Below are 72,089 nucleotides of genomic sequence, written 5' to 3'. Positions count from 1 at the left end.
TTCACTTATAATTTTTGAAAAAAAAAAAAAGAAACATTTAATTATTATTACCTTTTTATAAAACTATAGTATCTAGTATTAACTTTTATTTAAAATAGTATATCAATCTATCATTTTTGCACAAAAATATTAAAACTGAAATATATAAAACAATAAAAAAATATATAAATAAACACACCTTAATTAACAAGGATTAATGGGTGACAATCTTAAATTCAACAATTCCTACTTTTGTTACTTTCTTTATAAATACGATAACAAAATGTAATAAACAAATACAAAGTGATTAGTCATAATTTGGCAACATCAAATTATGCCACTTTATCAAAATGTATGTAAATATTATCATGCTAAATCACACTTATAAGATATATACTAATAATTTGTAAATAAGATATGTTTGTATTTATATACATTATATTACATTTTGGCTCTATACTTGAAATTTGATAATTCTTACAATTTTTTATACAATTATATTACTTTTTTTTTTTTAATAAAAAATATTATTAAATAAAACTTGAATTTTTTTCTATATTTTAATATCCAATTATAGCTATCTTATCCCAAAATGAAACACAAATAACAAAATAAATACAGCACACCGCTATATATATATATATATATTTATATTGATTTTTGAAATGGAGAGTGACCGACATTTATCAAAGTCCCAATTAGTATACTACTGTATTAATTAATGTGTCGTCTCCGGTCAAGCAATTCCTATAAATACTTACTCCTTATATTTTTATATTATATATTATATACTAGAGGGGAGATTATATACTAGAGTGGAGCCCGTCATGCACGGTATACTTATAAATTTTATTAAATTGTTAAAATTAATTATTGTTATACAATTGTTGATATATTTTTTTAACAATAAAAAGTAAAATTCAAAAATAGAAAAAATATCTTCGAATTTGATATAATTAGTGCATGAGATTAGGAATTCTTAAAAATAAATAAATTAAAATTGGAAAATAAAACTACAGACTGGAAAAATAAAGTGGTGATCCCCAAAAGCAATTCTCTTGAATTTGATGTCGATTGAAGATGATTGAAGATAAAAAATCCAAATCTTTAAATCTTCCTTCAATAAAAAATCCAAATCTTTAAATATTCCAGCAACCGCCGTCAACCGCCCACAATAAAATGTTTTGAAACGTCGTCTGGGCAATTACGGCAACCGTCCACAAGGTCCTCCTCTACCGACACGTGTCCTACACTGTCTCGCCAAACGCTTCTAACAATTCCAGAACTCAACTGGTCCGACCGACCATTCCAGAGACTAATTGGTCGCTAGACCAAACGACTTATTGGTCGCCACATCAAGCGACCAACATCTTATCTCTCCAGACGATTCAATGGTCGCCCCGACCAAGCGACTTGTTGGTCCGATCGCAGACCTTCCGACTTTTTGTTCCAGCCGCAAACCTTCCGACCTGTAGACCATCCGACCTGCAGACTTTCCGACCTATGGACCATTCGACTCGCTAACCAACCGACCTGCCCATCCGACCGCGGACCTTCCGATTTGTTGGTTCAGCCGCAAACCTCTCGACTTGCGGACCATCCGACTTGCAGACCATCTGACTTGCAGACCATCCGACCTGCAGACCGTCCGACTTACGGACTTTTCGACCTGCGGACTTTCCGATCTGCGGACCTTCCGTCCAGACCAACCGACCTGGGACCAACCGACCTGAGTGCATATTTCCTCCTTTTCCGCCCGACTTCGTGTCTAACTTCCTTTAAGATCCTGCTATCCTTATTTTTATTATTATTATTTTTTGTGTATAACAACTTGCCTCCTCCGCAAGACTCCTAAGCATCATTTCTTATGATGTTTAGGAGTTAGCAGGCCGTCATCCGAGGCCATGTCAGCCTCAGATCCGACCTCCATCTTTTGAAGCTACGTTGGATCCGACCTCCATTTATATCGGACTGGTGCTGGCTTCCACGTTGGTCGATCTTGCACTACCATTTCTTCAGCACCTCCCCCTGACAGAAGTCGTGATCGTTTTCTCTGAAAAAAGATTCTAACCTCCCTGTCTTGGATGCAAAACTGGCCAGATCCTGAACGTCGTGAGCCGTTAAAGCCTCCCGCAGTTGCGTATGCATATTTCGGACCACCAAATTGGTCATCTCGCTTTCCTCAATGATTGTCGGGCAACGTCCCTTTATTAATCGCATTCGCTCTATGAATTGGTAGGCGGTCTCCTCCGGCATTTGCCTGATCTCCAGAAGGTTTGTGAGTGAGACCGTTTCTTCAGAACCGTCGTCAGCAACCGCCGTCAACCGCCCACAATAAAATGTTTTGAAACGTCGTCTGGGCAGTTACGGCAACCGTCCACAAGGTCCTCCTCTACCGACACGTGTCTTACACCGTCTCGCCAAACGCTTCTAACAATTCCATAAATCAACTGGCCCGACCGACCATTCCAGAGACTAACTGGTCGCTAGACCAAACGACTTATTGGTCGCCACATCAAGCGACCAACATCTGATCTCTCCAGACGATTCAATGGTCGCCCCAACCAAGCGACTTGTTGGTCCGAACGCAGACCTTCCGACCTGTTGTTCCAACCGCAAACCTTCCGACCTGCAGACTTTCCGACCTATGGACCATCCGACCCACTAACCAACCGACCTGCTCATCCGACCGCGGACCTTCCGACCGCGGACGTTCCGACTTGTTGGTCCAGCCGCAAACCTCCCGACTTGCGGACCATCCGACTTGCAAACCATCCGACTTGCAGACCATCCGACCTGCAGACCGTCCGACTTGCGGACTTTCCGACCTGCGGACCTTCCGTCCGGACCAACCGACCTAGGACCAACCGACCCGCGGACTTTCCGACCTGCGGACCTTCCGTCCGGACCAACCGACCTAGGACCAACCGACCCGCGGACTTTCCGACCTGCGGACCTTCCGTCCGGACCAACCGACCTGAGTGCATATTTCTCCTTTTACGCCCGACTTCGTGTCTAACTTCCTTTAAAATCCTGTTATCCTTATTTTTATTATTATTATTATTTTTTGTGTATAACAACAATAATTAAATTATTTTACACGATCAACTTTTAATATTATTTATTTATTTATTATGTAAAAATTATATAAATAATACTATTTTCATTCCACAACTTTTTTCATAATTTATCTTTTTATTTAATTACTCTATTTAATTATTTTCTTTAATATATTTTTTATTACTTACTAATAATGTATATTAATAGTATTATTCTTTAACAGCCGTACCCGGCCCATCCTTATTTTATTTTATTATTATTAATTTTAAGTGAGCTCCATAAAAAAAAATTTAAAAAATTAAAAATTTTGCTATTAGTTTTAAGTGAACCTCACAATTTTTTTTTAAAAAAAAAAATAGAAAATTTCTTGCCACGACACGTGACAACACAAAACCAATGCTAAATATATATATATTAATTAGATTAGATTATTTATATTTATGTATATATTATTTATTATTTACAGGTACAAAATTCTAAGTCATATATGTATTCAAGTTGGGGTTATTAAATTAATGGCATGGTCATAATACAATAAACTAATTAATACTACTATATTATTATAACAATTATTGCCAAGAATTATTATTATTATTATTATTATTATTATTATTATTATTTGCTTATTCTTCATTTTTTTTTGGGTGTATTTAGATATGCTATGCATATATTTTGGAGTTCTAAAATTTTGAATAAAAAATAAATATTTCATATTATATAAATATATGTTAAATATATGGTGTGTTTGGCTCTATTTAAGATAATTATTATTACTAGTTTTCAATAAATGTATTATTTTATCTTTTAAAATATTGTACTATTTAAATTTAAACATAAATGACACTTCAATTTTCAACAAAAATCAAACGAATTTATAATTTTTGCTGTAATATTTTAAATGGAAAATAAATATTTTTATAATGTAACTAAGAAATATATATTGTTATATAGTGCCAAAACAAAATTAAAAACCAAGTAAACATATATATATATATATACACATTTAACTTTTTGATTTTGTGATATTTGGAGTATGTTTAATTTTGATAATAATTTTAAAATCATTATCATTCAATTTGCACATTCCAATAAAATATAATATTTTTATAAAAAAAATTACATCTAAAACCAAATAAACCCTTAAATGCAACTAATGTTTCAAACATATTGTTGCTTTTTTATATATATATATATATATATTTTAAATCTATTTCGACACTATTTAGTATACACGATCTTTAAATAAAAATATATTATTTTTATAAAATATTATTTTTAAATACTATTTAAATTAAAATCAAACACACTAATCAAATATATTATTTTGAAATTTGATTTTAATTAGTTTTTTAACGCAACAATAGGTGATTTTCCATAACTATATATAAAATATTATTGTATATTACAATATATTATATCCAAACTATTATACCAAAAAAAAAAAACCAAAATTATAAAAATAAACTAAATTTCAAAAACACAAACTCATTATTCTCACATCAAATTGTAGCTACACAAAATTCTCTCAATATATGTACCTATGATAATTAGGTAAATAAGAATGCTAGTTAATTAATATGATTAATTATGTTTGACATTAGCAATTAAATAGGATGTACATATATGTTTGAAAATAATATAAAAAGTAAACGCTCGATAAATGTAAGAAAGCGATACCTATATTATAACCCTTCGAATTTATAAATATAAATAACACATAAATTACAATGATGGTCTAGATCTTGGCTGATTTGCCTCGTTTTGTTATAACCTTTCGAAATTTTCAATTTCTTACATCGATCAAATTTTTTTTCTTCGTTGTTTCAATTTCTTGTACCGATCAAACCTTGTTTTCGTTGTTTCGGTTATGATCAAGACATTGACAATAAATTCTATTATATATAATGATTTTTCTACTTTTGTAGCAAGAATTTTGAGTGAATTTTTTATCACATTTCCATTTGTTTGATTACTTTTTTTTTTAAACACACACAAATTAGAAAACTAATATACAAATAAAAACAAAGAAAAATGCAATATAGAATTAATAAATTTATAGTAAAAAGTTGAAACGGTAAAACATAACAAATGTAAGATATAAAAAAAATCATAATTACACAAAAGAGGAAGAGACGGGTTTAGGATTTACGATCTTTTTTTAAAAATTTCATAAACTCTAAATCCTTTAAAAAATTCATAAAAATGTGAAGAGGAAGAGGAACACGAAGAAAAATATGGAGGGTATAAACATACTATTTCTCAAATGAACTGCAAATATAATAATAAAAAAAAAGAAACAAAAGAACTAGTAGAAGAACCACAAAGTTGAGTTGTAACTGTACACCGAATTCGAAATACACATTTCAGAAGAAAAAATAATAAGAGAAAAAAGGTATATTAAAACTTAAATTAATATATACCTATAATAATTTTGAAAACTTCTATAATTATTGGTAATTTTAATATTTTCAAAATTTTTAATTTTTTTATATTTAAGAGTTTTGATAACTCTTATATTCTACATATATAGAAGTTCTACAAACTTTGAAGTTAAAATTTTAAATAATACTCCCTCCGTCCGCTCATATTTATCTTTTACATCATTGTATTTAATATTAAAAATATATTTATATTTGCATAATTTTTTTGTACAAATGTCTTTAGTTTTGTAAGACACTAATGAAAGTATTTTTGTATTTTTTTAATTTATACTATATTTTGATATAATAATTAATATTCAAAAATTAACAAACAAAAATAAAATAAGATCCCTAAAGCTGGACGGAAGTAGAATTTGACTTAAATTATTATTTGTTAAAGCCTAAAAATGCACCAAACCTAACAAATATTGCCATCCCTACATGTACCTATACAAATAACTTATTTTTAATGATTATTAAAATCATGTTTTTTTATTCAATAATAATGCATTTGAACGCCAAATCAATAATAATAATAATAATAATAATAATAATAATAATAATCTAAACAGTCATAGTCAAAGAGGGAAAAGAAGAAGAAGTCATAGTTACATAACAATAATAAACCATTTATCAAATGATATGTTACATTTACCTTCTATTTATATATATATATATATATATTACTCTATGTTTTGACTATCATATTTGAGGTATTGTAAATACGAATATTTACAAGAAATATAATTAATAAAAAAATTAAAATATATTAATAAAAATAATTATTTTATAATATATAAATAATTATATATTAATATTAAGATAATTAATTAGTCTAATTAAAATTAAAAATAAAATTTAAAAAATAATATTGGAAGTGAAACGGATAAAAGACAACAATATAAATAGATAAGACCGAATGAGTATCATTTTAGAAAATTCATTATCTTCGATAAGACATTAAAAAAGTTGCATAAAAAATTAAATATTATCCAAATAAATTAAAATTTAAAATTTAACAAAATCTTATCTATAAATTTGACAACAATAATATTAATTCATAAGTTATACTTTTATAAACCAACTTTTTTAACATTAACATTAACATTCATTTCATTTCTAAATTTTAGTATTTAAAATTCAAATAAATTTTGAAACCCCCAAACAAATTCATCCTATGTGGTTTCCCATTCAATTTTTTTAAAAATTTTTTTTTAATGAAATTATATCTCACATAAATACAAAAATATTTTTATTTTATTATTGAATTATTACTTTTACACCCAATAGTAAGGACAAAATTATCGTTACATACATAATTTGTACTACGCTTTAATATAATACTAAATATCTAAATTCGCATACCAAAAGTAAATACAAAAATTATTAATAGCAGGAGGGAGTACTATTTATCAATTGTAAAAATATATATAACATTAAAAAAATATGTTCTTATTTAATATATACTATATTAAAAAAATATTTTAAAAAATTATTCCCTTTATCATTTAAATTTACTTTTACTTTATTTTTTTTTTGTTGTCATATATATTTATTCAATTTTTTTTAGTAAAAAAATATTATATTTTCTATTTTTTTACCTTAAAAAATAAAACTTTCTATATTTAATTATTTTTTTAAAATACATGTCTGATCAAATAAACACACACTTTTATGACGGAAGGAGTATATTTAATGTTTATTTTTCTTTGTTTTTTTAAAAAAAAATCTAAATGAACCTATAGTACTTGTGTACATGGAGAAACAAAATAAAGTACGAAATTCTATTACATATTATAATATATATTATAGTACTTTATTTCATCAACTTACAAAATATATATATTTCTATTTTTAGTTGTCCAATTATAAAGTAATCATTTTAGTTATTTTTTAGTAATTATGAACCTCATTTTTTTTTCTACAAATATCTCTATTTTAATGTTACATCTGTAATACCCGATATATAATCGAGTTGGCCCATTAGATGTTTGTTAATTAAATATCTTAAAGTTGTTATTGTCAATATATTAACTTCAAACTGCTATAGATTTTATAATTTATATCTAATTTTTATGAAATTTATGTAAGTGGTTAAGTTTTTAAGTACCTTTCAAATGCCTCAATCGGTGAGTAAATCCAAATTCAAACGAAATAGATATAGTCAAAATAGGATTCAAAGGTCTGTTGTATATTCAAATACGTTTTTAAAAAAACATCAATGCGATTTTAACTCCACTTTTAAAAATAAAATATTACTTTATCCCATATATTTAACTTTTATTTTATCCTCAAAACACTCCTAGAAAAACCCTAGTCATCACCCCCTTCCCTCCACTTAAGTTGAGGTGATTTCGTAGTAAGGTTCATATTTCATCTTTTTTACTCTTAACATCCGCATGATTTCATAACATGTGTGTATTATTTTAAGGTATTTTCTTTATTTAAATCATGGACTTACTGTTTTAAAACTATATTTATATTTCTCATGATTTTATCTTTACTTTGACATATTATATGAGTTATTTGAAAGACAAATGAAATTTATATGATTTTCAAATGTTATACACTCATTTTTTTTACTGAAAATATTACAAAGTGCTCGACTGATTTTCTGTAACTTTTGGATACTATTTTTACACTTTTTGTTTATTTTAATATATATATTTGTGTTACCTTTAATTAGAGACCAAATTTGTTCCATTTTAATATAAAATGAATTTTATATAAATTTTTAAAGTTACACATCATGTTTCTTGACGAAGGATCTGTTCAGTATATTTAATTTCTATTATGTTCTTTTTGGAACTTCTTTTTGTGTTTTTGTTTAATTTTAAATATAAATATACGTGTTATCTTTCATTAGAGACTAAGTTTGTCCCATTTGGGTGTAAAATAAATTTTTAGTTATTTTTATAATACAACTATTATGTTTTTCTGAAATGAATGGACTATTTGAGTTAAGATTATATTCTGGAAGTAATTCAAATGATTAATTTCATTTTTGGTCTTTGAAATATAATTTAGGAACGTTAGCTTTGATTTGACACTAGTTTCATAGTGTTTGAGCCAACAATGAATTTATAGTGAATTTTATAAGATATGTGCTAATTTGAGTAAATTGATTTATCGAATTTAATAATTAGGTGAAGTCCGACCGAACCACGTATCACGAGTCGGTGGTAGTTGAGTTGGTTAGTTTCCCTTAAGTAAGGTAAAGGGTTAAATTATGTATATTTGAAATGAATTGACTATCTAACTACGTCCCTTAGTTAAATATGTCATTATAATTATATCTCATTTACTGATATGTGGTGAACTCGTTATTAAGAATTGATAATTTTTATAAGCCATAGATTTGGCTAGACTTAGCATTTGATTGACAAGTCGATTATTAATTTGTGTATGTCGTGGATTTGGCTAGACTTAACTGTTGATTGACAGGTCGATTATTAATTTGTGTATTCCGTGGATTTGGCTAGACTTAGCCATTGATTGACAAGTCCATTATTAATTTATGTATGCCATGGATTTGGCTAGACTTAGTCATTGATTGACAAGTCGATTATTAATATGTGTCTGCCGTGAATTTGGCTAGACTTATCTGTTGATTGACAAGTCGATTATTAATTGTGTAGGCCGTGGATTTGACTAGACTTAGCCTTCGATTGTTAAGTCGGCTAATGTGTTATGAGTCGTGGATTTTGGCTAGTTGTAGTTGTTGTATGGCTATCATATATTATTGGTAAATTATTTCGTGCATTGCATATTTAATTTTTTACTCAGCTATAGCTGATGATTACTATCATCTTCCATGCAGAGTTAATTTCCGGACTTTCATCACTTGATGCATCATAGGGATGTGACTTTATCGAGCATGCATGACTTTTTATTGGATAATGTTCGAACTTATGAATTTACATACTCCCTATTTTTAAGATCCCTACTTTTGAGATGCATTGAGACTTTTTCATACATGTAAAGACTTCTTACGATTACATATTTTTGAAATGCTTAAGGGTGTCGGAAAATATATTTTATGATTTTTGCAAAGAAAACTTTTACATCCACTATTATGATGGTTTAGCCTTTGCATTGGTGCACGTCATGTTTTTATATATTTTTTTACGTGATGTTGTTATGGTGTTGACGTGTGACACGTCACGGTTTTTTTTTTTTTTTTTTTTTAATTTGGAGTGTTACATATATGGGAGACTTGGACTAAAATCCCTGTCAGTGTATTTTGCTTGCAATTCAGTCCCCATTGTAAATTAATTGATCTGCAGTCCCTACTTTATTGATTAGATATGTTATAACTCCCTTCTTGTATTTTCTACTCAATCACAATTGTATATGCAACATGTACTTACGATTGATTAATAAATACTCCCAATTTTATAATATATACCTACATTACCTCCCGCTCTACCCCCAGTATACGATTAGATAATTCCATTTAAATACTGCGTACCTTATTTTGTGATTTTTTTTTTAAAAAAAATCACAGAAAATATGCACAATTTAAAAACTGAAACATTCCCTAACTCCCCTCACTCACTCTCCGTTCAAGCCCTAGTTCTTCGAGAAGGAAATCGTCCCTTGCGAACTCGACGATCAGCAGTAAGACATTTTGTTCAGCGAAATGGTGAGAAAAACCGCGAATCCGCCGCGATCCCCCACGAGGAGTTCAAAAAAGTAAGTGTCTGGTCGAAACCCTTTTCGTTTTATGATTTTGTTGACAATCGAATTTTATATCGTAGTTTACCCGATTGTTTGGGGTAGAAGCCTTGGTCCCGTGTTTGTATGCCTCGGTTCAGTGATGAGGAGCCCTGGGTGTTCGGTGTTGTGTTTGTTCAACGGGTGGTTTGAAATTGTTCGAATTTTTGGCCAGGAAACCCGGTTCGGCCGATTTTGGGTGATTTTATCTGTTTTATCTTTGATTTTGTTAATTTTGGAGATGTATATTTTGTTTAGTTACTCGAAGTTGCATATTTTAGGTTTTTTGGTGGATTGTTCGGTAAATAGTCATATTTGTGGGTTGATAAATGCGGTAATATTAGGCACCAGGAGTTTCATTTGTTTGGTCTAATTTGCCAATTAATATACCTGAACGGCACTGTTGTATACTCGGAATGCGTTTTTAGTCCTGCTAAATTGTGAAAAACTTTTAACTAAATTAGAGATTAGGATAACGTGGACTTATGGTTTTTACTTACAGGCCAGGCAAGGAGCACAAATCGGTGATCAGCCGATTTGCATTACCTTTTTTTCATAATGAGCTGGCCAAACTGAAGCAACACATGACAGACCAACACATCGCAGCTATAAACATGACACCATTCGGGCATTTTCTGGATTGCCCGAAAATGAAGTTTCCATGGCACCGACTTGTTGCCCTCGTGAATAGCTTTAGTTCGGAATCTATGTCCTTCAAGATTGGAAGTGACATTGAGCTTCCGTTTGACGTTGAAGAATATTCTGTAGTCTTAGGACTACATGCGAAAGGAGTCTACGTGACCGAAAACACATCGGTCGAAAGCGAATGGTTTGTTCGAATTTTTGGGAGCAAGCCACGTTCTGTAACCCGCGGCCAGGTGTTGCAGAAGCTGCGTGAGGCTCTGTTGCAGGGGCTGGAGCCTCTTTCTGTTGCGGATGTTGCTCGTCTTTTTATTTTGCTTGTTTTTGCAAATATTTTATTTTGTTCTGCGAATTATTCTGTACCCCTTTTTTTGTTACCGTATGTGGAAGACCTGAGTGCGATTGGTGACTACGCGTGGGGACCCGCGAGTCACCGTTATCTGTTGAAGTCTATAAGCGACTTCAAGTCCGGGAAGGGTGAATGCCTATGGGTAGGGTGAATGCCTTAACGAAAGAGTAACGTTATTTGTGCAGACGCGATTTTTATCGTTGTATATGAACGCGTCACGACTATGGCCTATGGTCAGCGACATGCCCGAGTACATTAGATGCCGACACCAGGGTGAAACGTTGGACTGTGGACCTTTAGTCTGCATGTTCGCAGAGTGTTATGCGCGGGCAGGTCCAGATGTCAATGTCGTTGGTGTCCTCGGCGAGGACTTCGGCGATGTCAAGAGCTACCGAGGCACGATTGCGGCGAGGATATTGAAAGGTCCCCTCTTCTGAAACGTAGACCCCGATGGAAAAATAGGGTAGGTTAACACATGTAATGAATTTGGATTGATTTGGGAAGTTTTTGCGTTGTGTGGCGAGGTGATGGATTTGTTGAATGTCTTCAGTTTGGATTGATCTGGGAAGTTATTGTGTTGTGTGGAGGTGATGGATTTGTTTAATGTCTTCAATTTGGATTGATCTGGGAAGTTATTGTATTGTGTATCGAGGTGATGGAATTGGTAAATGTCTTTTATGTGGATTGATTTGTCATCTTCATTATATACCTGCGTTGTGTGGTGATACCCGTTGATAGCTTTTATGTGCCTACGGAAAACTAGTATGTACTTCCATTTATATATTACATGCTCCAGTCATTTGCGTTTGTGGGACTGGTCATTTCTTTTGCACTGATCACTGAAATAGCGTTCACTTTGAATCAGTTCAACCGTGTCGGCGTTTCTCATAAAACCCTACTGGACGCCATGTTTTAATCGACCGGAGATACTGCAAGGGCTTACTCGTTAATTTAAAACAAACAATACTAAAAAAACATGATAATATTACAACAAAATATTTGTGCGGGACATAGGTGTCTGGTAATTGCGTGTGGGCCAACGTCTAGATTACAATCAACTATTTCCTGCGGAATGCTAAGCAACACGTGGTTACAGATAAGTGCTACTATACCTACAACTACGATACCTACAACTACAACACAGATGCCCGCATACGCAATCTGTGTACCCCGTTCAGCGAGTCTGGTACTTAGCTCAGATGCATAAGTAACGGAGTCATTACTAAAAATACCCTATAGTATCTATTATGTACCTACGGAAATAGCCTTTATACTTCCGTTACCATTTCAAATGCTCTGGTACCCTGCGGGTGGGGACTCGGCCTTTTTTCTTAAAATATTCATGAACTGATGGTAAGAGTGTATTGGCTTAACCATGGTAGCGTTTCTCGTCAACCCCATAATCTTGAATGGCGTGTTTTAGGCCACAGATTATACTTACATCGCTTACCCGTTAATTGAATTAGAACACAATAGAATAGACACGATAATATAACCACAATATAGTTGTGTGGCATATGGAAGTCTGGTACGTAGCTGTGTGCTGAATTTTAATCAATACTACGCCTCCAAGTTATTACACGGTAATACAATTTGAATACTGTATAAACAAAATAAAATATGGTTACTACTCGGACCGCAACCCTATATGTTGGAATCATTATTCATATACCCTCTGTAAGCTATTGCGTACTTACAACAACCGTGACATTATACTTCAGTTGCAATTATGTATGCCCTGGTTACCTGTGGCTGGGGAAACGGTTTTTTTTTTCTTTTCTTCAAATAGCATGTATTTACTGCTGATGGTTAAAGAAGGCATCAACAAATACTTAAGTTGTATGACACATGCAGTTGGTTAGTATGACGAGTTTAATACAACAACTATACCTCCTAGTAATAACCCAAAAATAGGATAGCATGTACTTTCAAAACAATTAGATATTACATTAACCATCCGTCCCTACAGAGCTACATAATCAAATGCCTCAGTACATGAAAAATATACCTGCAGAATATAACTATGAACCTTCACAACTTCATCATATACCTGCGTGAGAGGGCTACATACCACTTACTACTGCAAATAAGTCGATGGATCCAACCGGTTACATCCTAGAGACACAAAAAACAATTACAATATAGCTATTGAATATGTACCTACTGTCTTAATATATACTCCTGGAAGCCAAAAAGATGTACAATGAAAAAAAGGTTCGCTAATCTATTCGTTGCTTGCAACTTCTTCTATTATGTCCAAGACGCCCACAACGACCACATTTTCGTGCATTCTTTACCTGCTGGGACTCGAACCTTCGCTTCTTTGGCCGGCCTGGTTGGACAGACGACGGAGGAGGGTGAATTTGGTCCGCCCCAATTTCAACAATCACGTCCATATCATGCGTCGGTACGGGATTTATTGGCTCCTGGTACATTTTTCTGTAGCATTCAATGCTATAGTAAAGATCGCAAAAATCATAAATTGACATACTGCATTTTTCAATGCAAGCGCAGGCATGCTTGCAGGGCAATCGGAACATTTGCCATTCTCGACAAGAGCATTTGCGCGCCTCCAAATCGACTGCGTATCTTTCATTACAATCTGTTACCTCGAATACAGTTCTAGAGGATGAACTGCACTGCAGCCGTCGAGACGCCATGTACGATAGTGCCAACTTGCTCTCCTGTTTTGGACAGAGCCTTTCGTGCATTATCTCCGACTTTTCGCGGCGTTCATTCATCATTACCATCACTTGCCTTCTAATGGTATCCAACATTCCAACGAATGGCATTGACCTCGCGGACCTCACCCAACTATTCCATGACTCAGCAATGTTATTATTTATTATTCCCCAACGAGTGCCTCTGAATAGTGAATTTGCCCAACATTCTGGGTGTGATTGGGTAATGAAGTCCCTGGCCAATGGCATTGATTCGACCACAGAACTAATGTGGTTTTCGAAATCTCTCCTCAACGGAGCATAGGCGGCCTTATTGAAGACAGCGGTCTATCGCTTCTTATTATGCATTGGGTATCTCCGCATAACCTAAAAAAAAGACATTTTATGGCTGATCATAACCAGTGATGTTCATTACAAATTAATATTGACGTACATATACCTGGGTACGGAAGTTGTCCACTAAGTGTCGGAGACAGTACGCATGATGTGCTCCGGGAAAGACGCACGAGATTGACTTTAGTAAACCCGAGTGCCGATCCGAGAAGAATGTGTACTGTTTCCAATCCGTGCGTCCCTCACATTCTAAAACAGATCGCAGCTTCCAGCAAAACCACTCCCAATTTTCATCATTTTCCGTAGACACAGCTGCAAGTCAACAAATTAGAACACAAATAACTACAAAGGTTTCCAACGTATAAGGGTACATACGTGCCTAAAGAGAGCATGGAAAACAGCATACACGAACACCTATACCCAGCATTCTAACAAAATGACAACTGTAGCTAATATCAAATTACGTACCAGAAAATGCTAAAGTAAACATCCCATCATCCCCATCCACTGCAATTGCACTTAGCAGACACCCTTTGTGTTTGTTTTTTATATGTGTCCCATCAAGAAAGAGTAGGGGCCTGCAACCCCTCAAAAAACCCAGCCGGCATGCACCTAAACAAACAAAAAGGCGTTGGAAACGTTTGGTTGCCTGCTCAACTTCGCAGTCTATAATACTTCCCGGATTTGACTCCCGAAGTGCATGACAGTACCACGGAAGTTGTGAGAAACTGTCTCTACCTCCACCATTAATTGCCCTTATCGCATTCTCTTTGCCACGCCATGCTTTATGATATTTCACGTCAATCCCATAATCTGTTTGGATATGCTCCCGGATGTCGGATGCCTTATACGCTGGCATAGAACGTATTTTATCTTTGTACACCTCAGAAATCCAGTTCGCATCGGCTGCTGGATGATCTCTTGATTGCAATAGACTCATAGTGCATGTGTGATGTAAATTGCACTTACGAATGCTGAATGATGCATCACGAGCATGGAAGGATGCATAAATACGCCAACCACAGCCTTTGTCGATGCACACCGCAATAATTTTGCTCGAATCATTCTTTTGGTACCTGAAGTGTTTCTGAGTGGCAATACAATAATTCTTCAGTAACTTTCTAAACTCCTGCGGTCCCTTGAATGTCTGACCTTCCCCGACAATGCATCTCTGCATTGCAATTAGACTAGTACTTTCGTCGGGAATAAAGATACCATCGGCGCAATCTTCGTTCAATCCAGAACATTCGGCCTCACCCCTACATTACAAATACAATAATAAGAATGAAAATTATATCAGATGTAAGTAGTTCTAATTTTATATGGTAATAGATATTTTCAGAGTAAATGGAAAAACAGGGTTACCCATCTTACTCAACCGAGTATGTCCACGGTGTCTATGGTTACCTACCGTGTCATCCAGGGTATTTAAAAGAACAACTGCATCTATTCACCGCAGCAGGCTACGTGATGCAGTAAATGCCATGGGCTACAGAAATTTCAACGCATCGATCATGGTACACCTACCTAAACCGGATTGCTAGATGATATTGACAGTGGCGTGTGAAGAAGGAGTGAAAATCGTTAAATACCTTCAAGACGTTATATCCCCACTACATATCTTTACAATCTCTTTAGTGGTTCGTTCTGCACCGCGCTACTACAAAATCGCGGAGGTGGATACTTACTACCTACAAACAACATCGCAACAATATACCACGGTATTGTTGTATGCCAATATCATAAAAGAATAATTACTAACGTAACCTATAAACAATATGTTTTTAGATGTGTTGAACATGACATTATAAGTGCTTACATACTGCATTCTTACATACTGCATTATAAGTGCTTACAGACTGCATTCTTTCATAAGGAACAATTGTGACTGCATTCTATAACAAAGTTTAATAAAGACTACTTAATTACAAATGATGAGTAACGTACCTGCGTCCAACCGTGCTTCGGAGAGGCACGCTCTGGTGCTCGCTTCTGCACCGTGCAATCATATCCACAAACATTACCTTTAACAAGATATGCATTCTCCACATATTGGCGACATCATCGTCACACAATAACGTCACGTAGCTTTTCTGAATAGGTGCAATATATTGGAGTTTTACCGCCTCAATACTCACTTTATTCCATCTTTTCGATATATTCCGGTAAAGATCCTCCAGCGTGGTGCCCTCTTCTAAACGAATTACATGATGCTCACCTTCGTAGGAACATATAATTAATAATTTCAGACTACTTTGCTCCATGTCCATCGGAACCTAGCGATCCAACCAATGAATGTATGAACTATATTAGGTCGTATGGGCGATTAGATAATCTTACACAAAATACACTAAAATCATATGTTCTTACGGAACTGAATTGCAAGCAAAATACACTGACAGGGATTTTAGTCCAAGTCTCCCTTCTAGTAATGTCTTGATCCTCAATAGCAACAAATTACCCATTTCACAAAATAAATATTACCCTTAAACCCTAAATAACAACAAAATTTATTATCAAAATCACCCAAAATAATACCCAAACATTTTCTTCCAAATAATAATTTTCCAACTAAGATATCGATACAAAAACACACCTGGTACATCTAAATTCGCCGGAGAACAAGAAAGGCGGGCCAGGGAACCGGTGACAGCCTTCGGTAGTTCTTCGACCGAATCAACCGACACAAAAACACACCTGGTACATCTAATTTCACCGGAGACCAAGAAATACGGGCCACGGAACCGGTGACAGCCTTTGGTAGTTCTTCGACCGAATCAACCGACCGCCGACGACAGGGAACCGGAACAGGATTCGGAGAGTGCCCTAGGAATTTTTTCAATCGAACCAGACAAGAAGCGGCGATGTAAAATCGGGCTAACAATTAAGAACCTTACCTGTGCGGGATGTGGCTTTCGAGCTCACGGACGAGGACAACGGATTGACAAGAATTTTTTGCGCGAAGAGAAACAGAATGAAGAAAGATACGATTAGGGAGGAAGAAGAAGGAAGAAGGAAAAAGGGGGGAGTGGAGACCAATTTTTTATCATTAGGGACTGAATCCCAAATGATAAATGGACAGAGGGATTTTTGCCCAATTGTCCGTACATATATTGGTATAAGAGCCAACCTGTGACAACCCGCAACCGTTGGATGACGGGCTTAGCAGTTGAAGATCCTTAGGATGCAACGTGGATGTTGCATTTTTAAGTGGAGGATAATGTAATACCCCCGAAGTTGGGTAAGTGTTAGGCCAAGTCCCGTGGATGAGCCGATGCCAGACTATTTGAAATTGAATAGTAACTAAATGAATTGAATACACTATTCATATCAACAATGTGCACATTTTTTTCGAAAGTCCTACTTAAAGAACTCTAGAATTAAATGTGTTCTCCCTTAAGCAATTTCAGGATGGTTGACCCATTATGAAGACTCTCTTGGTGCACATGAGTGAGGACAGAAACGTCCTGAAAGAACTCGTGTTGACCTGTAGGACCAGTCTACGATTTCGACATACCCGACTTTGCGTGGTTTATGGGCCGGCAGGCCGGGATATCACAACATCATTAATTTTATACTAAAAAGTAAAGACAAAATTATCTTGACACTATTTTTAACTATCCAATGCAATTAAAATACTATTATTTCTTAAATTTCGTGTAAAAAAAAGTGTTACATTTCAAAATGAAGGGACGGAGTACTACAAATGGAGTATTTTTTATTATTTTTATTTTAATATTTGAAGTTTGTGTTTTTTTTCTTAAAAAAATTATTCTTATATATATATTTTTTTTTGACAAAATATTTCATTAAATATTATTTTAATATTATTGAGTATTCTGCATTGAAATTAATGTTGCAACTCCCATGCTAAAGGGATTAGAATCTCAAATCTATTTTTAATAAATACTAAACTAAAATTAAAATTTCTCATATGAAACCAAAGAAACACACTAATTTATAATTTTTTTTTTTATTATCAGCTAAAATTATTCACAATTTATTTATAGTTAATAATTTTTTATTCACAATTTTATTACTTTTATTTTAACAAATAATAATCAATTTGTTATTAATTTTTTAGTTATTAATTCCACTATATTTATTACATATTTAATAAATTTTCTAAAATACATCTATTTTATTTTTTTATATGCCCTACTTCATTATTAAAAAAGTATTCTTTCTGTCTCAATATAAAATATACATTTACTTTTGATGCGAAGTTAAAAAAATTATAGTATTTTAATTGTAGTGAGTAGTTAAAAGTAGTGTAAAGACTATTACGTCTTTACTTTTTAATGTAAAATAATTATATGATGATAAACTATGAGTATTTATAGAAACAAGAGATACATAGTTACTAAAAAAAGAAATATATACATTAATGCAAGTCTGACAAAGATTGAAATATGTATACAATAACACAGGACGAATGAACTATTACGTTTAATTTTTATATCTAACAAGATTTATATAATTCTATCGGAGGATAAGGAGAACATATATATATATATATATTTATCTTTTGCGCAAATTTGAAAAAATAATAATCCCTCCGTCCGAAATGTATTCTTTTTTTTTTTTTAATTTGTTTGCTATATTTATTTTATTACTAATTTTGGTAAAATTAAAAAATTAATAGTTAATTATCACTCTCTATTTAACACTTATTTACAACAAATACCATTAATTTTATTACATTTCATCTCTTAATTTATTTTAATTTCTAACAAAGTTTACAAAAATATCCTCAAATATTTATTATTTTTTTAATAAAATATTTATTTTTCTTAATCTTTCGTAAAAGACCAAGTGACCTAATTTTAATTTTAGGGTATATTTGTTTGGGGATTGAATTTTAAATTTACTATTTATCCCAGTTTTTCCCCAAAAATATCAAATCAAACATCTATTTTTTTTATATTATACTAAAAATTAATTATACATTTAATGCATAACATCAACACCTATTTATATCACATTATCCAACTATTCAAATTCAGAATTCTTATTATTTAAATTTCAATTCAAAATTTGAAACCGGACAAACACACCCTAAACATTCGAACGTCCCATCAAAATAATGCGTGGGCTCAAGCTCAACTACGCAAAAAGATCCAACGGATGAAAATGATCTTAAGAATACGGTAACGAACGGTCAAGATGTGCCGGTGAAAAGCAAGCCACTGCACTCAATAACGAGTCGGGGAAATGATATTTAAAACGAACTTAATGATTTTAAACTAAAAACAAAACAAAAAAAATTGAAACCCAAAAAGGGAAAAGGAATTTTGATTATATATATATATATATATGATAGTGTAAAATTATTAATTCTGTCTCTGTTTTGCATAACTCATCCAAAAGAATTTGATTGAGTCAAGAATTTCCCATTTCTTCACCCACGCGTATTATTGGTCCAAGTCTTCCCACACGGTTTTACCATTTTGCCCCTACTGGTAACGTTTTGTTCCCATCAAGTCCTCCTTAAGTACATATACGCTTCTCTTCACACATTTTCTTCCTTGTTCTGAGATTCATTTAATTATTTGGGGAGACTTGCACTCCCCAATTGTTGTCGAGGACTGCAGTCTGAGCTGAAGTCATTGCGTTGATTGATTGATGTTGTTGTGCGTCGGAAGAGCAGAAATTTGTGTAATTGCGGTTTGGAATAGTTGGGGATAGAGTTGCAGCGGCGGGGATCGGAGGTGCAGGAATGGCCGGCGGCGGTGGGGGAAGATCGCTTGAACAAACGCCGACGTGGGCGGTGGCGGTCGTTTGCTTCGTCCTGGTGGCGGTTTCGATTGTGATTGAGTACATAATTCATTTGATTGGAAAGGTATACTGCGACGATTTGATTTTGAATTTTTGTTGAAAGGATTCAGGAACCTATTTTATTATAATGTTGTGATTTGCGTTTATCTTAGGGTTTTTTGACTAATTACTTTGGTGTAATTGTGGATGATGTCAGTGGTTAAAGTCGAAGCAGAAAAGAGCATTGTATGAAGCTCTAGAAAAGGTCAAATCAGGTGTGCTTAACTGCTTATCGTTATAATTAATTGTTTGTTAATTGGCATTGATTGTGAGCCATTGATTCGAGCTTGATTACCACTCATCGGATTCTAATGGCGATTTGCTTATTCTGGTGAAGAATTGATGCTGCTGGGGTTCATATCGTTGCTTTTGACGGTTGGGCAAAGTCCAATTTCGAACATATGCATATCGAAGAGCGCTGGTAACAGCTGGCATCCGTGCAGCAAAAAGGAAGAGAACAAGCAGGAAGACGGCAAAGGAGATGAACACCGCCGGAAGCTTCTCATGGCCGACGCCGGAGGTCCTTTCCGCCGAATTCTCGCCGCCGGCGGCAGTGACAAATGCGCCGAGAAGGTACTACCAGACTTTTCCCAAATTCTTAGTCAGAATAGTTAATTATTCCCAAACATCATTTCATGTTTAATGCACTTGCATCTTCTTCTGCTTTTGTTCCTTTTCGAAATTCTGATGATATATATATATATATATAGACATGGATGAAAATGGTACCATGGAAGCAAATTAACACATGAATTTCAGGGGAAAGTTCCATTTGTATCAACAGATGGGATTCATCAACTGCACATATTCATATTTGTGCTCGCCATTTTCCATGTCCTTTACTGTATTGCGACGCTGGCCTTGGGGAGAGCTAAGGTATTGTTCCATAAATCCATCAAATCTTTTCTAGATTACTCTCCAACTCTTTCATTTCATCAAAATTTTCTGTTTTAGATGAAACGCTGGAAATCATGGGAAAAAGAAACCAGAACTGCAGAATACCAATTTTCACACGGTATGTACTATGTATAATATACGTAGATATATGTATGCATGCATATATATATATATATATATACACGTACGTACATACGTATTGTTTATTATTTATTAATTAATTAATTTGTTTGATGATATTGCAGATCCCGAAAGATTTCGGTTTGCCAGAGAAACATCATTTGGGAGGAGGCACTTAAGCTTCTGGAGCAATACTCCCGTTCTTCTCTGGATTGTAAGTTTTCTCGACTAATTAATTAATTAATTATATTATATTATATTCTCTTTGTCATTTAAATTTATTTTTACTTTTATTTTTTCTTTTGTTGTCATCTAAATTTATTTTAATTTTAATTTTAATAAAAAAAACACCAATTTTTCTATTTTTTTTTTACCTAAAAGAGTAAAAAAATTTACTTCTACGGCGGGGGAATAATAAAGATACCCGGGGAACTTATAAATATCGACCTATTTTAATAATAAAAAATAATTTGAATTTATTTGTTATAAATTATACAGTAAACAACCTATAGGTTGTAAGCTCCAAATTTGTCATAGCTTGTTTACATTACATGCATATGTATTTTCTGCAAAAACTTCTATAAACGACAATACTTAAGCATTAACTATATATTCTCTGATTATTAATTTTCTGTTACTCGGAAGTTTTGAAAATATTTTAACAGTAAAAAACAAATAATATTTGATGTGAAACTTGAAATATATACTTGATGATATATTTTATAAAAAATATATATATTTAATATAATACTTTTAAAAAATTACTATTGATAAATAATGTTGATATAAAGTTTATTTTAGTTACTATTGATAAATAGCCTTAAAAAAATTATATAATCCATATAGAAATAGAGTATAATTTTATGTTCCTCTTCTCTCACTCCAATTGTTTTTTGTTACTTTACTTTTCATGCATATTTTTAGGTCTATCTCTCCATTGACTTTTTTATTTTAAGATTATGGATAATAAAGGAAAAATTACAGAAATCTTGAAATATTAAAAATTAAAGATAAAAACAAAAGATTTAAATATATATGATATGGCATAAGACTTAGGTGTATAAGTTTCCATCTAGAAATGGCAATATATGTCTTGAAATATATATCACCGTCCGTCCCATATTTGGGATAAAATTATCCATGAAAATGTATTTTGTATTTTATTTTATTTTTTTCCTGTTTTGAAAATATGTTATTTTATCATTGAAAATTAGGGAATTATTATCCCTCATTTGTTTTTGTTCCAATATTAGCACATGCATACGTACATTTAATTATTCCTGAAATGTATAGTAATAATAATTCCCAAATTTCATACTTATTGATTATTATTATTATTATTAGTTTTTAAATACGATGGAAAATTCTATTTTGTCTGGAAGATTTTTAGGAATTGAATTGTTAGTTAAAATCAGGAAATGCCAATTTAATCATTGATTGATTTGTAAGAAAAGGACAGACTTCAATCTTCATACCCGAATTATGCATCTTCTGACGTTTCATTTAATTTTGACTTTTTCAAGACCCAAATTGTTGACTTCCTGATTCCCATTTAGACCAATTCATTGACCAGCAAATCATCAATCTTTTTTTTTTTTTTTTTTATTGACGTTTCATCGAGGCATTAATGTTCGTTGAAATCAGCTGCTTTTTTTTTAGATAGGAGCTTTTGGGGTTTTAAATATTTCACTTGATATTTTATAAGATAAATCAATTATTTAATATAATAGTTTTAAAAAGATGACATGTAAATAGAGCTATATTTTTTTGTTGCTTCTTTTGCAGGTTAGTTTCGTTAGACAATTTGTCAGGTCTGTCCCTAAAGTTGATTATCTGACTCTACGCCATGGCTTCATTATGGTAATTCTCTTTTAAATTAATAGTATTATTAACTTTATTATTATTATTATTATATTGTAACTTATTTTTCAGGCACACCTGTCTCCAAATACCCACAACAAATTTGATTTTCAGAAATATATCAATAGATCGCTTGAAGAGGACTTCAAAGTGGTGGTTGGAATTAGGTAATTTTATTTTGAATGCTGAAACAAATTTATTCTAAATTTAAATTTAATTATTAAAATTGAAAATGAATAAATTGTTTGCTTTTCCAGCCCTCCGATTTGGCTCTTCGCGGTGCTCTTCCTGCTCTTCAACACCCACGGTGAGTATATTTAATTAACAATTTAATTAATTAAATTAATTAATATTATTAATTTGGAATATGTGTACGCGTAGGCTGGTACTCCTACTATTGGCTACCATTCATTCCATTGATTGTAAGTATAGTTACTAATTTTTCTATTTTTTCTCATATATAAAAAGATGGAGTATTATGATTGCATGCATATTGTCTTTTAAATAAAATGACAAACAAATGTGAACAGATAATATTGCTAGTGGGAACAAAACTACAAGTGGTTATTACAAAAATGGGACTTCGGATCCAGGAGAGAGGTGAAGTCGTAAAGGGAGTCCCTGTGGTCCAGCCCGGCGATGACCTCTTCTGGTTCAATAAACCGCGCCTCCTCCTATACCTCATCAATTTCGTACTTTTTCAGGTACCCTTTTATTATTATTATTTGATCAAAGAATATATATATATATATATATTTTGCTGATTTTAACTTTATTCAATTTGGATATTACAGAATGCATTTCAACTGGCCTTGTTTGCCTGGACTTGGGTAATTATTCATTTTAACTTAATTTAATTATTTTGGGTATTTTTGTTACTATTCAAATATATATATATATATAATTAATTAACTCAATATAATTCTGAATTGTACAGTACGAATTTGGGTTACATTCATGCTTCCATGAACACGTAGAGGATATCGTGATCAGAATCTCGATGGGGTATGTAAGAGTTATTTTTTTTATTTAAAAATTAGGTTAAAGCTATTAATTTTATTTTATTAATTAAGATGATCATATATATATATAATTGTGAATAAAACAGGATTTTGATACAAATACTCTGCGCCTACGTGACACTCCCGCTATACGCCCTTGTCACTCAGGTCCGTACACACTCAACCAAATTACTTCTACTATATACATATACATTAAAAATTTATTTAATTAAATATTCGATTTAATTAATTTTCAGATGGGATCGACGATGAAGCCGACGATATTCAACGATCGTGTGGCGGCAGCGTTGCGCAACTGGCACCAGACGGCGAAAAAACATGTGAAGCATCAATCCCGGCTGAGCTCGGTGGCAGCAACCCCGATGTCGAGCCGGGCAGCGACTCCATTGGGCAGCTTGTCCCCGGTCCACCTCCTCCACAAGCACCGCGGGGGCGGGAGCACCGCTCCAGAGAATAATATCGACAGCCTACAAGGTGGCTCTGTGGTGGCGCAACGGTCGCCGTTGGATGATAAAATCGACGATGATGATGACGATAGGCTGTTCTTCAACGACACTAAAGAAGGCGAGCACCGGATTGAGATGGAGGCATTGCCGCGGGAGAGGTATAGAGTTAGTACTATTGATGCTGGGAGTCTTAGGGATTTTTCGTTCGACAAGAGAACCGCCCGCCGATCCTGACCGTTCATTCGGATCGGATCGGATCGGATCATCAGGTAGATTATATATATATATATATATGTATTATTTCTTTTATTCCATATATATATATAAATCTTTTTTAATAGAATGGATAGATGGATAATTGTAGTTATCGATCACACACATTCACTGCTGACGAAAACAATCGGGGCAGGAATGAACGAGTGATAATATATGTGTATTATTTGTGAAAGAATTAATATTAATTAATTATTGTATAAGGTATCCATAAGTAATTATATATACCATACGCATGGAGGAGAGAAAAGTGTTTTAATTTATTTATATTAGTATTTCTTTTTAACTTAATGTATAAAGTTTATATTAATTAAATTATATTAAATACTAAATATAATTATAAAAAAATATATATATTTTATTAATTTATATTGAAAAAAATAAATTTAATGATATTAATTATATAAAATAATTATAAATATATTAATAAATCTAAATATAGTTCATTGTTCTTTAATTTTTTTATGTATTAATTATAATCTTCTCTAAATAATGTTATTTTTTAATTTTTTTATATAGAATTTGTTTTAAATGAAATAATAAATTTATTAGCGTAAAAAAAAAAAACTCTTATTAAAAAATTCTAATTCAAAACTTATGAAACTTCAAAGTTTCATAAATAAATACAAAAATAATTTTATCCAAAATCAGAATTAACATAATTAATTAAGAATAATTAAACTAAAAAAAATAGAACAGTTGAAAAATTTGACCGTCCGAGATCTATTTTAACGAGTCCCTCGATAAATAAAATAAGTTGATCTACTCCTTACTCCGACCATTGGATCGGCCCAAATCCTTTATTCTATTTTCAAGCCTAAACCTTTTGCCCGTTGAGTTAATTTTGAGGGTTAAAACATATTAGTTTTTAGTGTGAAAAAATCGTGTGAGATAGTGAGAGACTAAGAGAAAAGAGCCGAAGTAAAATTCAAGTGAATAGTTTTTCTTGTGAGGTTCAAGACTTTTTTCTTACGCCGATTTCGGTGGGTGTCGAGGTTTAAAATGTCGAGCTGACCTCCACTTTCCTAGAGTTCCAACCTATTGATTACTTGAAGAACAAGAAGATCTAAAAGACAAATTTAATTTTAAGAATGAGGTTTGTTTAATTATTGTATTCGCTTTTGGTAACATATTTGATTTGAGAATTATTTCTAACAACCTCCACCTTGCACTCGTGGTTACCTTGGGCCATTCGCACCATGAACTGAGTCGAACATCATCCGTCCCTTTGTCCGAGAAGATGACCGGCCAGGGAAGACGATCTGATCGTCTCTGGAAATCACTGCCTACCGCCGCTGTCCGGAAGGTGTCCGCCGGTAGTCCATCATCGTCTTCGGTGGCTCTCTAATTCGATTCAGAATGGAATTGTTTGCTGTGGCTGAATGAAACAAGAACAGAGAAGAATTAAAATAGGGAGATTCATTTCAGTTCAATTTTGTTTGTTGTAATTAAGTTCTAGGTATGTTTATTTATTTATTTATTTTTTTTGTGTTATTTTCAATTCCTAAAATTCTAATATACCTTATTAATTAGTGTTCAATTTCATTTCGATATTAGTTTATATTTATTTTGTTTTTATTCGAATTTCGCTTCCACTATTAATTAATTGGTATTTTATATACAAGATATTATTTGAATAAAATCTTTGATTCGGGATATAAATTCACAACAAGAACTAAATTTAAAAAATGAAAAAATACATAAAAACACATAAATATTCTCCTTTTATATAAATATAATATAGATAATAATATGATTGAATATATTATATATAAAATTTTATAATTATAACTTATTTATGCTTTTAAATTATATTTTGTATTTAATTATAATAATTAAAAATTTAATCAAATAATATTGCAAAATTAAAAAATGTTAGTTATATTTTATATAAAATATATAATTAATAAGTATTTTTATCTAAAAATATAAAAAGTTGTCAAAATTCTCTTAAAAATCAAATATATATATATATATAATCATAATATAATAGTTATATATTAAAAATTACTTAATAATAATTATATAATTTTTATATAAATATATAGGTATAATAGAATATACTTTTTTATATAAATTAATACTTATGCACCTTTAGAACCAAATGCGATAATTACCTCTTTATATATAACATATGTTCTTCATCCCACTATTCAAATAAATTATAGTAATTGGTTCCCTTTTAAAAAATAGATACAGAACAATAGCTTAAAGCTTACACATAAAGCAAACAAAAACAAAAAGTTTACATAAAATATGAATTATACAAGAATTATATTTGTGACAATTAGTGAACTTTAAGACGATCAATATAAATTTGAGGTTATGAGAATATAATTAAAAAGACAATCAAATATCAAGATGAAAAATATAAAGTAAAATTATTTATAATCTACTTGTGGTTTGAAAATTTTACATCATACTTCAGTATGATTTTAAAAAAAAATACACGAGTCTCTCTCCCGTTTCATAAAATAACATTGCACAAAATTCCATAAAAATTGTATGAAATTTCATTGTATTTTTGTTAAAAAATATTATATAGCATCCTCTCAAAATAGAATTTTGTGCAATATTTTGAAATTATAAGAAATATTCATGCAATTTTTAAATCACTAAAGAAAATAGTACAAATTTTCCATATTGCTAATTATAACTATTTTAGCCAAAATATAATTACCTCAATCAAACGCACCCTAAAATCTGTGTGTGTGACTTTAATTCCGACTAGTTAACTACTTGTTTGCTACATATAAAATAATTGAACTTAGTCCATACTGCCTAATAGAATTTCAATTTAAATGAAAGAAGACATTCACTTTAAATAGCTCATTCATAACGCTTTGTAAAAGATTATGTGGTACGATTAGGTTGAATAAGTCATTCTAGAATAAATATAAGAGATTTGTGAACCCTCGATGACTGCTTTATTCAATATTTGTTCAATTACTCTTTTACCCGCAAATGCAATGCAGGAGTTGGGCTCGCCAATAATGATATTCCCCAATATTCCAAAACTAATTGTTACCCTACAAGAAGTAAGAGATGTAAGGATACGTAAAAAAAAACTTTATATTTGATTAATAATTATATAAAATAGACGATATTTTAGTCATTTACATCAAGCTCAAACTTCCTTCTTGCATACGTGCGTGCCCTCCCCCTTGAAGCGCACACTATAATAAGAGGTAGAAATTGATTGGTAGCATACTCAATCAACGAGTGATTTTCTCTCTGACTACGGATTCCATACTATCTCCATAAACTAAAAATTCATAACTCCAAGTGCTACGGGAATACCATTTAATTTCCTTATGCCTGCTTGAAGAACCTTAGTTAATCCTGTCTTTCGTTAATAAGAATCTTGGATGAATCTTTCCTAAATTACTTGGACGAATCTCCCAAATCATTACCTCCATCCACCACACTTGCGATTTCCGGCGTCAAAGAAGGTCGGCATCGGAGCTTTTCTCCAATCGAGCTCCGGTGAGCGATGGTCCTTTCTGAATTTTGTGTTTGTGATTCTCCTTCTTCCTTCTCCATTCTTCTCAAATTCCTTTTTATACTTCTTATTCTTCCGTTCCCATGCTTCTTTGTCTTTCTCAATTTTAAATCCCGTAACTGGACCCTTTATCATTTTAGTTTTCTAAGTGGAGTCTGTCGCAAACTAGTTTTATAAGTGAAAAATTTTCGCTATTTTAGTCCTCCGGCGTCTGAGATGCCCGCGTAGCTCGCCGGATGTGACGTGTCCGCTAGGTGTTGCTGACGTGGCGGACACGTGGATTTTTTATTTTATTTTATTTTTATTTTTTTAAAATTTTAATTTATTTTAAATTTTATTTGTATTTTTTTAATTTTTTTTATTTGATACAATAAAAAAATAATAAATCTACGTGTCCGTCAGGCGTCGTTGACCTAGCGGGACACCTGGCGGACAAGTCACCTCCGGTGTGCCACGCGGGCGTCTGCGGCGCCAGAGGACTAAAACAGCGAAAATTTTTCACTTATGAGACTAGTTTGCTACAGGCTCTACTAGACTAAAATGATAAAGGATCCAATTACGGGACTAAAAAAACAGTTTACCCCTTTTTTTTATTTTTTTTTTCTTAAATTTGTTTTTTTGTCTGCGTATAATTTTTTAAGAATGCAAAATATAAGAAAATTGAAGGAGAGAGACAAAATATTGCGGAAAGAATGAGGAGGAGAAGTCGAGAGCAATTGTAGTGGCTCTTTGATACAAGGATTTTTTGTCATTAGCGAGGTTTTGTGTTGAAGTTTTTGAAAATAAGTAGTACAGGGATTTTTATTTGGATAAAAAAAAATAAAAATACTTGACTGCCACTTGGTGCAGAAGAAGAAGCTCTTTTTCTCTTTTTACCTTAGCTTTTCCCTTTCTCACTTTCTCTTATTGGTTCTCTTCTTTTCTTTTTCTTTTTTTTTTTCTTTTTTTCTCTCTATTTTCTTTCTCTCCTTCTCTTTCTCACATTTTCTCTCTTTTTCTCTTTTTCTTCTTCTTTCTTTTTCTCAAATAAAGCTACTGGATCATTTCTCTTCCCTATCTATAGAATATTGAATATTTTGATATGACAGGTAATCAGACGAAGCCTTTTTCTCCTATTACCATTGCAATTGCTCAGAGACGTAGTTGGATCGAAATTTTTCCCTCAATTGAAAGGCCATTGTGTGTAGGTTTTTTCGCCTCTGCAAATAAAGTCCATCAAGGAAGCCGTCCAAATAAAAATAATTGTTTGTGCTCTTATAAGGCTCCTTCTTTGAATGGAATTCATTCGGATCCAAAGAGACCATGTCTTCATCCATACAACTTATACGCTGATCATCCATCCTTTTGAGTGGAGAGCAACTTGAAGGAATATTTATTTAAATACATATTTCTTAAAAAAATATATAAATAAATTAACATTATTCATTAATTGTATTTAAATATATATACATTAAATATTTATTTTATTTCACACAACATTATATCAATTTTCTTTTCTATTTAAAATGAAAAGAAAATTCCTAACTAAAAAAAATCTAAATCTACATATAGTTAAATTTTACTTATTTTATTTTATTTCTTTAAATATGAAGGTCGGTTTCCAAATTTAATTTTAATAATAGAACATTTTAAATTACCAGGAACGAAGAAGTGTAGGTGTGGACCACAATTCGAATTTTCGGTTAACCAAGTGAGTGTTTGGCAAATAGCTTTTTGAAGAGCTTTTAGCTTATTGAACAGTTTTTTTTAGCTGTTTGATCAGTCAAAAAGTTAATTTAGGTGTTTGATAAATTAGTTTTTTGAAATAGCTTTTTGGACCCAAAAAGCTAATTTTTGAAAAGCTAACTTACCCAGCGTTTTGAAATAGCTTTTTCGGTAAAAAATTTTTTATTCCTTATATGCCCTTAAAAATTTATTATACATTTTACACAAATAAATATATTTTGATTATTTATTAATTATATTAGAATATTTTATTATATTATAGTTTTACTTTTATAAATTTAAAATAATTAATTTTTATATAAAAATTATTTTAATTGTAAAATATATAAATTTATTAAAATCAACATAAATAAAAAATATAAATATTAATAATTTATTTTTTTATTAAAATTACATTATATAAATTTTATACTAAAAATAAATTAAATTTATTGAAAATTATAAATATAATAACTAATCGATAACTAATATAATAAATATATACACGAAAAATTTATTATTTTATGTTTTACATCATTTTCAATAAAAAATACTATTTATATATTTTAATAAAAATATATTATTTTTTAAATCTAACTGTAATAAACACAAGTACTTTTATAACACTTTTACAATTTTCAATAACTAATAACAAAAAATTTTAAACATTCTAAACTCAAAAAATCATAATTGAATATATTAGAAACAAGAATAAAATAGAAATGTCTTTCGATTGTTATTTTACGTATAAACAACTAATATCAAACGGTTGTTTTACCAAACATTTTAATACAAACGGCTAATCGAATCAGCTAGTCAAACCAGCTAATTGCCAAACACGCCCCAAGTAAATTCAATTCGATTTTGAGTGAACCGAATTGAATCTAATCGTCTCCCTCTAAGATCACATTTACCTTGTACTTACTTAACATTAAAAATATATATAATATTTTTTGTACAAACATCATTCGAAAGTATTTTTGTAATTTTTTCTTAATTTTTACTGCGTTTTGTTTTGATATAAAATTTATATTTGAAATATTTGCAGATATTTTTAATTAATTGAAATTTAATTATTTTTTTAATGTACTTATTTTTAAATTCGGATTTCGAAAATTTGCATATAGCCTAAAGAAGTGCATACATTCCACGTTGCGCTTCTCCACGTCCGTCTCTTCTTCTCAGGTCTCTTATCTCTCTCTCTATCTGTGTCTCTGTCTGTCTGTCTGTCTGTTCCACACTTCACAATTCCACTGCAAGATTTTGATTAGGAACCAACCAACCAACCAACCAAGACTAATTTCAGAAATCCATTCCACCAACTGATCCATCGATCAGATCTTTTCCAAAAAGTTAGGCGCCGGAAAGGAGGAATTTAGGACATTGAATTTTGCGACTCCGATATGGAGGTTCGACAAGAGGAAGATGTTCACTCGCGTCACCAAGAACACCAATCTCTACTTACTCAATCGAAGCAACTCGTGGCTTCTCCAAAACATGTTGATACTAATTCTGTTACACAGAGGTAACGCTTCTTACTTCTCGATTTTTATTTTTTTGATTTATTTAATGAAATTGGAGGTAGTTTATCGATGAAAATTCTTGGTTTAATCATCGTGATTCTGTTTGGTTTTTATTTCTTTTCTTTGTTTATGTCCGCACAGGTTACAGAAGGAGCTGATGGCTCTCATGGTATGTTTGATACTTTAATTGGGATATTTGTTCCCCTTACTCTTCTCCTTGTTAATTACAATAGTTTCCGATTCAGTGTCAACTGACGAATTTCATCTTTTGTGGAAATTACCTGTGTTCGTAACTTCATTGTTCTCAATTTGTTAATTTGAATGAATTTCCTTTTCTCATACACCCACCTTGCCAGAACATAAAAATGGTTCCAAAGCTGAAGAGAAAAGAATAACGGATAATGGAAAATTACTGAATATCACGATAACTTCAAATTTACAGGAAACTTTCAGATGTTGATTTTATTCCTTATGGGAAAAATGTAGACAACTTCTTTAGTTTTTCAACGACTAGTACATATCAAACCAATCAAAATTTAAGGGCATGTTTTAGCTATGTTTCGAAAGTGTTATGGTATTTTGAATTAGTTTGAGTCTAGAATAGAGAACAAAAAAATATTTTGCCATGAGGGAGAAATTTCGATAAATAGTGCAAAAACAAAATTGAATGAGTGTGACTTAGAACATATATTTCATATAGGGTTCAAAATCTCTTCTTGCAGGAATACAGTGCAAGTTCTTAGTGTTCTTGTGGCATAGCCTTTGTTTCAACATAAATTATGTTCTCTGTAGCTGAATTTTCAGTTTCTTTGTGTTTAGGATACAGATTGAGGGAGCCATTATGTTGTTTGTGTGATGTATTTATAAATTGTATAGTGATTGTTCTGACAGTTTTCTAATATGTATGTCTTATTTAGTTGCCATGCTATGTTTTGTTTAGGATGTAATACGAGTCTTGTTACTGACAATCCCGGCTTATTGGGAAATCAAAAGATTGTTTTCGCAGGCCGCTGCAATCTTGTGGTGTTCTTTGCCATTTTCTGTGGATAACTCTCATTTTATTGTTTTAAGTGTTTTTCGGGGTATAGGTTGAGGAAGATGGAGTCTGGTAGTTACATACCGTGTATTGATTGCTCCATCATTTTCTAAAATGTGAATCATAGTTATTTACTATGTTTCGTTAAGAATGTAAATACAATTCTTGTTACCGAGGATCCCACCTCATCGAGTAATCAAGAAAAGGGCTTGTGGTATGATTACAATCTTATGATGTTGTGTTAGATGAACTATAGCTTCCTTTTTATACACGATAATCTTATGGAAGTTCATGTTGTGTAGTTACATACACGATTGTTTGATGGTTGTCTGATTTGAATAGATGAGCGGAGGGGATCTTGGTGTATCTGCATTTCCAGATGGGGAGAGCATTTTTAGTTGGATTGGGACCATTGAAGGGGGCAAGGGCACTATGTATGAAGGTCTATCTTACAAGCTTGCCCTACGGTTTCCACTCGATTATCCATTTAAGCCGCCTCAAGTTAAGTTTGTGACGGCATGCTTCCATCCGAATATAGACCAGTTTGGAAATATTTGTCTAGACATTCTTCAGGTATGATCAAGGATTTGTCTTCCATTTGAGTTTAAAATTTGGTTTGAGTTTGAATAGAGATGGTTTGGTTGTGGTGTATTGTTGTGTTACAGGAGAAGTGGTCTTCAGCATATGACTGCCGAACCATTCTTTTGTCGATTCAGAGCTTATTAGGAGGTAGGCACCGTTTAGGTGTGTTGAATTAAATTGATCATGAATAACAACATACTATCAATAAAATTTGTTGTGTTGCAGAACCTAACATCGAGAGCCCACTTAACAGCTCCGCAGCATCCTTATGGAAGAATCCTCAAGGTTTTTTCTCGCACAATTCATCTAGAGTAATTTTTCTTTTTTTTTTCTTTTTTTAATGTCATATTAAATGCTCCCTCTGTCCCATAACTTTATATCCAATTACTTTTTGCACAAACTTTTAAAAATATTAATATTATATTAAGATGCAGTAAAAATAAAGGTAAAAAAATTAAATTAGCCCAGTTAGTATTATATGACATAAAAATAATGATATTTATGTAATATATTTTATAAATTAGAAAAGTATTTATAATGCTAAATAGATAATACAATTACTAAAAAAAAAAATAAATAATTTGTTGTAGAACATATCAAAATAGAAAAAATAAATAAATTGACAAGTGAATATAATTTTTTCTCATAAAAGATCCCTTATTGCAGAGTACAGGAAAACAGTGCACATGCATTACTACATGAGCAGGGAATGAATGAGTCAATCATTGGACAGCTCTCTCTCTCTCTCTCTCTCTCTCTCTCTCTATCATTCCTAGCCAAGGTAATCAATCTTTTTCCCCTTATTTTTGGCTTTTTGTCCCTTATCACAATATCTCTTTTCATCTTCTTTGGATTACATTTACACTAGATTGGTGGGTACACAAGTCTTGGACAGATAGAGGTTCACATAAAATCAAATCAAATGTTGGGATATATAGGGAGCAATTATAGTGCTAATCAGGTCAAATCAACTTGGTGTTGATTGACATCATTAGACATTTTGAAATTGCATGTATCATAGTTCAAAGCTTCAATGAAATAAAAATAAAGAAGTGGGCATTTCTTGACAACATAAAAAGATTAGTTATGCATGTATGAGTTGATTATAAGTTATTTTCCTACACTGGTATGGTATATATGCCTTAACTACTTGCGACCTTACTACATAGACAAACAACTTTCAGACCCTCGTAATCATTCGATACTCGATTCAACCTAAGCTTAGTATCAGACATCATTGGTCCTTACGAAAACACAAGTCGATGGCTGCCGCTGATAGCTCAAACATCTAATTTGTAACTTCCAAAAAGGAACAAAAGCATAAATACAACACAAATTATGAATTATATAATCTTAAAGGGGGGTTAGCTTATATATTTCCGACTTCCTGGAGGGAGTTACCTATTCTTCCATGCCATAGTTCGCGAACGGCACCACACATGCCTAAGGAGCTAAAGCTCAAAATAGTAACTACAATGTGTCTTTTACTGGTCAATGATACAATAGACTACAAAACACAGTAAAATTGCAGAATTAAATTTCAAGAATGATCCAATATAGAATAAGTTAGTCACCCGGATGATGGAGTTTGTTCTTCTGCCTCCTGCATTTGCGCTAAAGCATCCTCAGCCTTCACCTTTTGGGGAATAAAATCTAAGCACACGAACAAAACAGAGTTAGAATGTAAAATAAATCATGGTAAGAATGGCCTAAGAAGGAATGAAATACCTGAGAGGAATGTATAGCATTCCCTCTTGGAAATCGTTGAAGCTGCATGACAAATTCATAAAAATGTGCTCAAGACAGAAACGCTGGTGAAAAATGATTATATCTATATATACATATACCTCAACTACACTGCATTTTATAATTTAAACACAATAAAATTATTCACAACTCCATTGTAATTTTGTAGTTATTAACAACAGTACTCAACCAAACTCTGTTAAATCTATGCTACAAGTGTATTTTGGAAGAAGCACAACAGTGGGTGGAGCAAAAGTACGATAAATTCAATTAACTTTCAGCACAAGTATACTTAAAAATTCAGAAACATGCCCGTTCACTTCATGCCCTAAGCTCCGAAATTGAAAAAGGAACATGACACAAAAAAGGTCAAGGTGAAAACTTAAAGAAACAGTAGACAATAAAATGCAGCACTTGTATGGGCTTTCTATATAATACACATTTCAACTATGTTATAGAATGGAGTTTGCAAAACAATGTCAGGTAGATCTTTCATCTTCCTAAGCATACTTCTATTAAAAAAAGATCATAATAACTAGTTACAGGATTCATTATGGGAAACTGTCAGCATCATTTTATCTTGTACAGGAACAATTCTGAATAGCTGTTTCGAGGATGATTCGAAGCATAAAGTTTTGAGACATATTGACAGCTGCAATTATCTAATTAAGTATATTTAAAGAGGAGTAGCATAAAATTTCAATTGATTTATAATGGATAGATTTTGTGAACACATTATGCAACCGAGAATACATGCAGCATTCAGTTTCGCCCACTCAAAAAAGTGCAAACATATTTCTTTTAGACTGTTTTGGCATAGGCTTCTATTGTCCATTAAAGTGACAACAGAGATATATGCACCTATGACCTCTAATACTAATACTTTCCACTCTTTCTGGTGGAACCTATTTCATCTTAGATTTTTCTATTTAGAATATACTATAAAAAGGGAAATCTAAAACGAAAAACTATTTGATGAATCTGAAGCTATGCATATTGTTAGGGAATGATTGTAATGCATGCATTTGACACTTCTAAAACTAATGAAAAAGTTCTTAGAAAGAGGAATTTGTACCCAAATGGTTGTAAGCCACAAATTTCTTTTTGTCAACAAGTGAACGAGCATAGGCCTCACTGCAGAGCAGTTGAAGAAACTTCTCCTGCAACCAGAAAACACAAAGATTAGCCAAACTTTAGATACATTCCATTCAACAACACATCGAAATTGTGATCTATAAAGCAAATAACTACTATTTGAAGCTATTGAGATGCTAAATCTAGATGGCAACACAATATTTCAAATACTAAGACACTCTAATTTTCTGCACAACAAACAGCTGCATTTTCACATCAAATCAGACTCGTAAGAATCCAGAGGACTGCCTTCCCTCGTCTACCATCATGACTAACACTAGTTTTTGGCACAATTGATTCAGAAAGAAAGAGTGAGGGCACGCCATATTAGCATAAAACAGTAAATAAAACACTACAGTTGTGTTCTTTTGTTGGTTTTACACAGGTTTTTATTATTCAAATTCTTTTTTTCCTCCAAAAATATCACATCAAACAATTACTTTTCTTTTTTTATATTGTACTTCAAATTTATTTTACATTCAAAACATCAAATCAACCTCTATTTATATCACATCAAACAACTATTCAAATTCAACTTTTTACAATTCAAAAATCAAAATTCAAAAACTAAAACCCACAAACAAACACACCATACATGACTTGCAAGCAAAATGAAAAAGTTTCCATGAAATCCAATCTTGCTTTAACAATTGATCGAACACTGTATACTTATATTTTCAACCACAGTGTGAACAAAAGAAAGGTAATAGTTCCTCTTCTTGCACTTACTTTGTAAAAAACTTTTGAAGGAGGTTGATCATGGAAATTGACTTGATACCAATTCCAGTAGCTTAAATCTCTAATTGGATTCCATTACCAATATGTTCTTATCATATTTGCAAAGAGATTCAAATGAAAAATTTTGCCAAAAGCAACATGAAGAACATAATATGACACCCAAATTCTTCTTTGCTGCATAATATCAGAAACATAAATCATTGAAGAGCATCTAACATAATCTTCTGGAATTCACTGAAACAATCTCACCTTACACAGCTTCCTAAACCCTAGATAAATAAATTCAACAAAAATCAAAGAGGAGGATTTGGCATTTGTCGGGAATGTTTGCCAAATTGCAGCAAACAATAAAAAAAAAAAAACCCTAAATCATCGCAATTAGGGGAAAACTGAAAGGCGTACCGTAGCCCTGTTGATGACGAAGACAGCCTCCTGCGAAATCCTGATATCGAGATTCTCAGTCCTGATAATCCGGCTAACGCGATTCATTGGAAGCCTATACAGAACATTGTCATTCTCATTCTCGCAGTCGCCTTCGTCGTCGTCGTCCTCTTTAATCCTCCTTTTCACGCTCGCCTTTCCGATCCTGCTCCGTGATCCCTTCTTCTCTTCGCCGTTCCCGTTTGGAGATTCCGCGATAGCCTCATCGGCAACCTTTAGTCTGCTTCTGGTTCTTCCGGGTTTGGTTTGAACTAGTTTCTTGGCTGGGGATTTGGAATTGGCTCTGGTTCTCTCGGGTGGCGCTTGCTTCTTCGCCATTGGGAATGAGGATGGAAATTGATTAAGCAGTGCAATTTAAGAATTAATCTGTTCTGTGTGTTTGTGAATTGGCAATTCTGTTATAGAAGATCGATTTGATTGAATATTGAAAAATTAAAATTAGGGTTTTGTTTAGGGTTGGGGACAATTTGTCACTAATATTATGTCTTAATTATTTTTAGTGTTAAAATTAGAGTTTTGTTTCCAAATTTAATAATATGCCGATTAATACAAATTACTCTAACCAAGTTAGGTAAGCCAGACAAAATGTTAATGTGTTTAATTGCAAGTAATTTATATTATATATTATAAAATTAATTAATAAAAATATTAATTATTTTTAACGCTAATTATATCGTATGCATATATATATATATATATATACTTATGTATGTTAATATAGTATAATAGGTATGCATGGTATATTATTGTATTATGTGTTATTTATTTACGATTATATTTTTATAGGGGTGTTAATTCGATCGTGTTCATATCACCTTGAGCTATGAGTATAACAGAATATGTTAATTTGAGTCTGACTTAAATACAAATCCAAATTTTTACTCGAAATATTAAAGTTAGACACAATAAGATTTTTTTCAAGTTAAGTTCGAGTTAACTTGATTTAATTTTAGATTATTCGAAATTCGAACGAAGCTAAAAACGAAGCTAATACGAAACAGACTAAAAAATTTGAAAATATTTAAATATACTAAAAAATATCAAATTAAAAATTAATAAGGATAAAAAGCTACCGCCAATACTGATAAACATAAACATAACCCATTTAACATAATTTATGCTAAAATAACTTTTTGGTCCAATTAGCCAATTTTTGAGTGTTTGGTAAATTAGTTTTTTGAAATAATTTTTTGACCTAAACTTACCTAGCGTTTTGAAATAACTTTTTTTTAAAAATATTTTTATTCCTTATGCTCTTAAAAATTTATTATGCATTTTACACAAATAAATATATTTTGATTATTTATTAATTATATTATAATATTTTATTATATTATAGTTTTACTTTTATAAATTTAAAATAATTAATTTTTATATAAAAATTATTTTAATTGTAAAATATATAAATTTATTAAAATCAACATAAAATAAAACATATAAATATTAATAATGGATTTTTATATTCAAATTACATTATATAAATTTTATACTAAAAATAAATTAAATTAAATAAATTAAATTTATTGAAAATTATAAATATAATGAACTAATCGATAATTAACATAATAAATATATACATGAAAAATTTATTATTTTATATTTTACATCATTTTCAATAGAAAAAACTATTTATATATTTTAATAAAAATATATTATTTTTTAAAACTAACTGTAATAAAAATAAATATTTTTATAACACTTTTACAATTTTCAATATAATAACAAAAAATTTTAATCATTCTAAAATCAAAAGAAAATAATTGAATATATTATAAACAAAAATAAAATAGAAATGTCCTCAATTGTCATTTTACGTATAAATAACTAATATCAAACATCTAACAACTATCACTAATTGAATCAGCTAACAACTAACAACTATTAGCTAATTGCCAAACACGCCCTAAAACTTATATCATTATGTTTAATTTTTAATTATTATATAAGAAATAGTTATTTTATTTTTCTTAATAAAAAAAATACTACTTATATATAACTTATATCATTATGTTTAATTTTTAATTGTTATAAAAGAAATAGTTATTTATTTTTCTTAATAAAAAAAATACTACTTATATATATTTTTTAACTATAAAAAAAATATATATATATATTATTTTTAACTATTTTTACTAAAATTCGTACCCTACCAAATAGTTATAATTTTTTATAATGAAACAATGTTATTGACATTATTTTCTTATTATAATGATTTTTAGTTTTGTTATACTATTGTGGTCTATTGATATATTACTATACAAGCAGCCCACTCTTACTATACAAGCAACCCAATCTGCTACAACCCAATATGCTAAAAAGTCTAAGAGGGTGTTTGGGAAACAGGCTTTGAAGAGTTTTTAGGTTATTGAACAGCTTTTTTAGCTGTTGATTAGTCAAAAAAATTAATTTAGGTGTTTGGTAAATTAGCTTTTTCAAACAGTTTTTTAACCTAAAAATCTAATTTTTGAAAAGCTCGTCTACCCAACGTTTTTAAAGAGCTTTTTCATTTTAAATTTGGTTATTCCTTATTTACCCTTAAAACTTAATTATTTATTTTATACATATAAATATATTTTTATAGCAGTATTTATTAATTATTTTTAATATATTTAATTTATTAAATTGTATTTTTATTTTTGTAAATTTATAATAATTACTATTATTAATTATTACATATAAATTATTTTATTTGTAAAATATACAAAATTTTAAAACTAAATCAAATAAAAAAAACAAAGGTTATTAATTTATTTATATATATTAAAATAATAATTAACATAATAAAAATATATATACGAAAGATTTATTATTTTATATTTTACATAATTTCAATAAAAAATTATTATTTTTTAGTAAAAATAATTTTCTCAGATTTAAATAATAAAAATAAAAATAAATATTTTATAATATTTTTATAATTTTCAATAATTAATAACAAAAATTCTCATAAATTTCTAGCCAAAATGAACAAAATTAAATATTTTAAAAAATAACATATCATTTTATGTATAAACAAATAATGTCAAACAGTTAATACAAACAGTTACAACTAATTGTTAATTGAATCAGCTAACAGCTGAAAGCTATCAGCCCATTGTCAAATACTCCCTAAGTCAAGCCTAAGCAAACAAGCCCTAACATCATCAATTCCTTAATTTTCATTACAAATATGTTACTATTTTTTTTGTATTATATGTTACCTAACAAAACATAATAACACTTCATAAAATTGTCACAAACACACTGACACGGAATAAAAAGATTAGCTTAAAACTAATCTAGTGAAAGTAAAGAGGAGTATTAGCTAATTAAACTGAATGCATAATTTTTGTACATATTTACTTGATCAAGAAAAAACTGCTGTCATAGCATATGATAGCCAATGATAAATCCTGTTTTAGTACAACCCTCTTGCCACTCAATCGGATCGACATCAAGGTGGTTTGTCGGATCATCCAAAAGCAATGAATCAAGATCCTGCAGATCATTACACACTTGTGAGCAACCAACAACCAAATTCGTACAAACTGTAATTTTGTAATAAATTTCTTGTGAGCTGCATGGTGGAAAAAAAAAAGTATATATTTCAACTATTTGGGCACTAATTTCATATGCAATAGAGTATAGCTTCCGATTTTCTTCAAGGACACACACAGATAATTTTAGCAGCATCTATCAAGTCCTTGAAGTTTAAGCCTGACCATTCCCAATAAATGATATAAGAAAATACTTAAATATAAGTTTCAGAAGTTCGGAATATATATATATATATATGGGGCAGAATATTCCAATGTGTTCATGCCAAAATGATAAAAATTCTTCAGCATAGGTATTCTTTATCTTCAAGATTTCCTGCTTTATGAACTCACAGGCCAACTTCAACTCCTATACTAGTTCAGAAGATAAAGCATCGATTTTGAAGAACATATTTTAGATGTAAAGTCTGACTTCTGTAGCAACTGTACAGATCCCAATTGAGAATCTACGAAGTGATTATATCAATTTCTTTTTGTTTCCGTCCAAAATATCTTGATTATGATAAATCCTCCATCTCATTTATATTCTTCCTTAAATTATTCAACAAGCACTCAAGTTCCAGTATTTATGCCTGTAGCTATCCTTAGTTCTCTCAGCCTCGGCTTCCAATTCCAAGTGATTCTTTCCATACGACTTTTTGACTGACATGAACTCTTCAATTAACAATAAAAAATTTAACTCACAGGTTTAATAGAAAGCCCCACCTTTATGATCCATGCCGAGTTTCAGGAACCATATATCATTTTCATTCAATATGTAATAAAGGCGTGCATTTTTCACCAATATGATATAGAAGTATTGTTATAACTTATATTAGAATGACTTTGGAAAGCGCATACCTCAAATGCACCGCTAAAACTCCATCTTGGTGGATAAGACTTGAGTTCCGAGGGATCACAACAGACAAAACAGGCATTCCTGGCCTATACCTTGCTATCACATCAATCTGGATTTAACAGGAAACTAAATAAATTCTGGATAGAATCAAATTAAAGCCATTGAACACAATAAGCGGGCATATACAACTTATATTACCTAGCAGTAAAACATATGATCACAGATGCCTCCATTTTCAGGACCCCGAACCTGAAAACAACAACAAAAAGAATGCAACAAAATAAACAGCAAATGTTCAGGACAAACAATGCAACCAAACTTAATCTATACAAGAAACCATCTCGTCCACAAGCAGTAATTCCGATTCCAAAACACCCGCATTGTTTATACCTTCATAAACAAAGTATAAAACATCCAAACCGTTTAAACATCCAAAGCAGTAAGCACCCAAACCATCTAAATAAAGTCTCAGATTGTTTACACCTTCACCGAAGATCAGATTGTTCGGGAAGATCAGATTGTTGCGAAGTCTGGTCGCTTCTTTCACCACCAAGATTAGCAGTTACAGGGGTGCTACATGGAAAACAGTCGTAACGACGGGCTGATTGAACCTACATAGATGTAGGTTATAGTAATTGAGCAAAAATGCAACATTTTATCCAATTACAGCACAACTGATAATATAAAAAATACCTCAAATGATTCAGAGAACTTTATAGCAGAAGTCGAGTCATTGGGGAATTGTGGATGTATGCTTGGTATTGGAGTAAGAACTTGATTCTTAAATAGAAAGAAAAAACATAAACTAGTAAAACAAAACACAACTATAAAAGTCGAGTATGAGGTCCAAAAACTGTCAAAAATAAAAATAAACCTGATGTTGAGCTGCTTGATTTTGTTGTAAGGCAATGTCGCGTCTTTCAAGATATGTTTGATTAATGAATGGCTGCATACGGAATAATATCTTCATGTTAATTTCACATAAACAAAAGGAATTACAAAGAAATACAATTATGTACCTGTGGCTCTGGTAAAACTTCATTTCTTTGTGCTTCAGTTTGATTTCTTTTCTTTGAGTTCTTCTCCAATCCACTTTTGTGTTTATTACATGAACATATATCCCTCACACATGATCCTTCACACACAACTTTTCTACTGTGTAAGTGTTGGTCCACCCTTTCAAGTGTCTTCACAAATATTCTTTTCATCAACTCATAACTTTCTTTAGTTTCAGAAGCTCTTGTAACTAGTTTGTTGAAGAACAAACTCAAATCTGTACCCCTGGTGCTCGATTTTGTCCTTGGATCTTCCAATGAAGCTATTCTACCAGGCAAACATCCTACCTTTGCCGATTTTGTCCATCTCTTCAATACATACTGCTTTGGAATCTCCAAAATATTATTATTTGTGAGAATTTTCAATGCATGAAAGCATAATAACCCACCAAATTCAAATTTTTTGCAACTACAAGAAACAGTACCATCTCCAGAGTTATATTTAACAACATGAGGTTTTGTTCTTCCAAGATAACTAACATGATACTCTGCCACTGTTCCATATGCGCCCCTAAGAACCCCAGTGCAATCAAAGGCTTTCCACAATTCATTTTGAAAATCCTTAAAAACCTCAGGTGTATACAAACTTGCAGCATGTTTCAAAAGTTGAATTGGCACAACTTGAGCACTTGTACTTGCTTCGAAATCAGCATTCAACTCTTCGAACCGGTAGTATTCAATCAACTTCTCAAACACTTTAAAAAATATTCGCAAATTGTTGTTAGAACTGACATATTTTTTTATGACCTTGTGGATGCTCTCATTACGTTGTGTTGAAGTAATATCGGCACAAAAGAATTGACGATCATAAACCAATGCCCATTTTTCTTTCACTCTAAACAACCTCTTCAACCAAACATTTTCCAACAAATCATACTTCACCAACATTTCATTCCATTCGTACAAAAATTCGTCTTCTTCTTCAATGTCATAGATACATCTCCCAAAATCATGTGCAAACTTTTCGTGCTTTTCAAAAATATCACTCAAATGTATTGTAGCATTTTGATAAATATGCCAAATACATAATTTGTGATGAGTCTCGGGCCACCTTGCAACCAATGCATTAGCCATAGCATCATCTTCATCTGTCAAAATAGTAACAGGCTTTTTTCCACCCATGATACTGGCAAACGTGTCAAATAACCATTCAAATGAAGGAATTGTCTCGTCATATAAAAGTGCAGCGCCAAAAACAACTGTTTGCTTATGATGATTAACACCAACAAATAAAGCAAGAGGACGATTTTCCTTGTTCTTTCTATATGTTGTATCGAAACTGACTACATCACCAAAATCATCATAACTTGCTTTCATCCAACCATCCACCCAAAATATATTTGTTATCTTATCATCTTCGTCCACTTGAATAAAATATGAAAATTTTGGATCTTTACATTGCATCTCTTGTAAATATTCCAGAATACCTCCAACATCCCCAATCTCCATATATTTTGTTCTCTTTGAACACAGATAATTTTTGCAATCCTGCTTGATAAATCCTAAACTATCTTGGCCACCAACTTCTTCAACTATAAAATCATGCGAGACTCTTGGAGCAAGTCCTATATCAATGTGGACAACATGAGCATCATTTATCCTCCTCTGTCCTCTACATGCATGTGTTTCTTGAGGACAGGTAAGCTGATGAGTATGTTCGGAAACAAACTCAATTATTTGATATTTCATATTCTCTTTCAAACGAATCTTCATTGTTGCCTTGCAATCAAATCTTGTTATTGGTCGTGGAGTTCTCACGTTGATACTTCTCCTATCTACTTCCCTTTTTCCTTCGGCACTACAAGAAAACCTCCTCAATATTATCCTACCCACTTGATCTTTATGCATTTTATGTCTTTTCATGCCAAAACCTACCTTTTTAGCATAAGCTAAGTAGAATTGATATGCTTCTTCTTCGGTATCGAACTCCATTCCAACTTGAGGAGTTTCTTCTGTAGAGACCTGGGGATAATAGGACTGGACTGTCTCTGTACTATTTGCACCCACATCTTGAACCTCATTTTCCATAGTCGTGAAACCAAATCTACAAGACAATAAACTTTTATTCATCACTAAATCATCAATTTGCATAAACTGTAATAAATAAGTAGCCAAACATGTACATTGCACAAATGGATAAATAAGTAGAAGATAGAAAGAAAAAAAATTCAAAAAAATAAAAATTACATAACACTAAACCTGCAGCCGGACACACTCATAATCTTTCACTTCCTTGCATAGCGGCTAACAACTAAATTCGAAATCAAAATTTCAAATTACAGCACAGGCAACAAGAAAATCTAATTTCTACAAAGCCTTACCCAAAATAAATAAATAAATAAAATTCCAAGATTAACCCTAAATTCACAACACCAGCAAGACTGCAACCCAAACAAATCTCAAAAACAATGGTAGGAGCAAGACAACAAAGAGGCAAGAGTGCTGCGTACCCAGATAAATCCTGGACTAGTGATTACGGCGACGGGCAAGGAAAATAGGGAAGACGACTAGAGGAAGTACTGTTACTGTTGCTGTTGCTTGGTCGGTGACAGGGGCGGGCAAAAGATGACCGATAACGAGGTGCGCGAGCCGAGGGAAAAAAAAAAAAAAAAAGAAGAAGATTGTATGGTGGTGGGATATGAACCAGTGGGGAGGGGGATCTGCTTGCAAAATTCCGAAGTTAATAATTCGATTTTACTATAAAATAAATAAATAAAGCTGGGGACGTATTTCCCTCCCGCTAGACATGTCAAAACTCAACATTAAATCTGGATTTTGATATTATTATTTTTAAAAAAATTAAATTAAATTAAATATATATTTCTCTAACAAAATAAAATATTGCATCAATGATAATATTTTATTATTTTTAAAATTCTAAAATATTTTAAAAAATTTTGCCTAAACAAAACCGGTGAAAAATAGGATTTAATTGTTCAATGAAATTGTTTGAAAAATATATATATATATTTTTATATAAGATATAAAAATTATTTAAGTAATATAAAAGTAGTAAATCCTAACTAAATATTTATCCTGCAAAATTATAATTTTCAATAAAAAAAAAAAAAAACACCTATAGATTCTAACAAATCAAATTGAATTGTCAAATCCAAATTTTGAATTATAAAACTTGAACTAAAAAAATAAAAATAAATAATATTCTGAACTTAAATAAGATAATAGAAAAACCATAAACAATGAAATTATAATACAATACTAAATAAAACCACAAAATCTGATTTTTTTTTTTTTAAAAAAAAAGATAAATTAATTAATTAATAAATAATATTCTAATAAATCAAAAAACAAAAAAACAAAGAACAAAAAAACACATGTCAAATCAATCCGAGAATATGAATGTTAGAAATATTTCAATTCAATCCAATTCGAACATTAAAAAGAACGAATCAATATTTAAATTTCGATTTAGGTTGTGTTGATGCAATTTTTCAACAATAAATAGTAAAACTTGAAAATATGAAATATCTTCGAATTTGATAGATGAGTGACTGAGATTAGGAATCTCTAAACACTGTAGGATACATAAATAAAATAGAAAAATAAAATACAGAACTGGAAAATAAAGTGGTGATCCGCAAAAGCAATTCTCGTGAATTTGATGTCGATTGAAGATGATTTCTTAGGTCAGGAACATACCTCTTTAAAACCCTTTAAAGAAACGATTTGAACTGCCGTCTGGTCGATTACAGCAACCGCTGTCAACCGCCTAGAAAGTCCTCTTCTGTCGACAAGTGTTGCAACTTCCTTCAACCGTTCGCCCATTGCAACTTCCTCCAACCGCCCAAGAAATGCCTTTCGTCCGACCTGCATATCTACTGCCATGTCCCTTCTTACCCGACTTCGTTTCGCCCGACCTATGTGCCACCCGACTAATCCAAAGACTAACTGGTCGCTAGACCAAACGATTCATTGGCCGCCCCAACAAGCGACCACCATCTGGTCTCTTGTCCGACCACGCATCGTCCGTCTCATTCTTCTTCGCCCGACCTCACTTGGTCCGAACTCCGCATCAACCCCTCTCCGTCTTCGCCCGACTTTAATTGGTCCGACCACGGACCAACCGACTACACACCATCCGACTGCAAACCAACCGACAACCGTATTAGCCAACCTCTGTAGCGGCCGACCTCCTTAGCAGCCGACTTCCCTATCAGCCGACCTCTGTAGCAGCCGACTTCCCTATCAGCCGACCTCTGTAGCGGCCGACTTTCGGACCACCAGACCTGCTTATCTGACTGCAGACTATCCGACCTATTTAACCGACTGAGAACCAACCGACCGCGGATCAGCCGACGATGAAACAACATCCTCTGGTTGCCTTATCTCCTTAGATGGACGGCTGGTCCAACCGACTTCCTTTTGACTCCGCTACCATACCGTCTTACCTTGGCCTGTCCCTGGGCCAACCAACCAACTTACTTTGGTCGAACTGCAAATCAACCGATCAACTTCCTTTGGTCAGACTGCAAACCAACTGACCTGCTTCTTCTTCGTCCGACCTCACTCTTTCAACCGACCTCTGGGCCGTTTGGCTCATATTCAGACCCATCCAGAATCCTACTGCCATTATTAATTATTATTATTATTTTTTGTGCTCAACAGATTGATTATTCTAGTTTCAGATATTTTTCTCATAGACATGTCCATCAACGAGCTTTGAGTTTATTCAAATGGTTAGTTCTGGTTCAAATCCGAAATTGCCATCAAATTGAAATTAATATTAAATTTTTCATGATTTCAATTTCAACACTCGTCTAACTGTTAATTGTCAGTTTAAATTGACAGTTCAAGTTCGTTACTTATTTCTTTTGAAATATATATAAAAATATATAAATGAAAAAAAAAAAAAAACTATCTGCCGAAAAGAAGAAAGTATAAAAAATGAAGAATGAATTAGTTGAAATAAAAAATGATGAAGTAGGGCAACACGACAGGGTATGTTTTGTTTAAGGTAAGATTGTATAATTATAGGGAGAAGATCATACGCTGATGTTATAATATCTTAATCATTCACTTTAGATCTAACAAGTGTAATTAGATAAGGGCATTGTAGTCTTTTTATCCAATTTCTTTTCTTCTCAATTGTAACCCTTCTACGCCAAATCCTTGTTGTGCGATTTTTTGTTCTTGTGCAATTTTTTCATTCGTCATTCAGAATCTCTCAACTGCAAATGCTCCGATGTGAATCCAATCTCAAACTCTCAATCAATGTTTGTGTTTTATGCCCTCGTCGAAATTTCGATACAGAATCTTCTGTTGCGAATTTTCTCGGTCAATATTTCGATTCATAATTCTCACTTAGGTTGTGTAACTTGTATAATGTGTTTTTAGGTTTCTATAATGTATTTTAATCTTTAGAAAATATGGAAACTAAGTTTGTTAATGTGTTTTTAGGGAAGAAGTAGCAAGTATAGCCGGCTATTTTTGCGTTATGATTGGAGCTATAGTTGTTATTTCTTTCTTACTTTTTCTTTTTTCTTTTCATATAAATCAAAGCATAATTCTACTGATTTTTACAAAGGCATTTTCTATAATACCCCGATTTCGGAGTATATAAAATAATATTATTACAAAAAAAAATATATTTTTATAATATTTTAGGAACAAGAAATTAATATTATAAAATAAATTTTATTCCTATTTTATATATTAGTTATAATTATAAAAATTGTTAAACGGATAAATATCGATAAGAATAAATATAAAAATATAATATATATATATATATAATATAATAATAAGCATAGGATAAGCTGAAGTGATGATGATAACGTTAATAATAATAATTATATATATATATAGTAAATTAAAGAATTTAACAAACCCATTTGCCAAGGAAGGCAGAAGCAAATGTCCACATAGAGAAAGAAAGAAGGGAGAAAGAGAAGAAAAAAAAAAAATAGTCATTCCATTTCAATTTAGACTTTGGTATTGTATTCCTTTTTATACGTAGAATGCAATTATGGATTTTAATATGAATTTCGATATTGGGGATATTAAATTAAAAATTCTTCAAAAATTTATAACTGACTATTTGGCTATTTAATCATTACTTTAGCTGATAGTCTATTCTTAGTTATAGCGTTATATTTTGAGAATTTTGTATCGATCGAAGCCGAATTGAAAACGGCAGTGTACTGCACATGCCTGTTTATTAAAGTATTTTTATTTAATAATCGAGCGTGAGGTATAAGAGTTTTATAACTAGAATATCGTATTCTACTAAATATAAAAATTTGAAACCCAACGAGCTAATTATAGAAATTAGCTTTTGAATAAGCAGGTAGCTCCTATGAATAAGCATATAGCTCATCTGATTTGAGTAAATAATGGGGGCAGGTGTACGTTGGAGGAGATTTGGGTGAGATTGCAAAAGTTAGGGAGTGTCGATAAGAGGTAAGCAGTAAGAAATTAAATCCAATTTTAAGAAATTGGGTATGCATGTTGCATGCGATTCTGATTAATATGTTAATGTCATATTATGTGAATCATTTTGTCAGTGTATGTATATTTATATATATATGTGTGTGCGTATGCATATGGGAGACTTCACGGTTTATGATATTTGATATACGCATTTGATCGTGTTGGTGAATTTATGAAAATGAGGATAGGTGAGCTGTCTCATCAGCTCTTTTCGCTAAATTCACTTATTTGACATGTTGCACACATATTGCACGATTTATCAGATATGTTTTATGGATCTATCGTTTAGTCTCCATGTGCGGTAGTGCTAGGCGAGGGCATCATCTGGGGTTAGGATATTCGACCCCGATGTACCGTAACACTTTGGTGATAGTGGACGATGGTAGTCGGACAACTGAGTGAGTTAGTCACACGGTCATTTAAGGATTATAACCATGGTAGTTGAGACGTATTTGGTCTAATCATTCGTGTTAGGTGTTGTTCCACTCATTGGGCTGGCCACTGGTGAGGTCTACCGGTAGTTTAGAATCATATGTCAAACTCCAAACGTGATAACGGGCGCGCAAGAAGGATTAGAGTTTCCGGGTTTTCCCTTGGGTGATTCCAGGTTGCACGGATTCTACTACATTACACGGGATAGGGCTAGTCAGTGGGGATCCTATCTTCGCTATCACAGACTATGGGTGTCTTGTGGTTAATGGCGACAACGTTCGCTATCCATGTATTGATTATGGGAGTCGTATGGTGGGTATATAGAAGTGACCGGATGACCGTTATGTTATTATGGGTTTATCAGGTCCTTCCTTGAGCCAAGGATTTTCCGGCTATTTATTGATGATGGTCTAGTGAGCTTGTTATTACGGAGCCGAGGTTATTCCGGCTGCTCACTTAGACAGATGCAGTGAGTCTATTATTATGGAGCCGAGGTTATTCCGACTGTTTACTTCGGCGGATGTATATATATATATGTGCATGTGCATTGTTGTCGAGTTTGATATCTTTGTTGGATCGTTTCACTATTGGCATGACATGACACATATTTTATGATTGATGGAAATTAGACTTTATTTTAATAATGTATGAAATGACATATTTCACGTTAGTTCTTAAAATTGATTTAATTCTAAACTGCTTTTAAGAAAAATATTTGTTTCAGGTATGCATGGCACCTTCGGGACAGGGGGCGTCTTGTGATATAGAAAGACGGGTTGAGTGAGTGAACTTACATTTATTGTATTATATGTAAATTTTTAACCGGAAAAACCTCTTGTTTAGGAATGTGTTTTGTAAATATTCATAAATAGATTTTGTTATATAATAATGCGTTTTTATGGTTAATTTTAGCTTTAAAATTGTATTATGGGGCTCGAAGTAGGAGATGATGACCTCATGATGCAGTGTGGCGGTAGCATTTTCAGTATGAGCTAACTGAGGGTGTTACATTTTCCCTCTTTTATCCAATGCTGAATCGATGACCAATTTGTACTCTTTAATATCCGCTTTGAGAAAAATACTTGCGGAAAGATTATTTTAATAGATACTGACAAGATCTTTTTCTCGTGGAGGTATCCAACATCGGATGTTCATAAAGCGGCCGATAGTGTCTTGACCCCCATTCCATTGCTGAGGTAGTGTGCCATGCCATCGGCAGATAGACATATTAGACGTGTTAAAGGTCACATATGTAGAAGTAATATGCTAATGCATTTTTGTGATAATTTACAAAGAGCTCCATCAAAATTTGTACTCCCTTCATCCGGTAAACTTATGTAAGTTTGGTTGGACACGAAGATTAAAAAATAATAACATTTTAATACTAAAATGAGTTAGATAGAAAGTAAATTAGGAAAATTGCAAAAACTATCATGTGTATACTCGATTATCAATTTTATCTTTTAAAATACGAAAAATAAGATTTACGTGAGGTTGAAACGAGCTAATTTTTTTAATAATAAAATTTAATTTTAACTTTAATATATGAAACAATATATTTTATAGTTAATAAACATCAACAATGTATTTGGTTATAAATTTGAATTTTGAATAATGATTTTTAAATTTAAAGTAGTTATTTTCAATTATATTAAATAATTTAAAACTTTTAATTATAATTAATAAAATTTAAAAAAAAAACTAGAAAAAATTAATAGAAAGATATATTAACATATGGGTTGCTCCAACAATTTTCTTCCCCAATAGGAACACAATTCTATATATTTCACTTACAAAAGATATCCTGAACCAAAACATTATACAAAGAAATGCCCTTTAAATAATTTTTTGACAGTTTCCTTTCAATTTTTTTTTTTTCCAAAAAATCATTTTTATAAAAATTATCTAAACAATCTTATTTTTGACTTTTACTTATTTTTTAAAATCAATCAAAACGACCATACCATAATTATATGCACTTTAACTATATTTATTGCAATGATGTGTTTGTTTTGGGATTAGATTTTAAATACACTATTCATTGTATTTTTTCCTCAAAAATATCAAATCAAACACCTATTTTTCATTTTTTATATTATACTAAAAATCAATTTTACATTCAAAACATCACAATCATACAACTATTCAAATTTAAAATTTTGACTATTCAAATCTCAACTTAAAATCTCCAACAAACACAACTTTTAAGTATATTCTGATCGGGATCCAATTAGCAAGCAGGGAGGGATCAATGTCCAAATATAAATGATGAAAGTATATCTTGGCCAATAATAATAATAATAATAATAGCCAATAATAATAATAATAATAAGAGAGGGTTATGGTGCTGAATTGCTAATTTTCCAACAGCACAAATTATTATTATTATTATTATTATTATTATATATAATACATATTGTATGAAATTATAAGTTGTTAATTATGTGTTATATTTTTATATATTAACATATATTAATAGTTCATGTGATTATTTATTAGTATATACAGTGTGTTATATGTAGTAATAGTATATGTGGTTTCAGCACAGCACCGGAGCCGCCACCGTAGTAGTAGCAGTAGTAATAATAATAATAATAATCAGTCAAAGTAAACTAAAATTAACCTAGCAAGAAATCTTTCACTTGAGTAGTTTCTCCTACGACCCAACATGCTATGAAAAAATAAAACGCACAGAACACACAACACTGCACGTCTCTAAGCAATTGATTACATTTTAAAATTTTATACACATCACAGTCAGTGAGTGAATGTCATCTATTTTCACTTTTGTTTGTTTGTTTGTTTGTACACAAACACCATTGCTCACACTCACACCCCCTCATCAAATCATAGATTACACAAACCTACCCATCATTCATAATAATACCTTACTTAGCCAGCCATAATCATAATCATAACCACAATCATCGCGATGCCAATGACCAGAAATTTAGCAAAAATGAAGGCAAGGCGACAAACCAGCTGAGGAAGGCCATGGCCGTAGCAGTTTCAAACTCTGCGCAGTGATTGCTGCCACACGCTCCCAGATCATTGCCGATTAGCACTGTGATGCCTGCAGATGCGCACGCTGCCGCAAATGTTAACGTAGAGGTTACCTGCAACAGACAGCACTGCCTTCAATTTGAAATAAACACTGCTACAGTTATTTCATCTGACCAAGATATCTCCAAATAAAGTTACTAATCAATTTGAAATAATAAACACTGCTACAATGTTCTTTTTTCTAAAGCAACGATTTTTATTTATTTATTTTTTATGCATCAATCAGACAGCATGTGAGCCAGAGAAGTAAAACATTAACAATTAAGTGATGAAGCAGCAAATGAGTGTGCTGTTATGGATGCATTAGTAGCAGCATAATATACAAGTCAGTATAAAATAATTTATCCTGGATCTATAAAGTATGCTAGTTTATTCAAACATATCATGTACTATAACTATAATATCCCGCCATGTTGCCATCTAAACCACTCATGAAAATGCACTAAAGGTAATAAAGGATAAAATTTGAGAAATAAAATTCTTTTTTTTTTTACTTGAGCTATATATAACGTAGATTATTCTCCTTGATGGATTTTGTGCGATATTATGAGTAATGGTTATTGTCGATTAGTGCTAGAATTAGAGCAAGATTAACACCTAGAATTAGCACTACATTCGTACCAGACATTAAAATTGTGTCTACTCATTTCCGACCGATGAATATATATACTCATGTAATTGTAGTGTTAAGGTTGATGCAACTCATATACTGTTCCCTTTTCTTCAAACAACCTTACAAACCAAATCCTGTGATCTTACCATCTACACCAGCAAGCTCCGGCAATCATGACTATTCTGGTGGTGTCTCCAGAATCCCATTCATGCAATGGCAGTAATCATACCAAATTTGAATGGGTCGATTCAAATATAGTCCTATTTCACACTTCAAGTGATTGCAATTTGCCAATTTCTTTATTTCATTGTAAGTGCAATCAGACTGTCCTTTCCTTTGTCTACGCTGCTCTATTCACCATGGCCGGTGGAAGTGCAGTATCGAAATTCCAACCATCTTCATCTCAGATTAGTAATCTGAGAATTACCGAGCATTTTCTGAATTTAGTCATTATGGTCTAAGAACATTGAATTATTCTTTGAAGGACAGAGAAAGATTTCCAATCTTCAAGTTGAACCTCTTAGCAATGACCTTGTTGGAAAATTGGCAAGCAGACGACTTAACTGCTGCATATTCTTTTTGATTCTATGGACACAGACATAATTGGGTCGAAATCCTTTACCCGAACCCAATTATCTCATGTCGGGTTAGTTTTTGGCAGCTCTAAAATCCAATTTCATACCTATCATGGCTTAAATTCTTGGTAACATAGGCATTCCATCTCTTGCTAAAGTATCTTCTCAAATGTCCCATTCTATTTCCAAATAAATTATGGCTAAAACTATTCTCAGTATGTCTCTCTTCATCACAATCCTTCGTCTCAACCTAGAGGAAGTCGTGGGCATTGGCATGGGCATGTGGATGAGATAGTCATCGACCTCATTGCACCCATTTCAATAAGAATAGCTATGAGGAAATGACGAGCTTAGATAAAATGCACACATTCAGGCAGCCCATATTTCATCTCTTGAAGAATCAATTGTTACTCCCTTGCATCAGAAACCACACCAACCTATCACTCTCTTACTCGAGGAATACCCCAAGTTTTGGCATTTCAAGCTCCTAAGCAAACACCATCGTCCTCTATAGCATCAATATCCCACCAAGGTAACCCAAAGATCTGCACATTTCTATCCTTTTGGCTCAACATTGGATATTAGATTCTGTAATTATACGGTATGTTTTAGGTAAGAAAGAATTGTTTCCTCAAACCTCTCATTTACATCATTTTTATAATAATCACCTTACAATCGTTGATGGAACCTCTACTTCTATCCAAGAAGTTGGCAATTCTTTTATCTTGCCTTCACTTGGCTTGTTCTCTTTGCAATTTTTTAATTTTGTTTTTTTAAATTATTTGATTTCTCAATCACCCTCCAAAAGCATCACATCAAACACCCATTTTCCATACAAAACATCACCTATTTCACCTTAAGATATCAAAAATCAACACACACACAAATAATAATAATAATAATAATAATAATAATAATAATCTCATATCTAAGTAAGCTAACATATCAGCTAAATTGTTGTCTTGTTTTTTTTCCATTATCTAGGATTTGAAGCCCCAAAAGTGATTGGAGAAATAAATGAGTCCAAGGGAATGTACTACTTTGTTAATTTACAATTCCTTCGTGCTTATACATCCTTTGTATCTCCATTTACTGAGAGCATCATTGCCTTGGCCATTTATTATTAAATAATCTTAAGATGGCATTATTGCATTCAGAATTAGTCTCTACTTTAAATTGTGAATCAAGTCAGCTTGGTAGACATCATCATATCTCTTCCTCTATTTGAACCCATGATAAAGTTATCAAACTCTTTATGATTGTTCACACAAACATTAAGGTCTTCATCAAGTCCAAGTTCAAGTTTCAATATTTTTCATTTTTTATTAATGAATTTTCATTTAATGAAAGATCATATTTTGTTCATTTTCTGAAAATTCATAACCAATTTGGTTGTCGTAATAACAACCTTCAAACTGATAATGCTAGAATATACTTCTCTAAGCCCTTTTCTAGTTACCAAAATCACCATGGCATTCAACATACATTCTCATATCCTTATTCCTTATAGTTCAAAACAAAAGAGAGTGGCTGAATGAAAAATCCAACATGTCATCGAAACAACTTGCACCATGTTAATTCACATTAATGTACCAAAGAGTTTTTTGAATGATGCTATTTTGATGGTATTTTATCCCCATTAACAGGATGCCTTCTTTCATATTCTCTAGTCAATTCTCATTTTCCTCTATATTCCTAAAAAAGTTACTTTTCTATCCATACTCAAATATTTGGTTGTCCATTTTTGTTCACCAACTTCAACTTGGTACTAATAAATTGGATCCTACATCCATCAAATGCCTTTTTCTTGAATATTCTAGTCTAAAATAGATTATAGATGCTTTAGTCCATCATTGAATCACTTTTTTATTTCAACAAATGTTGGTTTTGTTGAGGAAACTTCATACTCTAATCTCAATCCCAAAAACCAATGCCTACTAATGATGACTTAAATGTTTCTCATTTTTTCTTCTTTCTTGAGATACATCATCATTTGTGCCTCATAAGCCTCATATTAGTTCTTCTTTTGAGCTTGCCGTTGCTCTTGATCCTGCTCCCTGTTTAGCTTGACATGACTTGCAAGTGTACATCTCATAGACCTCACTCTTGTATATAATGATGTTGACTTGAACCATCTTGGCACCTTCTCCACCTTTACTCTGCCAAACAATAATCTTCATCTCTCTATTTCCGTTCGAAAAGGTCGCAGGTATTGTACCTCCTACCCTATCTCAAAATGTGATTGTTATGATTCGTAGTCTTGCATTCTTCATTTGTGCTATCTTTGTCTACTATTCTTGTTCTTTCAACGCTCTCAAAAGGTTTCAATCACCTAGGTTGGCATCACACTATGGCAAAGAAAATGGTCACCTTAAAAAGCAATGCTACTTAGCATGTTGTATCTCCTCTGCCAAATCATCCCATTACAGATTGTCAAAATGTTCACTATCAAATTTAATTCCGACAGCTCCATTGGGCATTTGAAGGCACTTTCTTTTTGTAGAAGGTTATACTCAAGTTTACAGTATGGATTACGTGGGAAATTTTTTTCTCAATAGTCAAAATGACTTTTGTTTATGTGTTATTGCTTTCACAACCATGCATAGATTGTCTATCCATGAAATTGATATTAAAAATGTCTTCATTCATGATAACTTACATGAAACCATCTATATAGATCAACCATCAAGATTTATTACTTAGGAAGAGACTTATACAGTATTTCAGTTGCATAATCATTAGGTCTAAACAATCCCCAAGAGCATGATTTGGGCAACCAAGGATTTTGCCATTTTGGTAACATCATCATGGAATTCTGATTATATTGGTGTACATATGATCATTTGGCTTTCTTCCAATGTATTAATATCGGAAATATTCCTTTAATGTCTACGTTGATGAAATCAACTAAGGATTTTGCCATTTTGGACAACATAGATACTTTATATTGAAGTTGCTCTCTCTTAAATGAGCATTTGCTTATCATAGCAAAGATATGTTCTTGATCTTTTCGTAGAAACCAAGCTACTTAGCACCAAATCAGTAGACAATTCTATGGAGTTGAATGTTAAATTTGATGGAAAGAACGAACGCTTGAAAATTTCAAAAATGAAAAAGTATCACAAACTTACTGGCAAATAAATTATCTAACTATCACTCTCCTAGATATTTGCTTTGCCACAAGTGTTGTCAGTCAATTCATGAAATCAGCCTAAACAAAATGTTAAGACACCGCTGTACGAATTTTACAATATCTAAAAAGAACACCAAGACATTGCTTTTTAGGTCAAAACTATGGCATTCCCTAGTACAGGGATATTCATATGCAGATTGGACAGGATTGTATGATCAAAGGTTCACTTCAAGTTGGTGCATTTTTCTGGTAAGCAGCAGACTGTTGTTTCCTGCTCTATCCAGAATTTGAATATAAGCATGAGCCCAAGCCACTTGTGAGATAATTTGGTTGTAGAATGTTCTTACTAAAGATGGTTTTCACTTTTCAGGATTCACTTTAAGGATTCATCTCCCATGGAACTAATGTTTTGCATTCAAGCAACAATTCATATTGCCTCCAATCCAGTCTTTCATGAAAAAAATAAACACATTGATGCGGATTTGGTAAATGAGAAACAACAAGGTCCCATTATAGTTTTCGATGTACAGTCTAAGACCAACATGTTGATCTATTCACAAAAGCCTTGGAAAGATCTCAAGGGCAAAGCATTTGTGACAGACTTAGCTTATAATATGGATGCTCCAGCTTGACGAAAACTATTAGATGTTATTAGGACGTTATACAATTATGGTTAATTAAGTATACTATACATTAATGCATGCATTTTAAATCCCACAAAGACATTTAAGTCGTCCCATATTGTTAATAAAGAAAGGGCTTTCAATATGAAAGAAAAAATTAGAATAATGCCAAAAAAATTTAGATTAATGGTTATGTTTTTATAATGATTTAATAACATATTAAACCCCAAACTCTCAATTGCTAGGGACCGCAATTGGGGCGGGTCTTGACCACTAATGGGGCATATTCGAATTTGAAATTTAATGTTCGGGGTAGGTTACGAGTTTGCTCAAAAACTCGTCTTGAACCCGGTTAAATAAATAATTTTAAAAAACTACTAATACATATGTTTATAATTATTCATATTACTTAAGTATATAACTTTTTATATCTTTCCTATTTTTATTTTTTAGTTTTCAAATTTTCATATTTTTCAACGTATTTATCTTCTAACTCACAATTTTTTTTATTGCATGGTACACCAATTTTACCGCGGTTGAAAATATATTATGGATATTGTGATTGAGATTTTTAAATATTTAATATTAAAATTTTTATGATATTATATTAAATACCCCATAAAATTATAATAATAAAACAAAACGGGTTTTTCGGATTGGCCAAAGGCGGGGCCAAGGCTGGGCGGGTTTTGGGGCCTAAAATTTTCTAGCGGGGCAGGTTTTGAGGCCTGCAAAACCTTCCCGAACCCACCCTGTTGCCATCCCTATCAATTACGGAGATGTATCGTCAAGGAAAGTCAGGCTTGGGCAAGGTGGAAGAGTTAGGGTAAAAATCCAATTTTGATTCTCAAAAAACACAATTCTAACTTCAATTTTAGGTCCAGGGAACCTATGAAGGGAGAATATTAAAACCCATCAAAAGAGAGCTGCCTAACATGGAGCTCAAAGAAAGTGTGAGCAGCCTTTCCTCACACCCATTGGCTTATCTAGCAAACAGATCGGGTATAGTTTTTAGGAAATACACATTACTAGTGAGTGTAATACCTTTAAAAAATAATAATAATAATAATAATAATAATAATAATAATAATAATAATAATAATAATAGACATAAGCTAGAAGATTGCAAAACATATTACTTGGCATGACTTTGATATGATTTTTAATTTGTAAATTATTGACTGCAACTTTAAGTCTTAGCCAATCATTCTATGATTGTCTAGGCTATAGTTAGTTGTCTATGGTTGCATTACTAATTCACAATCTCCTCTGCTTGCTCGATAGCTTATCTCCAGAAACAATGAGTAATAAAAGATAACAACTCACTAAAAAGACACTAATTAATAGAAGTGCTACATTCCAAATTGATATACTCCCTCCATCCCGGCTATCATGTCCACTTTACCGTAAACGCGGAAATTTAGAAGGAGTATAATTAGTAAATAATTAATAATGTATTAGTGAAAATAATTATCGTATAATAAAAATATTTATAAATTAAGACTAAGATAACTAATTAGTCTACTTAAAATTAAAAAATTTAAAATAACATTAAAAAGTGCATAATTTTTTTCCAAAAAAGAAAAATAACAAAATAAGTAGGACGGACAAAAATAGAAAGGTGAATATAGAAAGTGGGAGAGAGGGATTGTTATTTAAACTTTTTTTAAAGACAGGTTTTTCATGATTTTATAATGAAATATGCAATTCGGCATTGGCAAGATTTCAAGAAAGCAGAAAAACAGAATGTTCAGGAGAGACATATTCAGATCCTATTGAGCAGTGTGTTGGCATTATGACAATACTACCATAAGGTATGCTCTATGCATATGTGTTAAGCTTTTGAGACAAACTTAGTAACTTACCCCATCACCAACAGCAAATAAACTAACAATTCGGGGGTTCTGCAACCGGCGCCCTACAAGAAGTGCATATGCATCAGCTAAACCCAATACGATGCTCCACAAGCTCTGCAAACCAGTAGCAGCAACAAGGTAGCTGAAATAAAGAGGATAGAAAGAAACGGGAGGTGCAGAGTTAGCACCAGAAATATTAAATTACGTAAGACAATCAAGTATGTTAGATTAATGAAATGACACATTGTTGACAAAGGAAAGGGGGTCATATGACTCTTTCGAACATTCTGCAAATCTGCCCACACAAAAAGTTTAACTTCAGAATCCGCCTTCTCTTGACGACAATGAGAAGGTAGCAACTAAATTGTATACTACTTATAATTGATTTTTTTTAACTACCAAACTGTACTGCTAGACAAAGTTCACATATCAAGCACAGTCAACTTCAAAGATACCATACATTTGATCACATAACTCAAGTTGAATAATGCCCATTATCAGAAACATATCTTCCAGCAATCCAAATTTTTCCAGAATAACTTGTTCTAGCAATTAACAGGGGCAAGAAAACCTGATTCTATGTTGTCATCAAATCACAACCACTTCAGAAAATGTACCCACCATATTGAGATTAAACAACAAAAGTCTAAGAATAACAGCATATAACCACTACATAGTGATAGCAAAATCAACTCTTCCTCAGGAGAACCAACTGTTTTCCTCAAACTCGATGTGCATATTGTTTCAAGTCATTGCCTCCATTAACCATAAATCAAATTCGAAAAGCTAGTATATAAGAATGTGAAAATTCAATTTCTTCATTCAGGAAAAACACAATAAACCACTGAAAACACAATTTCTTACTGTCACCAACATGTTTTCAAGCTGTTCTTTCTACAGCAATTTAATTCACAGAATTACAGCCCGTCTTAGCTTGATGGACAACACTATCACAACATACACCTCGAATTCAATAACGACAGAACAGTACATATAACAAAAACACTGCCAATCAAACATATAGGATAGATCGTATCAAAACATCAGTCAACCCAGACCTCACTCGATTCGGTAAATTAACAACAGTAACCTGATCAAAAAAAAAAAAAATTATTTACCAGAAGGCGGTGACTGAAGGAAAGTCGCTCGTGGTCGCCATAACGCAGAGCGCCACAACTGCGAACAACAACTGACACACACGAAGCAACAATCCCCCCACCGTACCCGGCATGCCTTGCAGATCCTTCATCCTGACGCGCGGCAACGGCAAGTTCGCCGCGCCCTCCGTTTGTGACGGCGGCGCCTCCATAGGATGCACCGCACCCTGGCTCACATTCATTTCTGGTGAATAATCGCCCCCGCTGAAAAATTCCCCAATTTCGGCTACTGAAACAGCTGCACCGCGAGAGTGTGGATCCAACCAGAAAGCACGTCTGGGGTCCGATCCGATCGGACGGCGACGAGGTGTCGCCTGAGCTCGAGACGCCGGTGTCGGTGGTCTCGGACGGCTGATGAAGGCCCGTTAGACCCCACTGGGCAGTAGATGTTGGCTTGGCTTAGACCCGCTGAGAGTTTGGTACTCACAGCTCCGCAACCGTTCGTTTTCTACATTTACAATTATTCTTAATTTATATAAAGTCAAGGATCTATTAGTAAATTAATTTCTAAATCTTCTCCTTCGTCCTCCAAATCGCAAAAATTATATCTAAGGCCCAAAATTCCGACTTTATAAACTAAAAATATAGGCCCCAAAAAGATCACAGGTTCAAAAAACTTTTTGATTTGGGTTGAAAATTTTTAATATGATCTGAAATTTTAGATTGTGTTGTTAGTGTTTCTTTGATTTGGTTTGAAAAAATTTTATTTGAATTTTTTACTAAAATATTTTTGAAAAATTCAGAGTTTAAATAATAAAATTTGAGAAATTTGGTGTAAAAGAAATACACACCATTGTTAAAAAATTAAAAATATTTTGAACTTAGATGATTTTAAAAATTTAATTATATAATATAATATAAATTATGTTTCATAATGAATTTTTTTTTTTTTTTGGATGAATGAATCAAATAGTTTTAAATTTTTTTAAAATTTTTATTAAGAACTACTAAAATTGCACCAGCAAAATACCTTTCCTAATTATTAAGTATTAATGAAAATATTTGTAATTGCATCCATATAAACTTAACAGTAAATTAATTAAAAATCTTTCTATATGTATATTTTATATAAATTAATAACCATACAAATTTTTTTTAGTGGTCAGTCCTCACGAATCATCACTCACCAAATAATAAAAAAAATTATAAAATACTCATAATTTAATAATGAACAAATAATATATATATCATCCGTAATATAATATAATAGAAGTAGTCGTATAAAATATATAATTATATTATTTTTGCGGTATACAATTTGATGTAAATAAACTATTCAATCATCCAGTCATATATGACCATCTCCGACTGAATATTTTATTTTTTTCAAATTTTTCTTTAAAATTTCTATCTAAATTTAATTTGAGTTTAACAAATTCTATTTTTTCCTCTAAAAAAATATTCATATATAGTATTTATTTTAAACAATTACATAATTTTTATTTTTTTTACATATTAACTCCAACCTGAAATCCACTCTAAATCGCTCTTTTTAGGAAGGTTTGGCACCTCGATGTCGGCTCTAGGGACTCCACCTCTTCCTCTTTCCTCTTGACCGAATCTGTAACCTTCATTAGCAGATTCATTTTCTGTGATTTCCCTGATAATTTTTAAAATAATAATATAAATTAATTTTTATATCTAATTTATAGTTTATAAAATAATGCAAAATATAAAAAACAAAATTAAAATAACAAGACTATAACAACAAAAAATGAAGGACCAAAATATAATTAAAAAAAGTATTCCTCCATTTTTAGAGAATTGTACGAGTTCCTCCAAATTTAAAGGAACACTGTGCATTCCTCCAAAAAATAAAGGAAAAAATAAACAGTTACAACAAAAATTGTTCTTAAAATAGAGACAGTTAGAGATGCTCTAAAATATGATGTTATTTTCATATTATGCACGTGGAAATTTAGTATTTAAGATGCAATACATATAAAAATTTTATAATATTTATTTTATTGTATATAGTACGTGTTGTATATAGACTTTGCGGAGCATATATATACTTTTTCTTCATGTATGAATAGCTAGAAGAAAAAGAAAATGACGGTAGATGATAATGAGAAAAAGTACCGTGTTTGAACGAACGGACGGAAATAGACTAATGAAAAGTACCAGACCATATAGTGGGGAATATTCCTACTCTCATGTAAGACAACTAAATACACATTGATGTGTTGCCAAAATATCTTACATATGAAAAAATAAATAATGTATATGTTAAATGTAAATTATATTATTTTTTGATGGTTCATAAGTATTTGCTAATAATTTTTCATTTATATAAAATATATTTTGTAACATCATAAACATGAGTCACATAAGCTCCGTGTTGATAGAAATTTTTTGAGAATTTTGGAAATTTGAAAGTTTAGAAAAATAAAAAAGTTAATATTTGATTTGATGTTTTGTGAAAAAAAAATGTATTTGATATGATATTTTTAGAAAAATGAATAATGTAAATGAGTGAAAAATTGTTAAGTAAACAAAGCCATATTATTTGTTAATGGTGTTATATAAATATAATTGTATAAGGTACACAATTATTGTATTTGCCACACACACAATGTGATGTAAACAAACTATTCAATTACTATTCCTTAGTCACATCTACCTTTTAACTAAAAAGTATTGTATTATTTTTATCTTATGTATAAAATTCGAGTTATATGTTAACATAAAATTGATATTTTAAATAAAATACATTTAATAATTAAATATCATATATGTTATCATAATATATAGTGCATTTTACGTGCAATATATCATACACAAAAAGATAAATTGTCTATTACGGGGTATATAAGTATAACTACGTGTTATTAGAGTCTACATGGATATGAATCTGTGCAGTTTAAGTATGAATAACGATATATTATAAAAATAAGAGTAATAGCAATAAAAATGAATTTTGTGCACCAATATTAGAATAAGATATATATTAAAAAAATAAATAAAATATAAACTTAAAATAGTAATTTTATATTTAAATTAATTTTAAAAATAAAAATAGGTATTTATCACTAAAAAAATTTAATATGTACTAACTTTTAAGATATATTAGGGAATAGATATTTTATATCAACTCAACTCTAAATTAGTATAATATATTTTTCAATAAAAAAAAATACAAATTATATATTTAAATAAAAAAATTTAATTAATAACTTATTATTTAAAAAATACATATATGGTAAAATAATTTTAAATTGGACTATTAAGTTACAGAATGTCTCATCATTGAAAATGATATATATTTTTCTCAATAAATAAATGTTAATACAATGACTCTTCCTTAGAGGAAAAAAAAATGGAGATATCTAAAATTGGTTATGTGTATATTAGGCTTTGCTTAAGCCTTTCACCATCTCTTTCTTTTTTTTTTTTCTTTCATCCCAATTTTTTCTCTCATACTATTTCTTTCTATTCCTCACTTCTTTTTGTGTCTCTTTTTATTCCTCTCGCATATTTTTTCTCTTTCTCTCTTTATTTCTCTCTCTTTTCTTTTATTCAAAAGTTTCGGAGATTTTTTTATTTGAAAAATAAAAAATCATTGCAATTCATTTTAAAGATCTAGACAGTTTAAGATTAACAAAATTGGACATATGATATTTTATATATATTTGGATGTTTTTTGGGATATAACTATTGTAATTGCTTTTAGTATGTCAAATATGTTTCAAAATCAAGCCCGGACTATTCAAGAAAGAAACTAAAATCAAATTTTAAATAAACATAATCATTATTACATTAAAAAAATAAATAAAATTGTAAACTTGGTATACATATTACGCATATACGATAAAGTATTAAAGATGAGATATCTATTGTTTGACAAGTGACAATCATTCATTGGATATATATTTGGTTTTTTCGTACATTCCTTTTGAAATCGAATTTGGAACCTTACCGCATGTTAAGGATGTCACAAACCACTAGATCTATAAGGTTTTAATTTTGATTGATTTTCAACCACGTAACAATACAATTTTTAGACCTCTATTGTAATCAAATAAGAAATATGATAATTTTTACGGTATAATTTATCTCATATTCTCTCTCTCAAATTAAAACACACACACTTCACCGTTTTATATATTCATACATATATTACATTACATATACATACATATATATATACTTACATTCATCACATACGAGTACATATATATTTATAAACATTCTTATATAATATATCTAGGTTATTATGATAATAATATGTATTTTGTTATGTTACATGACACGCTATTAACACGGGGTTTTAGTGAGAAAATATTAATATAAAGATAATATTTTTTTAAATTTTTAGTTATTTAAATATGTTGGTGATGATTTTATTGATAACACACTATTAAATATGTAACTTTTTATGTACCGTGAAGATACATATTTTGATCATTCTAAATGTTCATATTTTATGAACTTTAATGGTTCATATTTTAAAAAATTTCGATGTTGTATATTATATGTTGTGTACCTTAAATGTGCATATTTTGAAATTATCAATGATTTATATTTTGAGCATCCTGAATGTGCATTGTGATAATATGTATTTGGTACTCTTTATATATAATTATTTTTTTACTCCTGTATTTTGTAATAATATAACAGCTATGAATTTTGTTAAATTATTGATATATTTATTTTTTGATATTTATTTCAGAAGAAAAAAATATAAATTCTAAACGTGCCATAATTAATAACACTGAAGATAATTTATGTTTTCACCAACCTGAAGTTGAAAAAAAATCTTTGTTAATATAATAGGTGATAGTGTGAAATGGATTGAAGGTTTTGGAAGAGCCATAATATTTTTCTACGAATGAGTAAAACTTGACATTTCAAATGCATTGTTTTTTAGAAAATTCCAAAATAGTTTGTTAAGTTTTAATGATATTCGTCGAAATCGATATTACATTAAGACATCGAATAAGGCAAATAATAATTTTATGTTGATTACAAAATTAATTAATGGACAAAAATATGTACCGAAAAAATTGACTTCATTGTATTCTGGGTTATATTACACAACGTTGAATGCAACTGATCTGGTATACTAAAAGTCTACAAATTTTATTATTTGACATGATCGACTTGGGCATTTCGCTAATATTATGATGAGACGGATTATTGAAAATACTCGTAGCCATACTTTAAAAAATTAAAGAGTATTAAATACAAATGAGTTAAAAATATGTTTCTTACCCAAAAGAAAAGTTAATAATTAAACTATCACCGACAAAAATGAGAACTGAATTTCCTATATTTTTAGAACGAATTCACGGTGATATATGTAGGCCAATAGATCCACCATGCAGACCATTCAAATATTTTATAGTACTTATTGATGTATCTACTTGATGGTCACGTATATGTTTATTATTCACCTGTAATTTAATATTTTCGAGGTTGCTTGCTCAAATAACTAAATTAGAAGTATAATTTTTAGATCATCCGATAAATAAAATTCGTCTCGATAATGCTGGTGAACATTCATCAAATATATTGATTATTATCTCATATCTATTGAGATTGATATTGAGTATCATATACCATATATATACTCAAAATAGTCTAGCTGGATCGTTTATAAAAAAATTGCAATAAATTGCTATACCTATGTTGATTAAATCTAAACTTCTCGTATCTTCTTGGGGACATGCAATTTTACATGCATAAATACTAATAAGATAAGACCGACAAGTTATACAGTACTCCCAAATACAATTGGTGTATAATGAAAAACTCAATATTTTATATTTGCAAACATTTGTGTGTGCACACTTTATGTGTTAGTAACACCGTCCCAACACACAAAAATGGGCTCCAATAGGGATTGAAAATATATGTTGAATACGAATCTCCATCTATTATTAAATATCTTGGCCAACATGGAAAGATATAATCCAATCTAAATTGAATTTGCTAGTAAAACAAAAAGTTTTCTGACACATTGTATAAACACATGAAGATATTAAGCATGTTGACTATAAATAGATATTTGTTCAAAAATCAAATGAGAACAATACAGTTGCTAGATATAAACAAAGCATGTTGCCCAAGGTTTTTTTTCTTCACAAATACCTAAAATTAATTTTAATGAAACTTATTTTCTAGTAATAGATGAAATAATATTTCGATATATTGTCAGTTCATGAAAATTTGTATATGCATCTGATGGACGTCGTAATTGTCTATTTATATGACTCATTATATACTAATATATATTCCTAAATGACCCAGTATGCCTAAAGTATATAAATCAAAGTCAAAAGAATATTATTATATTAAATTACAAAAGTCTTTGTACGAGCATGTTGTATAATCATCTTAGTGAATCGTTATTGAAAAAAAGGATAAACCAATTATTTTGTTTGTCCATGTGTTTTTATATATATAAAAAATAATTTGTGATAATATTTGTTTACGTGATTCAAATTTAATTGGAGCCTTTGAAAATGTCCAAAAAGTTATTGAATATTTTAAAAGAGAGTTTGAAATTAATAATTTTGGAACAAAATTTTTTTTGCCTTGATCTGCAATTTGAATATTTGGAAAATAAAATTTTGATCCACCAATCTATATATAACCATAAGGTATTAAAATAATTTGCAATAAATAAAACACATTAATTAAGTACTCTAGTGATAGTTAAAATTTTTAATCATATCAAGGATCCTTTTAAACCTAAAAGAATAGAATGAGAGATACTATATTTAAGTGCTATTGACGCATTAATGTATCTGACTAACAATATAAGAACATATATATCATTTGCTGTAAATTTATTCGCAAAATTTACTGCAATGCCAACACAATGATATTGAAAATGCATTAACATATTTTTTGATATTTCCAATAAAATGACTGATCTCAGTTGATTGTATTCAAAGAATTTTCAACATGAATTGATTGGATATGCAGATGTTGGTTATCTTTTTGACCCGCATAAAGTCAAATTTCATATTGACTACATATTTACTTGTGGCGGTACTGCGGTATTTTGGAGATCCACAAAACAAACTTTAATCGGGACATCTTAAAATCATGCTGAAATAATAACAATTCATAAGGCTAATTGAGAATGTGTTTCCGTTGAAATCAATAACTCACCATAATTATGGTTTCATATATGGAAATGATAATATTACTATTTTATATAAAAATAATGCAACTTGTATAGTTCAATTAAAAAGATTATATATCAAGGGAGATATAATGAACTATATTTCATCTATTTTTTTTACTCCAAATTCGAATTTAACAGAATTAGTGACCAAGGTTTTATCAACTACAATGTTTGAGAAATTGATAAAGAATATTGAAATATATTGGTTGCATTATTTCAAATTATGTCTACATCGTTAGAAATATATTTTAAATACATGAATTACATATTTTTCTTTTATTAGAATTTTTGTTCCAGTAAATTTTTTTTTCTTAGTAATATTTTAATGAAACATATTCATTGCAATTAATGATATTGTGACATCATTTAATGTAGATTTTATGTTTCATAATTATGTCATTCTAGTATACTGCAAAGTGTATTTTTTATGACTAATCTTCAGTATATATGTCTATGTATAGACCTCAATTGTAATTAAATAAGAAAATGATAATTTTCACTACATCATTTCACTCAAATTCTCCATCTCTCAAATTCAAACACACACACCCCACTTTGTATATATTTTCATGCATATATATATATATACTTATTCATCTCAAACAGAACATATATCTTTATACATATTCTCATATAATATGTCTATGTTATTATCATTATATGTGTTTTGTCATATTACATGAATATATTAAATGAATATTCAAATTTTTTTGGATTTTAGAATGCGTGGTTTGTTTAGATAGGAGTTTTTGAAAATTTGAAATTTAGAAAAATAAAAAATAAAAAATTAGTATTTAATTTGATATTTTATGAAAAAAAAAATATATTTAATATAATATTTTTTGAAAAATAAATAATACTAAGTGAATGTAGGTACATGTATTATTTTGAAATTTTAATCGAAAATCTCTAATATAAAGGTAACCAAACAAGATCCAGTATATGTGGTGGACCTGGAGGTCCTGGACTCGGTGTATGCGTGTTTTTTCACCGCATGATACAATTAAATAATTGAGGGAAGAAATAGTGTTGAAAACCACAGATAGATATAATAATATTCACAAAGGTTTCCTCTCTCTCTCGCTCGCTCTTCGCATCGCAGGCCATGTCCATCTTTGCGGCTTCCTCCTCTTTCGATCTCCCCAAAAATTAGGGTTTCCTCTGCCCCACCACCACTCCTCTTTTGCGCTCCAAATCCCACCAGATTCCGCCCTATGAGAAAAATAACCCGTCCTCGTGCGCAATCCTTTTTCTGATTCAGATTCTAGGGTTTCCCAGATCTGTGCACCTTCCTCCTCCGGTCTGCATCCCTAGATTCGTGTGAATATTCTACTTCTCTGTGCTCCTGCGTGGACAATATGTTTTGGAAGCTTACCGCGCTTTCTGCCTCTTCCCCAGTGAGTCAGCTGACCGTTGTTTGTTTTGCCCTTTTTGTGTTGGGGTTGTGGAATTAGGGGTCGTTAAATGCTGGATTTGGTGATTCCGGGGGTTTTGGGGTTTTGGAGGAGAAGATTTGTGCGGTAATGAATATTTTTGTATGATGTTGTTGATGTTGAAGTGGAAGAATGCTTGGGGAGCTTTGTTTGTTGATATTGGAGACCGGGGACATACGCTTTTGTTGTTTGTTTATGTGCTGCTCCGTTTTTTCAGTGATTTTGATGCATTAGTTGAATTCTGTCCATGCTTTGCAATGCTAAATCTCCTGTTTTGTTATAATCCACTTGCTAGTTGAGGAAACATGGAGAGAAGGGAGTGACGTCTCTGTTTTGGATCTATTCATTTCTTAGCTTTTGCGTCAGCACATTTGTTGACGATGTAAACATTTCACTTCCTTTTAGCTATTTCATTTCTACATGCATGTGAATGAACTGTAAATTTTGAAGTGGTCTTATGTATACTTTTTCTTAATGAACTGGGCATTTGGCTCTCTTTGCTGCACTTTTTGCATGAGCTCAACTCTCTTTACCATACTGTGTGATGATTTGGTAATAGATCTCATGGAGCTTGAATTTGGAGATAAGGGACCATATATAACTAGTTCCTTTGTCTGTGTCCATTAAATTGCTGACACATATTTTATGCCTTAAGGTTGAGTCATTGCTAGACAAGGAAAATTTTACGTTGGAAGAGCTTCTGGATGAAGAGGAGATAATACAAGAATGCAAAGCATTAAACAGCCGCCTGATAAATTTGTATGCCCCTAACTGAGCTGAATGTTTCCAACAGTTCTTAATGTAGTCAAATAACCTTGTGCTAGGTCCAGAAATTTCTCAGGAATCACACTCTGTTAGTTCTGTTTTGACCTTTTGAAGTTCTCTTGTTTCAGTTTGAGAGACAGAACTCAGGTTGAGCAGCTGCTGCGATATATTATTGAGGAGCCTCAAGAAGAAGCAGATAGCAAGCGCACCTTCAAGTAGGCCTAATTGGGTTTATTAGATTAAATTATGGATGTTCAACTATTCATTTTCATGTTTAGAGTAACCTTTGGTCAGGAAATAAAAGAAGGTTAAAATAGTAAAACTTCTGTTTGTGTTCTTGTGAAGATTCAAAGTGTGTCTCAAAACTTCTATTTAACAATTTAGGTTTCCCTTTGTTGCCTGTGAAATTTTCACATGTGAAATCGATGTCATCTTGAAGACTCTTGTTGAGGAAGAGGAGGTATGATCATCACACGGAAATTTGAAAAACTTATACATCTTTCACAAATTTGGTTTTCCTTTGGTACTCGGATCTCATCCTTCATCTTTTTGCAGCTTATGAATTTACTCTTCTCTTTCCTGGAACCAGACCATCCCCACAGTGCACTATTGTCTGGGTATTTTAGTAAGGTACAGCTTGATAATTGATATGCCTTATTTATTATCTCATAGTCAATACTAATCAACTTGTTTTTCGTAAGCTAACATATTTGATCTTATATATTGGGTATGCAGGTTGTTGTGTGCTTAATGGTGCGAAAGACTATTCAACTCATAAACTATGTCAAGGTGATATAACAAAGGCTTTTATAGCTCTGTGCCATGCATATTACATCATTCTTATAACATGAAATGCTTAATAACAACTGTTGCTGCTTTTTTACATTGTCCTCTTCATCTTATATCTTTTTGGGATCAATGGGATTATTATGTATAGAAAATCTTTTGGGTCATTGAAGTTGTTTTTGCCTAAGATCCAGTTTATCATGGCACCAGGGTTTTGTTAAAGTTTGTCTATAATCTGTACCAACAATAGACCTAATGAAGTAGAAATACATTATTGATTCCATATGGTTCTGATATTGAAATTAATGCTACTTGCAGGCCCACCAAGATGTTTTGAAGCATTTGGTTGATTTGATCGGTATCACATCCATAATGGAGGTTTAGTCTTGGATTAACTAATATTTGCTTAGCTTGATTAGTTAATTTTGATGACATTATTGACTTATGGTTTTCTGCATCCAGTGCTGGTGGATTGTTCTCTCTTCTCATTAGCCATTCTTATAATTATCAGGTTTTGGTGCGACTTGTCGGGGCAGATGATCATGTGTACCCAAATTTATTGGATGTTATGCATTGGCTGGCAGAAAGCAACATGCTAGAAATGATTGTGGATAAATTGAATAGTTCGGTAAGTTGGAAACTAGCATGTATAGAGCTTTTTGGTTGATATATGAAATGTATAACATGGTTGTGATGGCCATGTCACTCTCATAAAAACTGTAGGTGTGGTTGGTTTGTGTTTTGTGTTTAAATAGTTGTTGGATGTGTTGGTTTGTGGGAAGGAAAAATGAATTTTTATTGGGAATTGTGGAAACTGCATAGTAAAGAATCTGAAAAAGATTTCAAAAAGAATGGAGCCGTGTTGTGCAAAATATCTCCCAAACTAGATAATTTTCTTTTAATCTATAAAAATACCCCCCAAACAGTTTTCGCCGTACTGTGATCTACCATCTTTATTTGCCACTAGCCAAACTTGCAATAATAAAAATAAACTCAGGTCTCTTACATAAGCGAACAATAACAATGACTTAATTTGTCCTCTATATGAATTTGGAGTTGAACTTATTCGGTATCTCATTTATTTTAAACCTTAAAATTTAATGTTACTCATATTGCCACATTATCCAATAACTATATATATATGTCGAAATTGTAAAACAAGAATATATGAATTTCTGTCTTGACTTTTATAATTTTACTGAAGAAGCATACTTATAGTAGATAATATTTTAACCTTAAGTTGATTATGTTAGTTTTTAAAATATCAATACTCGTCCATCTTATCTTAAACCATCTCATAAACAAGTACCTGTCATGGCTTTTTTCCCCAATTATTTACTTTTTTTCCACTTATCCTTAAGAATCAATTTTATGTGAAGTATTTTACCCAATTGCTGCATTACTTTCTGTTTATTCTTTTTCTTAATGAAAGTTGCTTGTTGGCACTTTCTGATAGTTTGTGTCCAGAAATTGCATGGCTCTAAAAGATGTAAACTATTACTTAGGCAGATTTCTCCATCACACTTTCTTCCTAATGTGTAAAGTGATGTCATTCTGTATTTTTAAGGGAAGCATGTGAAAATTTGAAATAAAATTACAGTAACTGCAAAATTGA

The 72,089-nt window shown here is 31.5% G+C and overlaps 7 protein-coding genes across 13 annotated transcripts in view; 3 read left to right on the top strand and 4 right to left on the bottom strand.

Annotated features, from left to right (window-relative positions):
• Positions 1–14,174: 14,174 nt before the first annotated feature.
• Positions 14,175–16,450, bottom strand: LOC127244435 (uncharacterized). The gene is made up of 4 exons (XM_051264983.1): positions 16,128–16,450; positions 14,649–15,439; positions 14,287–14,492; positions 14,175–14,213 (listed from the first exon to the last, which is right to left on the bottom strand). The coding sequence occupies exons 1-4, from the start codon at positions 16,448–16,450 to the stop codon at positions 14,175–14,177; spliced, it is 1,359 nt and encodes a 452-aa protein (XP_051120940.1).
• Positions 16,451–19,698: 3,248 nt separating this feature from the next.
• LOC127244366 (MLO-like protein 6) lies at positions 19,699–24,818 on the top strand. The gene is made up of 15 exons (XM_051264856.1): positions 19,699–20,022; positions 20,155–20,212; positions 20,335–20,570; positions 20,757–20,873; positions 20,952–21,012; positions 21,140–21,228; positions 22,800–22,874; positions 22,947–23,041; positions 23,132–23,181; positions 23,256–23,296; positions 23,405–23,578; positions 23,669–23,704; positions 23,812–23,879; positions 23,983–24,043; positions 24,133–24,818. Exons 1-15 carry the CDS (start codon positions 19,900–19,902, stop codon positions 24,574–24,576), a joined length of 1,728 nt encoding a protein of 575 aa, XP_051120813.1. The 5' UTR covers positions 19,699–19,899; the 3' UTR covers positions 24,577–24,818.
• Positions 24,819–30,972: 6,154 nt separating this feature from the next.
• Positions 30,973–34,021, top strand: LOC127244321 (uncharacterized). Its single transcript, XM_051264806.1, has 6 exons — positions 30,973–31,346; positions 31,486–31,513; positions 32,723–32,953; positions 33,046–33,109; positions 33,188–33,247; positions 33,629–34,021. Exons 1-6 carry the CDS (start codon positions 31,225–31,227, stop codon positions 33,673–33,675), a joined length of 552 nt encoding a protein of 183 aa, XP_051120763.1. The 5' UTR covers positions 30,973–31,224; the 3' UTR covers positions 33,676–34,021.
• Positions 34,022–34,287: 266 nt separating this feature from the next.
• Positions 34,288–37,420, bottom strand: LOC127244320 (DNA polymerase II subunit B3-1). The gene is made up of 4 exons (XM_051264805.1): positions 36,983–37,420; positions 35,784–35,868; positions 34,691–34,732; positions 34,288–34,615 (listed from the first exon to the last, which is right to left on the bottom strand). Exons 1-4 carry the CDS (start codon positions 37,337–37,339, stop codon positions 34,533–34,535), a joined length of 567 nt encoding a protein of 188 aa, XP_051120762.1. The 5' UTR covers positions 37,340–37,420; the 3' UTR covers positions 34,288–34,532.
• A 2,852-nt stretch (positions 37,421–40,272) lies between these two features.
• Positions 40,273–45,106, bottom strand: LOC127244175 (protein FAR1-RELATED SEQUENCE 5-like). Of its 3 annotated transcripts, none has more exons than XM_051264584.1 (8): positions 44,901–45,106; positions 42,415–44,494; positions 42,270–42,341; positions 42,089–42,175; positions 41,879–42,006; positions 41,594–41,644; positions 41,398–41,504; positions 40,273–40,498 (listed from the first exon to the last, which is right to left on the bottom strand). In XM_051264584.1, exons 2-5 carry the CDS (start codon positions 44,476–44,478, stop codon positions 41,881–41,883), a joined length of 2,349 nt encoding a protein of 782 aa, XP_051120541.1. In that variant the 5' UTR covers positions 44,479–44,494; positions 44,901–45,106; the 3' UTR covers positions 40,273–40,498; positions 41,398–41,504; positions 41,594–41,644; positions 41,879–41,880. The 3 variants fall into 3 exon arrangements, with proteins under 3 accessions (XP_051120541.1, XP_051120540.1, XP_051120542.1); XM_051264583.1 differs by having other exon boundaries at positions 41,786–42,006; positions 44,901–45,105; XM_051264585.1 differs by lacking the exon at positions 44,901–45,106 and having other exon boundaries at positions 41,594–42,006; positions 42,415–44,248; positions 44,326–44,466.
• Positions 45,107–51,927: 6,821 nt separating this feature from the next.
• LOC127244296 (CASP-like protein 5A2) lies at positions 51,928–60,797 on the bottom strand. The gene is made up of 3 exons (XM_051264767.1): positions 60,314–60,797; positions 59,205–59,337; positions 51,928–52,448 (listed from the first exon to the last, which is right to left on the bottom strand). Exons 1-3 carry the CDS (start codon positions 60,532–60,534, stop codon positions 52,257–52,259), a joined length of 546 nt encoding a protein of 181 aa, XP_051120724.1. The 5' UTR covers positions 60,535–60,797; the 3' UTR covers positions 51,928–52,256.
• Positions 60,798–68,527: 7,730 nt separating this feature from the next.
• Positions 68,528–72,089, top strand: part of LOC127244449 (uncharacterized) — a 9,600-nt gene continuing 6,038 nt past the window's right edge. For 4 of the 5 annotated variants that reach the window (XM_051265004.1, XM_051265003.1, XM_051265006.1 and 1 more), the window contains exons 1-8: positions 68,529–68,887; positions 69,579–69,682; positions 69,817–69,903; positions 70,073–70,148; positions 70,244–70,318; positions 70,424–70,477; positions 70,793–70,852; positions 70,986–71,102. In XM_051265004.1, the coding sequence (XP_051120961.1) occupies positions 68,849–68,887; positions 69,579–69,682; positions 69,817–69,903; positions 70,073–70,148; positions 70,244–70,318; positions 70,424–70,477; positions 70,793–70,852; positions 70,986–71,102 (612 nt within the window). In that variant the 5' untranslated portion in view covers positions 68,529–68,848. Of the gene's footprint in view, positions 68,888–69,578; positions 69,683–69,816; positions 69,904–70,072; positions 70,149–70,243; positions 70,319–70,423; positions 70,478–70,792; positions 70,853–70,985; positions 71,103–72,089 lie in introns of all 5 variants that reach the window. The other variant, XM_051265005.1, reaches the window with a different exon arrangement.

This window comes from Andrographis paniculata, unplaced genomic scaffold, assembly GCF_009805555.1.
Source record: "Andrographis paniculata isolate CXL003 unplaced genomic scaffold, ASM980555v1 Contig9END, whole genome shotgun sequence".
Lineage (NCBI taxonomy): Eukaryota > Viridiplantae > Streptophyta > Magnoliopsida > Lamiales > Acanthaceae > Andrographis > Andrographis paniculata.
The sequence above is the reverse complement of the archived record's forward strand: the minus strand, read 5'-3'. Positions and strand labels throughout refer to the sequence as shown.

What these genes read in the sequence shown, in the direction of transcription:
- LOC127244435 (XM_051264983.1), bottom strand. Translation starts at nt 16,450, where the DNA reads ATGGACATGGAGCAAAGTAGTCTGAAATTATTAATTATATGTTCCTAC. An exon ending in GTTTACTTTAGCATTTTCTG is followed by an intron (nt 14,493 to 14,648) that starts GTACGTAATTTG and finishes GTTGACTTGCAG; the next exon opens with CTGTGTCTACGGAAAATGAT. An exon ending in TGGACAACTTCCGTACCCAG is followed by an intron (nt 14,214 to 14,286) that starts GTATATGTACGT and finishes TCTTTTTTTTAG; the next exon opens with GTTATGCGGAGATACCCAAT.
- LOC127244366 (XM_051264856.1), top strand. Translation starts at nt 19,900, where the DNA reads ATGGCCGGCGGCGGTGGGGGAAGATCGCTTGAACAAACGCCGACGTGG. An exon ending in TCAATTTCGTACTTTTTCAG is followed by an intron (nt 23,579 to 23,668) that starts GTACCCTTTTAT and finishes TGGATATTACAG; the next exon opens with AATGCATTTCAACTGGCCTT. An exon ending in TATACGCCCTTGTCACTCAG is followed by an intron (nt 24,044 to 24,132) that starts GTCCGTACACAC and finishes ATTAATTTTCAG; the next exon opens with ATGGGATCGACGATGAAGCC.
- LOC127244321 (XM_051264806.1), top strand. Translation starts at nt 31,225, where the DNA reads ATGGAGGTTCGACAAGAGGAAGATGTTCACTCGCGTCACCAAGAACAC. An exon ending in ACTAATTCTGTTACACAGAG is followed by an intron (nt 31,347 to 31,485) that starts GTAACGCTTCTT and finishes ATGTCCGCACAG; the next exon opens with GTTACAGAAGGAGCTGATGG. An exon ending in CTTATGGAAGAATCCTCAAG is followed by an intron (nt 33,248 to 33,628) that starts GTTTTTTCTCGC and finishes CCCTTATTGCAG; the next exon opens with AGTACAGGAAAACAGTGCAC.
- LOC127244320 (XM_051264805.1), bottom strand. Translation starts at nt 37,339, where the DNA reads ATGGCGAAGAAGCAAGCGCCACCCGAGAGAACCAGAGCCAATTCCAAA. An exon ending in TCGTCATCAACAGGGCTACG is followed by an intron (nt 35,869 to 36,982) that starts GTACGCCTTTCA and finishes TTCTGGTTGCAG; the next exon opens with GAGAAGTTTCTTCAACTGCT. An exon ending in TGTGGCTTACAACCATTTGG is followed by an intron (nt 34,733 to 35,783) that starts GTACAAATTCCT and finishes TTTGTCATGCAG; the next exon opens with CTTCAACGATTTCCAAGAGG.
- LOC127244175 (XM_051264584.1), bottom strand. Translation starts at nt 44,478, where the DNA reads ATGGAAAATGAGGTTCAAGATGTGGGTGCAAATAGTACAGAGACAGTC. An exon ending in ATCAAGCAGCTCAACATCAG is followed by an intron (nt 42,176 to 42,269) that starts GTTTATTTTTAT and finishes TTTCTATTTAAG; the next exon opens with AATCAAGTTCTTACTCCAAT. An exon ending in AGTTCTCTGAATCATTTGAG is followed by an intron (nt 42,007 to 42,088) that starts GTATTTTTTATA and finishes ACATCTATGTAG; the next exon opens with GTTCAATCAGCCCGTCGTTA.
- LOC127244296 (XM_051264767.1), bottom strand. Translation starts at nt 60,534, where the DNA reads ATGAATGTGAGCCAGGGTGCGGTGCATCCTATGGAGGCGCCGCCGTCA. An exon ending in CCTTCAGTCACCGCCTTCTG is followed by an intron (nt 59,338 to 60,313) that starts GTAAATAATTTT and finishes TCTTTATTTCAG; the next exon opens with CTACCTTGTTGCTGCTACTG. An exon ending in TATTTGCTGTTGGTGATGGG is followed by an intron (nt 52,449 to 59,204) that starts GTAAGTTACTAA and finishes TGTCTGTTGCAG; the next exon opens with GTAACCTCTACGTTAACATT.